General features: G+C 41.6%; 2 protein-coding genes across 3 annotated transcripts; one reads left to right on the top strand and one right to left on the bottom strand.

Annotated features, from left to right (window-relative positions):
* Positions 1-32419: 32419 nt before the first annotated feature.
* On the bottom strand, positions 32420-47843 carry clcf1 (cardiotrophin-like cytokine factor 1). Its single transcript, XM_049586796.1, has 3 exons — positions 47602-47843; positions 36606-36760; positions 32420-35225 (listed from the first exon to the last, which is right to left on the bottom strand). Exons 1-3 carry the CDS (start codon positions 47618-47620, stop codon positions 33909-33911), a joined length of 1491 nt encoding a protein of 496 aa, XP_049442753.1. The 5' UTR covers positions 47621-47843; the 3' UTR covers positions 32420-33908.
* Positions 47844-49768: 1925 nt separating this feature from the next.
* ssrp1a (structure specific recognition protein 1a) lies at positions 49769-69052 on the top strand. 2 transcript variants are annotated; one of them, XM_049586004.1, is made up of 18 exons: positions 49769-49903; positions 50697-50776; positions 53006-53191; positions 56467-56572; positions 57312-57505; positions 57942-58042; positions 58297-58426; positions 58529-58632; positions 58928-59056; positions 59140-59361; positions 60506-60578; positions 63492-63624; positions 63710-63755; positions 63882-64014; positions 64149-64316; positions 65993-66090; positions 66191-66356; positions 68531-69052. In XM_049586004.1, exons 2-18 carry the CDS (start codon positions 50723-50725, stop codon positions 68594-68596), a joined length of 2109 nt encoding a protein of 702 aa, XP_049441961.1. In that variant the 5' UTR covers positions 49769-49903; positions 50697-50722; the 3' UTR covers positions 68597-69052. The 2 variants fall into 2 exon arrangements, with proteins under 2 accessions (XP_049441961.1, XP_049441962.1); XM_049586005.1 differs by lacking the exon at positions 49769-49903 and adding an exon at positions 50260-50318.
* Positions 69053-69857: the final 805 nt, after the last annotated feature.

Here is a 69857-nt window from a genome sequence, read left to right as displayed (position 1 = left end):
GGAAACTCAACAGCAATGTTTCTTTTCAGAAAACATGCCCTGGTTACTCAAGATAATCCACAGACCTTGTTGTGAGCAGTTTCATGTAGGAACTATTTTCCTTCTACTAAAGTATGCCCACCAATCCTATCACCACAAAGGAGGAAGTGTGCATCTACTGCTAGCTCACCTAGCACCACTGAACTAGCTAACGTTACAGCTCAGTTGTGGAGGACGCCATAAAGGGCCTTGACACACACAAGCCCAGGGATTGGCAGCATGTCGAATTGGCATTGCAGGTGCTGGAGCTTGATGAATGAAGTCACTCTGACTGGCAGTTCAGTTCAGTGGACACGAAGAAAAACCAAAGTGAGAAAAGCAAACAAACGACTGAAGTAAAAGCGCATGAGATCTAAACAAACTTATCTTTGGTAAGATAATGATTTTCATCATTGAGCTGTTGAGCAGAAATGGTTCGAAATTGTCTGTGTTATTATACACATGGTGAATATCCTTTGTTCTGTCAATATTGGGTTGTATTGTTCATGTGCTAACTGGCTAGCTAGCATCTTGCATCTGTCTGTCAGCCTCTCACATGGCTGGATTACTGAGCGAGCCTACCAGGCACAGGCCAAGTGGCCCAAAGTGTCAGAGGCCCTTTGGCTGTCACTTGCAAAATGTCACTCAAATTACTGTAACATGTACCAACAAGGAAAAGACTGAAAATAACCACAAAGTGATGCAAAGCCACAAAAAGATGTATGATGACAAGAAAGACATGCAAAGCAAGAACAAAAACAGAGTTACAACCAAAGTCTGTGTGTTTTACTCCTATGAAGGAGTGGTGGTGCAGCCTTTTGAGTATCTGTGCCCCAGGGCCAGTGTCTCATAATCCGCCCATGGTCTTCCGGTTTCCCTGTTTGAATAATGAATACAAACTACCAGGCACAAAACACATGTGCTAGTTGGCCATTGGCTGTAGTCTTTGCGATGTGTTCAAGTGCAACTTTTTGGCCAAGACACAAGCGACACAAGACAACACAACAGTCCGCCTTTGTTACTTAAAGTTATTCGATGTTGGTTTGAGGTGTCCAGAAAATACAATACAAGTCACAAGTCTCTCTAGGTGATCTAGACTAAAAAGTAACACTACAGGTATAAGGAAAATACGTAGTTTAGATTTTTTTGTCCCTTTAATGCTCTTTGTTGGCCCCAAAATATATCTTGCTCCATAGAGATCTATTCAACAAGTGCCTCCCTCCCCCAACGATATTGTCTCATAAGCATGTACTTCAAAAAGGTGAAGAAAGGAGCAGAGCACACTGATCAATTTACAGCCTTTAATAATGCAAACATCAAAGTCCTGTTTGGACTATTAAAGGCTGTTATTTCAGCAGTGTGTTGGATGTTGAGCGAGGAACCCTGTTTCAACTAACAAATACTTGATTTTAGATTTAATTCAATTTTTTTATTTGCACACACATACAATCACATAAAATGCAGATAATGAAAAATAAGAAATGTGTCAGGAGAGGTCAAGAAGTCACAGCCTTACACAGTGGATGTCCCTTCGACTTAAGGAAAAGAGTAAACACTATCAAAAGAGGAAATAAAGAAGAGAATAACAGAAGAGGAAGAAAAAAGCTAACATAATTTAGAAAAACACAACAAACAAATGACAACAGGAAGCACACAAAAATGAGCAGATAAACAAACCAGTCGCTACACAATAATCCAATGATAGCAAAGAAACACACGAAATACTTTTTTTCTGATGTGCATGTTTATGTTGGTTCAGATCTTACAGAGAAGCAGCCTGTGTGCCTAACTGACATGACCCACAATCCGACACTCTTTTTTTCTTCACACAGGATCCTCAGCTTTTACCCAAAGTTGGCGTGTCAGACTCCACTCACTACAAAGATGGCGAGAAACCCAAAATCAAAACATCACATCAGTCAATGTTTTTCTGCAGTGAGTAGTCAGAGAGACTGCTGTCATATTGTGGTGTCTTACGGTTCTAAGTGTCAAAACTTCTTCACACTGTCATTCCTTTGTTTATATACTGATATTTTTATATTTAAACATAGACACCTAAGTGTGAGTTTAACAGTGTATCAAAAACCACAGTTAAAATCCATTAATAAGAAGAGACCACTGTACAAACATACACTGTACTGAAGAGAAGAGCACAGTGTTTGTTTAGATAATGAAATGTTCATCATACTCAGAGAAGAAAACTTGACAAGGAGCCTTCATTTCTGGACTCCTGACAGAGGGCTCCACCTGCTGGACAAGCAGCAGTAGCGACAAGAGATTCAGACAACCACAGTGACGGATTGCAGCGATTAAATAAAAATCTCAATGTACAAAAAGCTGTGGCGTTTTTTTACACTGCTTTAGTAATAATTCTGATCACTGACGGAAGCTACTCGTGTAAATACAGCGACATTTTCGTGGTCATGTTTTGAATTCAAAGCAGCACTTCGAATGATGTGTGTAATAAATTAGTTAATAGGTGACACATTCAGAATAAACACAAGGAAATCAGTCAACTGCAAAATATAAAATAAAAATAACAACAAAAACAATACTGAGAAAGAATAATATTGTCACATTCTCATGTTTCTTGTCTTGTGTTTCCTGTTTTATTTTGAAACTCACGTCTTGTCTCGTTTCAGGTCTCTTCACTTCCTGCCCCCGTGTTTCCCGCCTGTTTGATTACCTACACCTGTCCCAATGTGTCGCACCTGTGTCTCGTTGTCTCCCCTATTTAGTCTCTGTGTTTGCCTTTGTCTGTGCCAGTTCGTCTTGTACTCTGAGTCAGTGGTCCAGCCGGTTTTTTTGTTACTTTGTTTGCCTTGTGATATTGACCCACTTTTTGGATTTCTGGATTTTGTCTTTGCCCTGTTGTATTTGGATACCTTTGCTTGAGTGACTGACATCTGTGTACCGAACCTAGCCTGAAATTAAAGGACCTTGTTTTGAACTTTACTCCGTCCCTGAGTCTGCATTTAAGTCTCTTTTGGTTCAGTGTGATAAATAACACATTTTATTTGTATATTACTTATCAATGCCAGTGTTACAAAGTGCTTTACAACAAATACATAAAACACACAGTACAGCAATGTCTGAAAAACCAAGTAGCCACAAGGAAAAAAGAGGAATAAACTAAAAGACTACAAGAGAAAATGTAAAAACAAGGGATGAATTAAAAATAGAGCAGAGCAAGACTTAAGTGCAATAGCGTAAAGAGTAAAGTTCAGTGTTGCTCAATGGCTAAAGAATAAAAATAAATCTAGTTAAAGCTTTTCAAGAAAGGTAAGTCTTCATATCAAAATCAAAAAGAAGATATTGAGGGTGTAGGTTTTGTTTAAACACTGGGGACACACACGTGAAATCGGGCTTGGGGGTCCTCTGCCAGAAAATTCTTAGCATCAAACACACCAATTTGTGTCTTTTCTGCATCAATTTCAGGTGTAAATGTCTTTAGGGTTGTCCCTTGTCACCGATCCTGTTTGTGATTTTCATGGACAGGATCTCGAGGCATAGCCAGGGGGAGGAAGGGGTCCGGTTTGAGCACCTCTGCACCTTTTAGCATCTCTGCTTTTCACAGATGATGTGGTTCTGTTGGCTTCACTACACTGTGACCTCCAGCATGCACTGGGGCAGTTTGCAGCTGAGTGTGAAGCAGTAGGGATGAGAGGTAGCACTTCCAAGTCTGAGGTCATGGTTCTCTGCCAGAAATCAGTGGATTTCAAGGAGTATCTTGGGGTCTTGTTCATGAGTGAGGGTGAAATAGAGCATGAGATGGATCTGTGCGGCGTCTGCAGTGATGCGGGTGCTGTGCTGGGCCATTGTGGTGAAGAGAGAGCTGAGCCAGAAATTGAAGCTTTCGATTTACTGATCCATCTACGTCCCAACCCTCACCTCTGGTCATGAGCTCTGGGTAGTGACCGAAATAATGAGATTGTGGATACAAGTGGCCGAAATGAGCTTCCTCCATGGGGTGGCTGGGCTCAGCCTTAGAGATAGGGTAAGGAGCTTGGACATCTGGAGGGAGCTCGGAGTAGAGCTGCTGCTCCTTTGCATCGAAAGGGGTCAGTTGAGGTTGCTCAGGCATCTGATCAGGATGCCTTCTGGACGCCTCCTGTTAGACGCTTTTCAGGCATGTCCCATTGGTAGGAGGCTCCGGGGAAGACCCAGGACACACTGGGGGGACTACATATCTCATCTGGCCTGGGAACGCCTTGGGGTCCCCCAGGAGGAGCTGGAAAGTGTTGCTGGGGAGAGGGACGCCTGGGGTGCTTTTCTTGGCCTGCTGCCCCCGTGACTTGGCCCCAGGTAAGCAGATGAAAATGGATGGATGTCTTTAGTTTAGTCATAATAAGAGAGAGACAGATGTTCTAAATATTGAGGGGGATGTGTCTCCTGTGTCCTCCCTGATTAACACCTATGCAAGCTGGAGTTCCTCAGCAGGTTGTTTCATAGCTGAGGAGCCCTGACTGCAAACGCTTGGTACCATTTAGTCTTTAAGCGTGAGATGGGATCAGTCAGCAGGTTTCTGCCTGAGGATTAATGAATTTCAAGTCACGAGAAATGTTCATCTCAAAGAGTTTGGGTGATCAAATGCTACATAATGTGGCTGTCAATCACAAGCTGTCACATTCTTTCATACAAACAATGCACTCTTATAATAAAGAGGGGTATCACAGCCGCTGATTTACTGCTACAGACTGGTAGTCTGCATGCACAGACATGGAAACACTCTTTGATTCTTCTCCAAGGATGTCTCAGTACAAGAGATTGAATAAATTGTTTTATCACCATGAGCGACGGGCAAACTTTGGACAAACAGTGCAGAGTCTGATGAGTTCAATGAGGACATCTGACTTCCATGAATGACTCTGAATAGAATGAGATGGACTGCACAGAGGGCATGTTTTGACTGACTCGTGATGAATCTACACATTAGCATGACAGGATTTTTTCTGTTTCAGCTGTGAGTGTGAGACACTGGAATGGAAAATGTCACCTAAATTTGTCAATTTGAAGTGTCTAATAAGAGGATTTAGTTTCTCTCAGTTGAGTGGAGAAAGAAGTTCAGAGACTCCTCTGTGGAGAGCCCTGCAATGTATTTAAGTAACTGACATCAAGGTGGTCAAATATTGCAAGGGATTACTCAAATTAATCCATCTGAGAAAAGGAGCTGCTTTGAATTAGTACCTTTTACACTGCCTTACTCTAAAAATCATACTGTCAGAGTAAATAAATCAGCATGCATTTCCTTCAGTCTACAGCCTGTTACGTTCCTCTGCTGCACTGCAAAACGTCTTTTTCCTTTTTTGGTGTCAAATTTGTCTGACAGCTATAATAACCTACTTTGCAACGTCAAAACTCCTTAAACTCAAAAACTAGTGATCACACTTAGAAATATCCTCTGCAGCCAAACACATTCTCACATTTCTCTCACTCTTACAGTCAGAACGGATTCAACCCATGAGACGTTTTGTGGTTTAAGAGCAGAAGTGTTTCTTTCAGTTTCCAACATTTCAGTGCAGGGGCTTTGATTCCACTTTAGCATTGGGGTGGAGATATACGAAACTCGTACTTTTGTATGAGTAAAAGCCATGTCTGATATATCCAAGCTTTCAAAAAAAATCTGATGACTGAAAGTTAAGTTAAGGTAAAAACTCATAATTATGATTACTCCAATATGGTATGAAAGCAGCATTTTCCTACTATTGTGTGCCAAATGACCTCAGGAACTGTGGTTGTCTACTATAGCTAGTTAACTGATTGCAAATGCTTTTAGTTTTTTAACTGCCTGACTGAAAAACATAAATCCTGATGATAAGGAACAAAAATAACTGCGTTAATAGAGATCAATTCCAAAAGAATTGGCAGTGATATAGTCACTTGCAGACTTTCCAGTCAGCTTAATCAAAGCCTGATGACTCCAGATGCTTCAATAATGCAGCCAAGGGTGAAAGTTTTGTATCAACACTGGGGGACACACTTGAAATGGGAAGGTTGGGGATTCGCTGATATAGAATTTGGAGCATCAGACACTTAATTTCTTGCATTCTGGTGATTGTTTATGTACCAATTTGTCCCTTTTCAGGGTGTAACTATCTTTGATTTTGTCAAAATCTTCTTCTACTGTCAGATACATAATCTTTATATTGAGGGGGGGGTGTATCTCCCCACCTATGAACGATGGTCTTTGGATGATATGAGGCCTCTATATTTGTTTAGTTGTCTTGCCATTCTGTTTTGGTAAGCGCCAAGTTGGCACATGTACACCCATTTGACGTAATAAAAAAAAATCTTACTTTGAACAGACATTAAGTTTTAGTTGGAACAAAAATTGTTTGTATGGATGTTGATATGATAATGTTTTACAAACATTGGGTTTTGTTGTCAAGATGACACTGGACATGTTTGGAAGATGCTGGAATTGGCAGCGACATTGTTCTGATATTGTATTTTGATCATCCGACCTCACAACCTAAATTCAACCAAATATCAACAACCAGCGACATCGGTGGCCAGCTGGGTACAGAGCTTTCAGACAACAGCTTCCCATGTTGACGTGAACAAAGTCAGAAGCTTGAAACTATGATCACTACAATATGGCATGCAAAAATGTTCCTAGTAACACCTGTCAAAATGTCTGCTGTGAAAAAGGCCAATTACCTAACGAGCTTTGGTAGTTTTCTATTTTAGCTACATTACTGATTGCAAATACTTTTTGCTTTCCTCACTGCCTGAATGAAAAACATCAGTCTTAACAACAAGGGACAAAAATAACTGACTTAATAGAGATGCAATCCAAAACTTTTGGCCTCCTGATCAGCTTAATCAAAGCCTGATGAATCCAGATGCTCTGACAGTGCAGCAACCACAATGACGTTACTCAAACAATATTATGTTTGACTGTTTATTACAATATTGTTTTTCTGCCATAAACAAGAGGGATTTGTTATGAAGCCTACTGTATGTGTGTTTGCCAAAAAGTTTTCAGTCTTTAGGATCGCCGAGGTGCTTTTTTGGCAAACGTCAGACAAGTGTTCATTTTTCTTCCCAGTGAGCAGTGGTTTCTGTCTTGGTGCCCTGCCATGAATCTCATTCTCCTCCAGCTTCTTTTTGATGGTGGACTCATGAACGCTGACCAAAGCCAAGGACAAAAGGATCCTGCAGACCCCTGGATGTTGAAATGAGAGTTCTCTTTGACTTCCTGTATAATTTTTATACTTTTGCTCTTGGAGAGATTTTGGCAGGACGATCACTCCTTGGAAGATTCACTACTGTCCCACAGTTTCTCCTCTCGTACGGCATGTTGCTGGCTGGGATTCAGAGGAGTCCTGGAGCTTTTGGAATGACTTTGGAAAAATATCCAGACTGACAGGCGTCAACATCGTCCCTCTGGAGACGTTGAGGGATTGTGTTTGATTGTGACGTGGCATGATTCTCGAACCTGTGGGCTTTTCTCTCATGGTAAAGGCCAGCGTTTCTCATATGTGTCAGGTCTACTCACATCAGATAGGGTATATCTGCCACTTATGTGAGAGGGTTGAAGAGCAAGACTGTTTAATATTTTCCCAGACTCACACTGATCTAACCATCTCAATATGTGAAAAGGGGGTTAACATTTAAAGGAATAGTTAATTATAGTTTATGTTTTTTTTTGGCCATTTTGCCTTCATTGGACAGGACAGGTAAGCGTGAAGGGGGAGAGAGAGAGGGGGATGACATGCAGCAAAGGGCCACAGGCTGGATTCGAACCCAGGCCGCTGCGGCAATGGCCTTATACATGGGGCACCTGCTCTGCCACTAAGCCACAAGCGCCCCAATTATAGTTTATGTTTTTGGAAATACTCTTACTGGTATACCACTTATGCTGAGAGTTAGGCCTACAGAAAATCAATACATCTGTCTGTTAAATGTGAGACTATAGCAAGCAGACAAGTAGCTTAACTTAGCATTAAGGCTGCAAACGAAGGTTACAATATTTTATACCTTTTTCTGTTAGCACAAGCAGAGTCAACTGGACTCTATGGGTAATACTCTCCCCCAATCATGAGCATGCATTCACACTGAATTCTGCAGAGACATAGCCAGACAGTCAGGATATGCCTACCTGAATATATGCGGACCCCACAGCACATAAGACTGTACGCAAACCTGTCCACTATAAAAATAAGAATGGTATCAATCTTCACAACTCTTCCTTTAAATATGAGGACACAGACAGCAGCCAGTTAGCCTAGCTTAGCATAAAGACTGGAAAAAGGGAGAAACAGGTTAGCAAGCAATCTTCTTTTTTATATCTTTTTCATGTATGTATGATTGTTGTTATTCAGTAGGGAAGGTATCTTCATAAGCCATTTTTTAGCTTCTAACCTGTCCTGCACAATGCACAACTAAAGTAGCCGGAAAATCACAATATATAATATCCTTTTTGTCTTTGAAGACATACTATACAGGATGTGTAGACTAGACTAGAAAAGTAATCCTTCTCAATCATCACTTATGACCCACTAGAAGTGTGTGGTGGTATTCTTATGCAGAGACTGCTTGTACTACTTATTTTCTTTTTATTTTCTTTGCCCTGACATTTTTAGTGTAGCAACCACATGCCAGACCGCAAGCAGCGGGTATCCCAGAGACACAGCACCACAAAAATAATTTTACCTCTGCTTTCGCTGGCGAGCATGTTTACAAGCAGTAACCAACAATCCTGCATATTATGCCTTTAACCTGTACAAAAACATAAGTGTAGAAACAATAAGTTGTGGTGTCACAGGGAGTTATGTGTTGGACTATTTCTTGTGCAGGCACAGACTTCCTGGTAGGCGGATTTTGAGCAAAGCCATGCTAACTGTTCGTCTTCGTGCTCAGCTGAGCTTTATATTCACCATACAGACATGAGAGTTGTGTCAATCCTGACCTCTGACTTTTGACAATAAAGAAAATAAGCGCATTCTCTCGAAATGCAAAACTTCTGCTGTAAGTTTACATTTAGCGTGCATGAAATATGTTGCAGAATCCCCATGAGGCTATGTGTAAATCTAAAAACATTCTTACCATGAAGATAATAGCAGAGAAAGATATCATATGCCTCATATGACTTTTTGTGCCTCTGTGTGTATGTGTACGAGTGTGAGTGTGTGGTTCCAATTGACCTGAAGCCCCTTTAAAAGCAGCCCTGTGATGCGGCTGCTGTTTGACATAGTTAGGGAAATTCCATCTTATTAGACCTAATTATCATTCTTCAATCTGTTTCTACTTAAATAAGGTCCAGACAGCAATCAGTGAATGCACACACACACTCACAAACTCAAACTCAATGTGGTCTTAATTTTCATTAATGTGAGGACGGTTGGTGGGTTGGCAGGGGCGCGGGCGAGTCTCACGGTACCTGAAACATAAAACATATCTAATCCCGTGATTCCATTAGCAGAAGACCATAACACATCACTCTTCTCAGCTCGAAACTACACACAGGTGGTCAAACACACTCACGGCTCCTGAGGAGTCATGAACTTGTAATGGTAACGCTCACTGCTCGCCACAGGAGGGCAACAGAGGCCTATAAAAACAGCACGGTGCTACTTTTTACAAGAGGAGTCTATTTAACCTCTTTAACTACTGGCCAATCATTTAGGAAACTGTGCTGTGAGCTGAAACAAAACAGTGAGGCTATTTACCCTCTGGTGAGATTTGGAGCAGGAGCGTTCTTCTTAATGTGATCCAGTGCTCTCCTCAAACACAGTAAACAAAGCATGAATACATCTTTTTGACACATCACATTGGTTCCAGCCTCTTGTTCCCTCCAGTAACTTGGAAGCTTTTCTACTTCTTCTCAGTCCTTATCCAACTTGGAACGTTATCCCCATTACTCTTCATTGAGCTGATTCTGCCCAACATCTCACCAATTGCTTCACCGCAGAGCTTCATACATCTTCCTTAAGTAGGTGCGGCCCATCATTGTGTAAGATTAATGGATTTAGAAAAAACAACCCCAAAAGCATGTTTTGAACTTGCTAATGCACACCTGTTATTAATTTATTTAGACAAATAAATATTGGGCAAGGTAACAACAAAACTGCATGAGGAACAGATGACTTTAAATGTGTTTTGACATTGAACTGAAGTTTAAATTCACTTTAATTCGTTCTATTTTTATTAAGTCTGTCTCCTTCTCTGAAATTGGTCATCCTTGGGATTTGTTTTGACTTAAAATTCTGATGATCAAAAAGAAGAAATGTAAGTTTTAAACATTTATAAGTCTCTAAGGGAGGTGAATCTTTGGTGATTGACAATGCCAGTACTGATAATCTGAGTCTCTGGCACTGCAGAAAATGTCCTGTTTTTGGTTTGACGTGGAGGTTTGCATCACTCTGGCTCCCATGTCAAAAAGCCTATGGGATTTTTCCATTGGATTTTGGAATATTGTAGGAATTAAGCTCTGTGGCAAACAAACGTTTATGATTCTTTCATGTTTTGTTCAGCAAGAATTTCTCCACAAATGAACACCACTTTTATGATTTTTGAAGCTTAAATGCAATTGCCCAAAGTAAAAAGTTGACAGTGGGCTATAAACTAAATACACTGAGGTCAAATAACTCAACATTCCCACCACACCAAGGCTGCAAAGCCATGTGACACTCTGTAGCCTCACTTAGCCACTTGTTAGTAACCGCCTTTTTTAAGACACATATAAGCCTCAAAATTCACGAGTGAGGTACTTACTGACATATTTTATGTCGTAGAACAAAATGTGAAAGGCTTGTGTTAACCACAGACGTTATTTCAGGCATCTAACCAAAAACCCACTCAAAAGACCCTTTGATTTTGAGACGAGGGAACAGGGAGTGCTAAAATGCTAACTCATTTCTGGGTTTTAAGACTCATTCCTGCAACACCCTGTAGTTCAACATATCTCCTTGTCTGTAACAGCCTAGCAGGCAGTTAACCTGCTGACCTTGTTGACTTTGTTGCCACGTTCATGTCATGTAGTTCAGACCGTAATTAAGTGTGAATTTCTTAATCTCACGCTTGGTAAAAAAAAAATAATAATAATAACTTTCAACAGAAGTGTGAACAAACTCCTGGCAACTCTGCCTTGGCAGTTAAACCTAGAACAACATCAACCCAAAAAAATCAAATTGTAACACTAATACAATTCAGCTGATTTAAAAGCAGCTGTCTGCATCTGGTTTCACCTGCTAACGAAGCAAAGGCAACAAAAGTAGCTAGTTGAGGATATTTATTTGGTGTGACTTTGAGGCTGGCGGTGGGGGTAACCTCAGTGTTGTGGTTCTAATCACAGATTATGGAGTGCTGAGGTTACAGGGCAAGTGGTGTTTTAAGTTTTGCCATCACCACATGAAAGAGAGACAGCTGATCCTCTCCTCTGCATGATATGGAGCAAACAACACTTAGTGTGCAGGAGTCTTGAAAATGGCACAAATAACAAAATTAATGTGTACTGGGAATCAGGCTGACTAAGGAAACTATTCACAGGGGTTCCCACTGTCATGAAATTCCTGAAAAGTTGTGAAATCAAAAAACTGTTTTGAATATAAATGGTTTAAGCTATTGTTTAAAATATGTTAAAAAAACAACAACATCCCAACATTACATGAAATACATGTCCTGTTTTACGACTTTAAAATCATTGATATTGTCACTAATACCACAGCTTACACATTAACATATGCAGTGGGAATGTCTCATGGATGGGTGAAGTTAGCAACAGCTTGCAATTTGCATATCTACAAATGCCTGGAAAATGCGTGTTTAATAATATATGGCTTGCGAGCAACAAATATAATACATGGCTGAAGAGAGGCAGACTCTAGCTGTGCTGGATGTAGGTTCTGCAAAAAAGCATTCAACGCTGGTGACATGTGGGAAGCAGCTCTGGTCAGTCATGCTAAAGGGGAAAAGCATCAACTGATGGATCACAGGTCCATTCTGAATCGACTGTAAATGATTGGCAAACGTGTCAATAAAGACACTTTATTTTAAGTATAATTAATTTGTGACACAGAGCTTTTATTGTAAAAGTGCTGTTTCCTGCTGTAGAGTGAGTGACTAACGGACAGCTACGTGACAGAGACAGCAAACCAACTCGACGACACAGCCAAACACAAGTATGACACTGAATTACACTGTGTGGACCTTGAACTAATGACTGAGGGGGAAGTCTAGACTCTGTGGCTGGACCAGTTGGGAACCACTTCAGCCAGTTCTCAACCAATCCACTGCCACATCCAGTGATTGGCATAAATACTGTAAACTACTTATCCCATTCAGATCCCCCATCCATAGCTTTTGTAACCTGTCTAGATCTATGATTACTGTTATCTGACTCATTCCAAGTGCACATATTTATTTGATGGGATGTCTATAAGCCAATCACAGTGCTCCAAATCATCTTAAATTGACTGCAGTAGAGCCACGCCCCTTTTTTCAACAAGCGTGACGGACCATGAGGCAAGGAGGAAGGGCAAGGTAGGTTAAGTCTAATCATATTCTTAAAGTACATAATTTGTGTTTAAACAAAGAAAACATGAAATGTAACATTACCTAAACATGTCAAAAAATCATATAAAAGATTTATAGCTTTTACTCAGGATTTTTTTGAAAAATATCCATCCATTGGAATGGACAGGGGATCTGAATGTCAATGGCGAAATACTGTTCTGTATTGATTTACTAAAGAAACAGTCATCTTATAATAGATTTTATTGGTTATGTACACAGAATATTAATCTCGGGAGGTTTTTAACATACTGTTTTCTGGAAATATGTCAGAAATTAAGGACATTTTGTATCACAATGACAAATACAATGCAAAATATATATGCAATGTGTTTTAAAGCATCACTTTTTTCATTGATATAAGATAACTATTCATGAAAAATAAATAATCTCATCTCATCTTTTTTGTGGGAAAAAAAGGTCTATTAAGACCAGTTATTGTCATTTTTCTACTATCAGGTGATTTCTGCATTAAGAATCTTCGGTTTTTGGAATGGACGAAACAACCCCATATAGATATTTTTTTTTGTATTTGGGACATAATTGGGTTCTGAATGGGTTAAATAAAGTGATGTAAATGGGGTAAAATATCATGGAAAAGTTTTGAAAATGAATTGGTAAAAATGTGCAGGAAGCCTGTAGGTTGGTAGTAAGATACAAACTTGGTCCTCCCAAATGCTGAATTCTGTAGAAGCACAGAATCAATGCCATGTGGAAAAGGTGGGAAAAAATCTTGTATCAGTGTTCGCTGGCTATACAGGGCTATGACGTACTCCAGTCAGTAGTGCAAAACTGAAGCTGACAGCGCGTCTCAGCAATGTTGGCCATAAACTGTCAGTCAGCTGCTGCAGAGAGAAACCTCAGCTCAAAGCTCAGAAGCTGTTTCCACACATGTGTCCAAAAATGGGTTTTTCTCTTTTGAAAAAAAATGGAAAAATGTCCAAAATAGTTGCATAATAGATTATGTTTCCTACACAAAAAGTGAAGAAACTTTTTGCTTCAAATCTTTTCTCATTATCCATCATTACAGATCAAGCAGGCCCTGTGAGCTCTCGGGGTAGTTTTTTGGAGCGAGGAGCCAGTCATGCTGGCAACAAAGATGTACAAAGATTTATTATAAGCAAATAAGACTTTAGTCAGAATTGAAAGAAGATGTGAAAATGGAGTCCAGGTTGAACGTGGCCTGAGCTTTACTTTGGAGAGGCATTTGGACCTTCAGGGCAATGGGTGTAGGCTGTGATTACCCTCCCTGCTGTTTCTGTGCATGCTCCCGCTCTATAGCTCAATGGGCAGAGCATGGCACCAGCCGTGTTGTGGTTAGGGGTTAGACTCCCATTGTGGCTCCTCAAATTGAAACTGTATGTTTGCACAGTATACTGAAAGACCAATAATAAAATGTATCCTCCAAATTGCTTATGGTGCATTTGTACCCTGTGAGGCGCGTAGGTGCCTAAAAGTAATTAGCACATTCATTGTTTGTCTGAGAACGACAGCCTCCGGCGAGAGCGCTGGAAAATCAAAGGGTTCCCGCTGTGCTGTTGGGACTGTGGGCCAATCAAACGTCTCCCTCTGGCTTGAATTATGACATGAAGCCTTTTAAGCCAGGGGCATGGAGTCACAGGAACCCTGAGTGTGCATAAAACCAATACAGCACTGGTACAGGACAAGCATATTCGCATAAATATGAGATAATTACACGACAGCGTCACAACCGCCGGCGACAGCACATGATGGATGAGCCAGGGAAAGAAAACATGTAGAAGGCGAGCAGAGAAAGAGACAGGGCTACTGGTGTAACACAAACTGTGGACGGAGGGATGGGAGCGAAAGGCAAAACAATAGGTGGACTGAAGGAGGAGGAGAGAGTGGTGGAGGTCTTAGTGTCTCAGGCCTCAAGTATTACCCCTCTTCTATTTCTGCCTTTTAAGGAACTCCATAACTTCAAGTAGATAATGAGTGCCTTGAAGCAGGCTGAGTAAATCAGACAGAGAACAACGGAGGGAGAGAAAAGGTGTGTGAAGGGGGGTGAGGGTGGATTGAGTGAGGCAGTGGGAAACAGTGGAAGGAAGAGGAAGATTAGAAGTGATAACAAATGAAGCGAAAGAGGCAGAGAGAGGAGCTGAGCTGAGTGGAGATGCGTGATAAGATCTTGCATTAACTTAAAAGCATACTTTAATGAAACTCCACCGAAAGCTTTAGAGAGGGAGAAGCAAAGATGGGTCAGGTTAGGAAAATACATGTGCGTGGTGGATGTTTCTGGGTTCTTGATTTTGAGTTTAACCCCAAAGCCCCTTCTCACCATTCTTTACACTCATCATGTTTCTCTATTTACAGTCTGAGCAGCCGCAGTCGGATTCCCGTCTTTCTTCGCCGTTCTTTTTAAAATGTGTAGCAGAGGGAAAACATTAAAAAAAATCCCAAACTTTATTTTTTTTGTTGAAATGTTGTGACTTCGAAGGAGCCTTGAGAGGACACAGCAAAATTCAGGATTCAACAAGACTGTGACCTCATCACTGGGTTCAGATTAACAGTGATTGAGTCAACTTTGAACTTTGACCTCTATTGGAATCATATGTGTCTGAGTGAAGGTCTCAGTATGCTTCAAACAAAGGCTGTTTTTTCAGTCTTTATGCAACTTCTACCGCTCCCAGGTCAAGAAAAGCTGGTTTTATATACACAAAACATAAATCTACCCTAAAAAGCTTTGAATATGTACAGCACAGGACATCATGCCTTGATTTGGGTGCTGAAAAACTCCCCAAATCAAACCCTTTTAATGGGAAAAATGAAGAAACCTCAAGAAGAGCAACAGAGGTTGGATCCCTCTTCTAGTACAAATAAACATGCAGGCATGTTGTATGTGCTACTGCTACTTTCTGTGTGTACAACGAAGTACAACACAATGAATGCCTTTAAAAAGAGACAGTCCAAAACTGTGCGCTGTTATCCCCATTTGTATGATTCACCGTATCGAGACTATAGACAGACTCTTGGAGAGACATCAGGGAGGAAGTGTGATGCAGCCAGGCCATATGAAACAGGCCTCAACACTTTTGTCTTTAAAATTTTTGTCTGCAAGTTTTTCCTAAAAAGACCCATAGAAAGTGATGCCTCTTAATCATCTATTATAGCCACTTTCAAATATTTACTTTTTGACTCACCGGCCAAGGGGACCGGTAGATTAAAAAAATCCACTGGCACTAACATAGATTTTACTGCCCCAAATAATATATTGCCTTTTTGTGTCACGTATGTTCCATCTCACCATGTGCGTCACCAATTTCCCATCACCAAAATACTTGTAAGCGTGAGTCAAAGTTTCTCCCATCAAGTCTACTTTTATAGATCACACTTTTGCATGGGAAATAGCGTGTGCCACTTTCAGGCCTAGTTTTGTGCGTATGTATTGTTTATAAATGAGACCCCAGAGCTGAATTTGAAGCAAAATTATCTGAGTAAACTGAACAACTCACCATCACACTCACAGGACAGGGGCGCAAATATAGACAGTGCAAGCACGGTGGCTGATGTCCTGCACGGTTAACAGTGCTGCAAAAGTAGGATAGCTCATGATGGTGAGTTTCTCGGCACCGTAAAAACACATCTTTAGTGTGTATGTGTGTGAGAGTGTGTGTGTGTACATCAAACTCCAACATTAACAGGAGAGGAGAAGCAGCACGCCTGTTATACCCCTTTTCCACCAAAATTTGTGTGTGTTTGTTGGTTTTTTAAACATGGGATAACACGTTAAAAACATAGATGATAGACTCCTCTCCCACTGTCGATAGACTAGAGCTATGCATACATGGCTCTGCAGCCGACAACCATGCTTTTCTGTGTGTGTGTGTGTGTTTTTTTTTTTTTGGTGTTTCACATTCAACGTCACGGACAGGCCGGGGAACAGGTTAGTAAACAGTAGAAAGCAGCATGGAGGTTAAATAGGTTAGATATCTCTTACTTACTCAGTCTCTCTTTCAAACCCAGTGCAGACTAATTTGGATCGATGTTTGAGCACTGCTTGGGCAGAGGCTGACGGTATTTTGTGGTAGCGCGTCAGTGCATCTAGCTGGTTAAGGGGCTAAAATTAGCATGTTCACCCAGATGTTGTGTCACCATCAATGCTGATTGGAGCTGGAGCTGATAAATACCCTTGTCCACCAGTCTTTGACCCGGGTGTGAATGCCAATTAAAACCTTTCCCATCACATTTAAAAGCCAGATATAAGCTTGCGGGTGTTTTTTTGTGCGGTGGAAAAGGGGCTTAATTGACACTAAAACACAGTAGAGACTCTCAGCATAGTTTTTAATTACATAACTTTTTTAGGACAAACATTTCCCTACCAGATTTATTTGCCAAATGGAAAATCTATCCACATTTGGCGCTTAATGGGTGTTAATTTCGGACCCTGTTTCTGACTTATTTTATTCTTATTTTCTGGGTTTGGGACATTTCAGGGCACAGCACACAGGTGAGGCTGAGATTTTATAAAAAGATAGTGACCGGGTGCAAGACTGTAAGGTGCACACACCCAAGAGGAGGCTGTGAGAATTGCGGACACAGTGGTGAGAAAAAAAAAGACAACAAAAAACATATATAGCAAATCTAAGACTGACCTTCACTTCACGTTTGCTGGTGACACTGGTTACAGACATTTGCTGACACAGTCCAGCATCATACACCTTTAAAGCTCCTCAAATAAATATTTTATATTTCTATTGTATGAGGAACCCACAAACAATTATCATCCAGCTCTGCATTCCCCCAACTCTATGGAGCATTTTAGCATCTCTCATATTTGTCATTATTGTGGTTTTTGTGGCCTGGAACTTTGGTGTTTTGACTCTAACTGCACTCATAGTGTCATTTTCAGCCACAGCAGACATCTTTTTAGTGGAAAAAGCTACCTTCAAGCACCAAACAGCTGCCCCCAAGAGGCCAATAAATAAATAAATTCAAGTTTAAAGCTGCCTTGGAGTGCTCCACATAAGCTTCTACTTGTGGGATCTGAAACTGTTAACACTGTTACACATTGGTGTTAATCTAATGAGAAAATAGACACCGTAGTAAAATGCTTTTCTTGCCAGCTTGGCTAACTGCAGCTGCTGCAGACTCTAAAACAACTGTATCTGAGCATCTCTGTGGTATAGTTCAATTTCCTATTTTTCAGTCACCCTCCCTGTCAAAAATGACAACAGTCACTTTAATGGAAAACAAATAGCACCAGAGCTCCAAATAATAATCTCATGTGATGCCAAGGAAAAAAGAAGTCCCATTCTTTATCCTGCTTTCGAGCTCTGTCTCTGTTTTACTGTGTTTCTCTGTATTTTGCTTTCCCAATCGTTCGGTTCTCTGTCCCTAAACCACAACAGTTGTGGGAAATCAGTCCCAGCTGTCAGCACTTTGATTTGATTGTAGAATGTGTCAATCAAGCCGGGACACGTTGCGCAAAATCTAATTCTAGTCACTCGTTATTTCAGCTCCCACCGAGCTCTTTGCAGTGGGATTAACTTTGACTGTCACACAGAGCCGAGGAACCCAGGGCGAAACTGACCAGCGCATCTGATCTTTGTTCCATCTACCAAGCAAACCAAACATGAAAGCACAGACTTATTCAAAACAACTTGTTCTGGATCCCTTTGATTATTCTTGCTCCTAGCAGTAAATACTTGCATGGCAGGGTTGCATGGCAGCTGTGAGATTATTCTTTTTTTTTAATATTCAGAACTGTCTGCAGTCAAACTGCCAGAGACTCAGCACTGTGGGAATCTCTCCGCTGTATATCTGTAGTGGTGTGGTGGTTCTGCAGGTTTTAGAGTTCACATCTCTGTCAAACATCAAACTGGTGTCACAAATAGGATGTGAATCAAAAACCGCTCAGACTCATTTATCCGTCTGGTCAGAAAGAAAAAAGAAACGCTGAACCCAGACTCTCTTTCTCTAAACTTTTATGTCTTGCTCATCCTTGTCGTCCATCCTTTCTGGCAGACACAAGCATGCCTTGCTGGAGTTTGTTTTGGTCCGGTCTTGTCTTAATGTGCTGAAATGGTGAAAGACCAAAAAGGAATTAAAGAAAAGAAAACTCAGACAGCGTGACGGAATGAAGAAATAGCATCATATTACCGTGGGGTTCTTAAGAGGACCGTAAAAAGATATGCACTGTGTACTTTCCAGGCTTGGAATGAGAAAATATTTGGTTCTGCCTTTTCCTTTTGAAATGGTGCACTGTGGGAGAGGGAAAAAGAAATAGTCCAGTGTTTGTGAGAAATTTAGACAAGCAAAAGAGGGGGCCTGGAACGAGTGTGAGTGTGAGAAAATGTATGTTGCGTCTGTGCAGGTGTGTACAAGACACTGAAGGGGTGTGAAAATAAAGTGGTCTGCTCATGAATGTCTGTTTCTCTATGTGTTCTTTTATAACTCAAGCTGTGGGGACAAAATATTGTTTCATACAGTCACATTGTGGATTTGGGGAGTAATCAAAATAAACTATTGCTCTTTACAAGTTTCTTTTTTTTTCTTTTGGTCTACAAATACCATGACAAGACCACAAACCAACAATGAATTAATCAGTTTCTCAAAATGTTATGCCTTTCCTCGCATGATGCCAGTTCCTGAAGATGCAAAACAGGCCATAAGAATATAGTTTGAATCTTTAAAAACACATTTCATGCTCTTCATTGTTCTCTGCAAATCACAATAGGATGTACTTTCTTACAGAAAAGAACAGTCATCTCGCTCATCATTTATGAAACTCCACTGTTCGGAAGCTTCCTTCAAGCGTCCCTGTGGGGCCTTGATACTGTTGGTGGGTGTAGTTTGGAAGAAAGAAAATTTTCCCTACATGAAACTGCTCACAACAAGGTCTATCGATTATCTTGAGTAGCCGGGTCATGATTTCAGGAAAGAGACAGTGCTGTTGACTTTTTCAAATGTATTCTTTGGCGCTTTGAGCTCCACAAGCTGAGTGCCATCTAGCTCCATCATACAGTAGAGAAGGCAGACATCTCTATGGCCAATATCTCCAACACTCAACAACTCACACCAAAACAGTCTAGATTCGTAAATAGCACTAGAGGTAAGAGGTAAAATATGTAGTTTTGATTTTGAGGGGATCTGTCCCTTTTAAAGCTTTTCTTGTTTGTTTGTTTTTTTAATGATTTTTGCAACTCTTTTTTTCCAGGTGTAATACTGTGCGTAGAGTTGTTTCTGCTTTGCTGATTCCGTTCTTGTGAAAGTTTCTTGTTCTCAGATCTCTGTTGGAAAACACATCTTAATCTCAATGAGACAGCCTGATTAAATAAAGATTAAATTAAAAAAAAGGCTCAAATGATTCTTAAAAAGTGAGCATGTGTAGTTTTAGCCATTTTTACTCAAACAGGAGTTTAAGTATTAAAAGTAATAGTACATTTGCTGGAGACTATTTTCAGCCACGGACTAGCACACATTTGGTGCTCTAATGAATGCTCTGATGCAGGACAATGTTTGTGAGTTCACCTGAAAACAAACTGTGTGCAGATGTCCGCCAGGTGGCAGTAATCCGACTGCCATGCAATGCCCGAGCAGATCGCGCCCCCTCCAGAAAATTCTTGTCTAGCTAACATGTTGCAGCGTGTTCTGGAAGCATATCATAAAAATACATGCCTCATCTATTTTTCACGTCGCACAGAGCTGATCAAGTTTTCCTGCTAACAGGCACTGTATATAAAATATAGGTACAATATATTTATGAGGATGAATGTATTTATGATGACTAAAACACAACCACAAATCTTTGATCTATGTTGCTAACAACTGGACTTTTAACTGTATTAACTTTTTCTGTAGGCTATAGCACAACAAAGTATGAAATGGAAACCAATAAACACAAACAAAACAGACAAGAAAATCATTTAACTATGTCCTGTTTACTTACTTAGGGTGGAAGCGCGCATAGCCTATCAAGGAAAAATGAACAAAACAGCAAAATTTGAAAGTCTACAAAAAAGGTAGGCAAAAAGCTCTACATCTAAAATGGTCTTGGTCTGGTGTGACGCTGTGTGGAGGAGGGAACAAAACTGGGTTGCAGCAGGATTGCAGAGAGCTGTGGCCAGTGGAAGTGTCCTTCCTGGCTCTCTTATGGTCAAGATGGTGGCGAAGAAAAACAAAAATGTGGGTTCATTCATCTCATTTCGTGCCTAACCTCAGTGGATCATAACATATCTGATATAGAATCAACCTGCAGAGGCTCCGGTTAAAATTACACCAAATTTTTTCTATGGATGTTAGTTTTTGAACATGACGAAAGCCAAAATGTGGCCTTGGTAAAGCTTGTTTTTTTAGTAGAGACAGTTTCTGGTGGCCCCTAGCGGCCGGTTAAGAGGAGCGAGGAGTCAGCAGTCAATGACGGCATAAAACATTCAGTAAAAAAGATTTTTCAACAACTGCAAATCAGCGCAATCACAACAGATCCTTGAGCATACAGTCATAAATGTGCACATAAAATATGAGGCCAATTGGTTAAGTAGTTGCGAGACAAAGTGCAAACAGACAGGCACACACACACACACACACACACACACACACACACACACACACAACCAAATACATGATTCCCTCTAGGCAGAGGAGATAACTAGAGTGCCCATGTTCATCATAATGAAGGAACATGTCACCAAGTGCAAGAGGGTGGCTCATCGGTGTGTTTTAAAGATGACAATAGAGGTATATAAAACAAAGAAATAAGCTTTATCAGGATTTGGCTCCACAGAAAATGGTTATTAAAAGGTTGCGTTAATGATTGGTTTGGTTTTCATGAGATTTGTTGACAGTAAGAAAAATATAGGATATCACAAGACATATTTTATCAGGTTAAGGTGGGGCTGTGGCATGTAGCCTTAAGATTATAGGGTAGGTCTCCAGGGAATTAATGTAACGTGTCTTCCTAAGTGACAAAAACAAGTGTGCGACTGTGTGTGTGTGTGTGTGTGTGTGTGTGTGTGTGTAGGTGTGTGTGTGTAAGAGAGAGAGTCTGTAGTTCTTCCATAATCTCCTGTCTTTGTGCGTCCCGCAGACAGTTTAAAAGCTTTCTATTTACCTTTCGCACCATTCTCCCATTTTCAGGTCACAGAGTGGGATGGAGGTGTGTGTGTGTGTGTGTGTGTGTGTGTGTGTCTCTGTGAGAAAGAGTGAGACAGAGCACTGTAAGTCCTCCTAGTGTGGGTGGACAGCTGGTCCAAAACAGGCGTTTTAGTCTCTAACAAACCGTGACACGTCAAACATGTAATGTAGACCGCGACACAGCAACATGTAAAACGCCTCATTGACTCCCACCCAAGGCCTCGGGGAAAAGAAAAGAGAAAAAAAACTCTTTTTGCTCACACACAACTGCAGCCATTAATCATAAATGAAATTTTACGAGGGATGGGGAGGAATATGATTGTCATAAAATGAGCAAAACAAATGCGCAGAGGGAAGTTCCTGGCTATAACTGCTGGAATCACCTCAGGATAGCTTGGCTCAGGGAACAAAGGTGCTGAGATATACCCTGTGTTTGGTGGAGTGTGTTTACCTCGCTCTCCTTTGCTTCCCCCTCTGTTTTGAATTTGTGCGTCTGTGCGTTTGCCAGGATACATGTCAGTTATCAGACTTATTAGATGCCATCAAACGTCTGCTCTATCATCTGTCTGTCATCTGGCTCTGCACTCTCTCAGCTCTTCTCCTTCAAAGTAGCTCTTGCTTGTTTTCTCTTTTCATCACTTTCCCCGCAAGTACACACAAAAACATACGTTAAATGCAAATGTTGGCAAGACGAGCCGAAAGAAAGGTACAGAGAGAGAAAGAAAAGCAGAAGTGCAGCAAACACACAATCCTTCTCCTAAGCTAAAACACCTGATTCTCAAGATTACACGGAGTCTGAACTGTTCTACTAAGAACAACACGAAGAGTCGTCACAGTTTGTCTTGTAATATGTGGGGATTTGAGAGTTGAGCCCGCTGACCAAGCCTCAGAACAAACTGAGCCGCCACAATTTCATCAAATGTCGAGTTTTTATTGGACTTGAAGCGGGACAAATCTGAACATGATACTCAAGTTTGAGGTGATTAAAGATTGAAATCCGTGTAATTGTCCCTGACAGTAATCTGCACAATTGTCTTTTACAGCATCTCTCATCATCCATCAGGTGAACGAGCCAGAGGTATTTTTCTTAGGAACTCACAGAGCAAATCATTTTAACACTTACGTGGATATTGGGCAAAGTTTCAACAGGTGTCGGTGAGTTAGATAGCTCCAGTGGGATGTTGCTCTGAGTCTGCCAGGTGTGTAAGTCATGTTGGAAAATTGTTTGCTGTCACATTACCCATGAGAAGTTGATAAGCTGACATAGTAAATCAGGGCCTTAATTTATTATCTTTGAGGCCAAAATTTACCTCATGCACATGTGTGATGTCATGACTTTTCATGGTCAGGTGAGACTTCGGTAATGCCTCATTTCCACTGCACGGATCGACTCGACTCATTTTAGGTGCCAGGTGCGTTTCTCTATTTTATTTTCCACCCTGGATAATACCCCACAGTGCCGTCGTGTGAAAGTGCTGTAACATCATCTTCAACATTTGCTGAATGCTTTTATTGGCAACCAAACATCTGCACTCCGTTACGGGCTACCATTTTTTAAAATCTGGGGGAGTGAATAAAACAATTGCAGTACCTATGTCAGTGACTCTGCTGTTTAAAAATGGCAGGTTTGTGCAGGATGTGCGGTGACCAGCAAATGCCGATTCTAGTGACGTTTCTCTCTGACCAATCGGTGATCTGCTAGTGATGGAGAAGAATGAATGAACAAATCTTTTTTGAGAAACTCTTTTCAGTGTTCAGTATGTACCGGGTCAGCCTGTGGAACGTCCGAGTGCTTGTGATAACGATAACGTGTCATAACTTGAATGAATGAGAGAAGACCGATTAAATCAGACTCCAGACTCCTCTGCCAACCAAGACCATTAAATTCATCTGCTCCTCCCACTCGGTCGAAGCTTGGTCAGTGGCCCTAGTGTCATATACCACCATGTCAAGACACTCTATAGCTGTAGTATGAGACGTATTTTTTTGACACTCTGAACTACTGCTGTAGTATAATGAGCACAGGTGGGAGAGGTGGTGGATCGGTCAAACAAACTCTGGACTTTCACCCGGTAGACTGATATTCATATCTGGTGTGAAACCAAAAGTCCATCAAGTTATTTTAATACAACATAGTGTGCTGGTATGTGTAGCATACTATGCTAGTGACATATGTTACATGACGTTACATGATGTTTGTAGCAAAGTAGGCATTTTAAGTCAAACCATGAGTTTTTTTCTAAATCCAATCATGTGCTGTTGATGCCTAAACCTAAGGAAATGTGCTTAAAACAGAGTACTTGTTTTTAATCTATGTTGTAAGTTCATTTTGAAAAGAGACTGTATGCATTTAACAAGCAGAAACTGTACTGTACTCTGAAAACAGTTTTATTTTGAAAAGTCAGAATGCATACAACATGTGTAAATAGACAAACTGTCAAACAGCATGGACGCTACAAAGACGATGTGTTGTATTTTGTTTCTCAGAGTGTTTTAAAGACATGTTGATAATGAAGATCAAGGAAAAGTGATCAGGTGAGCCATGAAATATGATCAGGAACTCCTTCTTCAGATTATTCCGACACCACATGAATGCAGCACAATGCTGTGGAGGTAACCGAGACCTCTGCTACTTGACCATCAATGAACAACAGATAGTTAGACACTGACATTTCTGTAACATTATATTGAGCTTACATAGCCTACCTATATACAAGTGGGATGCTGAATCAGTGCAATAAAATTAATATTTTATCTTTACTAATGTAAACGTAGACATGATGACTGGTGATGCACTGAGAGAAGTTTAGTGGGATGGGTAGTTCTAGCTTTTGGACATGCGCATAGCTTATTATGACGGAGTGTCAGAGGGGAAACCGCATATTTTGCAAGAAGTATCAAACCTAGACAGGTTCAAAAGGTTCGATACATTTATGTTTCAACTTCAAGGAACCAATACAATGAAAATAATTGGTACACCCCTCACTATGGTCTGTATTGTTTTGACTCACCTTTTACTACCGCCTCAGCGTCCTTGGAACCTTAATCGAGGTGGCACAAGTTACTATCCACAACTTTTGCTGATGAAAAAGCCAAACAGAGAAAGTGTAGTTGAGTAGAGTCGTGCTGTACCATGCTGTGATGTGGCATAAGACACCCACACAACCGTGCACGAACATCCACCCACACAAGCCATTCAATGATCAGATGAATGAACCGTCAGCCCCATTTTCTCCCTAATTGCTTTTGAAAACATGTCGGGGAGCTGCGCAACACAGGGAATGACAGCTCCCGGTGTTTTCCTAAGGGACTAAGTCAACATGCACAGACAGTGACATGAAAGAGCTCACACACCTCTGCGGTTTTGCTCACTCACACGGACGACCAATTGATTAACTCATAAATCAACCTCATCCCAGGCCCCAGGCCCTGGTGCACCCCTCCGCCTCCACCTCCACCCCCACCAACCCAAAAAAAAAACGGCGATGAGAAGCAGCAGCCCAACCCTGCACCCTCCAGCTAAGTAAGTGGAGGCGGGATGTTTCAGCTCATGGCAGAAACCCAGCAGGAGGGTGAGGCCAGGTGGGGCAGGTACAGTGGGTGCTATGGATTTTTAAAAAAAATTTAAGGTGGGGTCATGGAAACGACAGGTATAGGATTAGTGTGTGTTATTTTAAAGACAGGGAGGGATGGAGAAAGAAAACACAGAGGGGCTTAAAGAGGGATACAAATGTGTTAAAAAGACAAAGGGGAAGATCTGAATCAAAAACTGTGTAGTGCTGCCAAAGAGGAGAGAAACATGGGGAGACAGATATGGAGAGAAAGAGGGAAAGAAAGCATAGAGGAATGCAGTAAATCCCTAAGCGACTGAGCAAACCTCTGGAGAAAGAAAAGAGGAATTTTTATGTGCTGCAGGTGAGCAGAACAGAGAGGGAGGGAGAGGGAAGAGGAGACGAGGAGATAGACAGATGGAAAAAAGAGGGAGAGAACGCGGGGGTGGCCGAGGGAATTTGAGGAAAACGTCAAAGGGTTTGATTGTAGCCGAGAAAAAGGGGACACACGGGGTGAAAATGAAGCAAAAGTGACACAAAATGACACAAAATGGCCACTCATACAGTGAGAGCGGATGGCATACGGATGGATGAAGGAAGGCAGAGAGACATATGGAAAAAAGATTTGGAGACAGAGTGTGACCAAAAAAAAAAAAAAAGGATAAATAGGAGAGAGAGACAGACAGGGAGGAAGAGGAGGACGGCTCGACAAGAGCATCTGTGTATCTTAAAGGCACACACAGTTTTTTGGGAGATTGGTCAGCTTCAATGATGAGATTGCGCACACTAAAATCATCATGTGACATAAAAATCATGTAGAATATTATCTGAGTGGGAGTAAAATGACCATTTGTAAGGTATATTAACTGATGTATCATGATTTCAGCAGGTAATATATATATTTTAGGTGTTTTGGAGGACAGTGTGTACTCTAGTGCATTTTACTGCATTCAAACAAGACAACGCTCATTTCTAACCCTTGTGATATATTTCAATTTGTAACTTTCTATCTACAGACCATATGTTCTGAGCACTGAGCCACATCAACAAAGTGTTAACAGGTGCATCAGCACTCATATAACCAAAACAGTTAGAGAATGGCAACTTATTTTACATTTTCTGTTCATGATATCTTCAGTGTACCTCAACATAAAAACAAGCAAGTCTCCCGTATAGATAAATTCGAATAGGTTAACATTCTGGCCATCAGTCTTAATTAGACATAGCCTACTCAGGACTACAGACTACTACAGACATTTTATTTTTGAAAACACAAGTTCTGGGTCACTAAAACAGAAATTTTTGAAAATATCTTCTAAGGTGCAGATTTTTCAAAGCTCCTTTTGGCCTGGCGTGCACATGTAGTTGTTTTGGATTCTAGTGTGGACATACATATCTTGCAAAACAAATGTTATGCGGACAGTTTTTTTTTTTTTTAGACGTAGGGCAAATACATACATTTTCAGAAGAATCCATATGTGTAGAGAGGCCCTTAGATACCACTACGGAGAAAATGACATTCAGCTGCATGAATCAGAGCTGTAATGTAATTCAAATGTTCTGTTACAACTAAGGAAAAAACATGTTAAGGGCCCCCTCACTTGCACAATCAACATGCATCAACCAGGAGTAGACTCAAAGTGACCACAAAGAAACACTAAAGTACGTCAAATGCTGTGCTCACGCTACGAGCAACACAGCAACAGTGCAACCAGCTACATTATTGCTGATTTGAGGTTCAACGTTCTTGAACATAATTATTTCATCACCATTCTCGGAATCCATTGGCTGTATTCGGCGTCTGACTTCCGACAGATGGTGATACAGCCTCTAGGGGCAGACCCCCGATTTCTTGGCATTCTGGTTTGATTTGGGCAGAGGAGGCAAATTTCCGTTTCCGACTTCCATTTATATATAAGTAATTATGCTGAACCATTGGGATGGATTCAGAGTTTGCAGTGATGCCAATTATGTTCCGCCTCGTTAGTTCACCGCATGGACCGTTTAACCTGGCAACAACTGCAGCTGGCTCAAACGTGATTGGTCAATATCACGCGGACTACAAACAACCTACAACCGGAAACCAGGGCTCTTCCACTCTTCTTCTGGAGGCAAGATCTCCAGGGTTGGCCTACAGACTCTACATTCACTGAATGTAGAGTCTGTATATAGAGACTATTTCATCACAGGCTTGTGTGTGACTGTTTCTTGCCACAAAGGTCCTCAACTGAACGTCATCTAAAGTTTGTATTTGGTCATAAAAATACCTAGGCTTTTCATTGTCAGTGTCTGAGCCCCATTTTACTTCACATTTCACTGTCCCATCCCTGTGTGCACCGCAATGCACATAAAGCTAGCATAGCATCAGCTAACTCAGCTAAATAACACAGTACCACAGCTGGAAACAAAAACATATGATTAGTTGATGCTTCAGCGTGTCATTGGAGAGCTGAAAATATTGAGGCCAGCTCAACTTTTATTTGTTGTGTCACGCCCATTCGCAGTGACAAGTGTCGTGTGTCAGTTTATAGCTTCCTGTCACCTACTTCCTTTGAAAATGACCTGTAGCCTGTTGCTCTGTTGCCGTAGCTCATGGCATAAAGTAAAAAGAGACACACAACAACCACAAAAGGGGGGACTAAACAACATAGAGACACAAAACAAACATAAAAAGACACAAAATTACGAAGAGATGCAAAACAAGAAACAAACAAAATAGCGATAAAACCACCACAATGTCTCTGTGTCTCGCTCCTGTGTAGGATAGGTGGTGGGATCTTGTGCATGTCTGTGCTCAGAGGCCCAGGACTACAGAGTCTAGTAATGTTTTATAGCAGTTATAGTAGTTGCTCATCTTTTGACTATTCAAGCTTTGCAAGTGCTTCAACTTCCAGGAACAGTGTCTACGCAGTGAGTGATCCAGATTTTTATTGTTACTATACAACTTTTAGACAGAATAAATAGTCCTTAAGGTGTAACAATCTTACCCATTAAAGTCTGTTCACAGGTCTTGGGGAATGAAACTGTTTAGGTAAGAGCAGTTGTACAAAGCCATTTGTGGCCCCAGATGGAGCTGTGTGAGTCTCATAAACTGCCTCAAGTGAGTCTCCAACTGAACTGTTGAATGGGAAGGAATGGGTAGAATAAAAAGACGATATCTTTGATTGTCCTGCACTGATTTTGATTTATTTTTAAATGCCTATCATAAGTCAGACAATGTTTTAGGAGTGCAGTGCTGAATCAGTGGAGCACTCCAACAAGTTCAAATGTTTATTAAGTTTGAGGTGCTGCCAGTAGCCTACTATGATTCACTATATGTGATAATGACTTTCATGGGGGAACATGGAGGAATTTTGCCAAACATTTCGGTTTTTCTTTGTGTCTTCTAAAGGCCCTGACACACCAAGCCAACAGTCGGCTGTCTGTCAATGTTGGACTATCGATGAGCATCTGTCACCCTAGTTTTTGTGGTGTGTCCAGCACTGTTGGCGCGAGTCTGCTTTTTTAGGCCTGTTCAGCATGTTAAATTGGTGTCCATAACAGCAGAGCCTGTCGATGAGTGAAATCTCTCTGAACTGGTAGTTCAGCTCAGTGCACTAGAAGAGAAACGGCGGTGAGGAAAGCAAACAAATGACTCTAGCTAACTAGCATCTTGAGCCTGTCTTCTTAATCCTCCGGTTTCCCCTTTTGAATGACGAATACAGAGTACAGCCGCCTGCTGCTATGGAGGGTTATTTTCTCTCATGTAGGCACAGAACATAGGTGCTAGTTGACCATCGGCTGTTGTCTTTGCAATGTGTTCTGGTGCAACTTTTTTTGGTGGAAACACAGACAATGTGAGGTGATGCAACAGTCGGCCTTTGTCGCCGCTAGCTCTTTGATGTCGTTTTGGTGTGTCTGGGCCTTAGAAGGGGGCGAAGTGTGAAGTGTGAAGTGAAGGGGCCAGAAAATAGACCAGATGAGGTTCTCGCCAAGAGAAGATAAAAGTTCTTTAACAAGATGGCCCGCACATCGACTCCTCTGTAGGTCTTGAGTCTTTAATCACGGCCTGCCAGTCACACAGACACATAGGCCTCCTGTCTGCAGCTGCCTGATAGACCGAACAAGCCAATAATGTCGATGCCTTGTCACTCACAGTATCACTTATTATCGAAGGACCGAGCCAGCTGAGTCATACAAACAGGGCTCGGCAATCCTGTTACGTATTAGTTACAGCAATTTGTCTCTCCTCCACTGACAGAGAGAGACAGACGGAAAGAGAAGGGGAGAGACGACGCTGAGTGATGGCTGTTAGATAGCTATGCATGACAAGCCTCATTCCAACAAAGTTCTGACACACAGAGATAATGATTCACACACGTGCTGCGCTTGCAAGCCCACACTCGGGCAAACAATACACACACACAGATAAATGCACGAACACGTACACACACACACACACACTCAGACCAGACAAAGCGGCCTTTGTTGACTACTGGCGGCCCCTCACTCATTGCTTACTGAATATAAAAAACACACAGCGTCTTGTGTGCATGTGTGTGTGTGTGTGTGTGTGTGCCTGTGTGTATATATACATATGTGTCACGTCTCTGTCAGCGTTAACCCTTTCACCCACTTAGTAAGAGTGTGTGTGATGATGTGTCAGCGTTGACCTCCCAAATAAGTCACTTCCTGCTCAGCTAATGCTACTTTTAAAGGTTCATGTGTGCACTTGTTTGTCATCACATGGTCCACCTTTGTGTGTCAGGGTGGGCGTGTGCGGTTGCGCGCAGGTGTGTACCTCGAAGGTGATGGAAAGGAGATTCTCATTGATCCTTTAATATCTGGCCTGGGGCGAGGAGAGGGAGCCAGAGAGCTGCGGAGCACGTGGGAAAAAAGCGTAGTTGAGAGCAATAAAGCCAAACAGGAAAGAACGAGAAAAGATAACAGGTGAGGGGAGCGATAAAAGGGTGGGCGTGGAAAAGAAGGAGCAAAAACGATAAGAGACAGAGTCAGTGACAGAGACAGGGAGAGCGGCGGCATTGAAACACAGACACAACAAGAGAGCTGTGCGGATGGTGGGATTATGAGGGGGTGTGTTTGTACCTGTGCCTGTTTCATGTAAATCCCTCACTGTCACAGGTCAGAGGGATGTTTTTTGGGGGAAGAGGAGCTTCGTGAGATAGTGTGATGAGAAAGGAAAGCAAAGTGGGAGGAGGGATGATGCAGTGGGAGGTGGGAAGACAGAGATGAAAGGAAAAATGAGAGATCGTAAATTTTTACCAGGACAGACAAATAAAAACTCTCTCATACCCCGCCTCTCTCTCGCTCTAGTTTTTTGTCATGAATGTGAGCCGGCCTTTGTTTTCCAGAAAACGGCCCGACCCAAAGCTCCTCTCCCCTTGTGCCAATCACCCGAAACCATCCCTATAAAACTGAAACCATCGCAAACAAAAATCCCATAAGCATTTCTTTTTTTTTTTTTGTCTCCCCTCCCGATGGGCTCCCAAATGACCAATAACACCACGCTCTGTACAAAAGCTAGTGTTTATTCTCTCTTGAGTTACGATACAGTATATTCACACTGGAGAAAAATAAATAAACATCTTGTTCAATAAATATTATACAGATATGATCCATAACCTTTAGCCATGTCATCTAAGGCACATTGTAAAGACATAACATCAGATTTACTCTGGAAAAGAAATGAGGCCTTCTGTAAGTTGCCAAAGAAAAAGTATCTGATTTCATCTTTGAAAAGGCACAAAAAAATTCACATTAATGTATCTTACGTTTTGTGTTTAGGAGTGTGAAGTCACTTAAAGGAATAGTTTGGCATTTTTGCATTATTTCTGAGAGTTAGATGAGAAGATCCATCTGTTCAGTGTGACTGTTAAATATAATCCATATGCAAACAAAAATGAAGCTCATATCCATCTGTCCACTTGAAGTGTAAAATTTACACACATTAAAAGTTATATGGTTTTATGTGCCAGACTACTGCTGCCATCAAATGGGGCTGTATTGTTCACAAGAAGAGTCCATATGAACACCTCATCTTGCGGTATTCATGACCTTGGAATTGGAAATTTTCTGATAGCTCTAAGTTTATGAGTTGTGACGTGTTTGCTGGAGTTCTCAGAATTGGTGGAGGCCATGGACGTTCGTTTTTTGTTGGCTGATAAATTAATACATTGTAGTTTTAGTCATATAGAGTTGTTCTTAATGATTTTATAATATGTCTGAGGAAACTGTTGATATACCCACAGGCCTCATCTTTGTCCTCTGTCATTTTGCCTTTGCATTTCCTGCATTATGCGACCTGCTCCCTAGCTTGCTAAACTGTTAGCCTCAGTGGCTTTTAGATGCCGACTGTAGCCTATACATGTGTCCCTGTTTCCTAGCTCTCCTTGTCCTCTTACAACTTAACCTTGAACGCCAAGCACATGTACATGCATCCCATGTGGTAACCACGAGCTCACAAGTTCCATTTGAAGGTAGCATATTTTTTAGCTAAGGACAGTGAGTTCCTGGAGTCTCCCCTGGTTGCCTAGCAACCTCACTGTGACAACCATTTTCCACAATAGCAACTTGACATTTTTACACCTCGGTTTTTGTCTGGATTAAACAAACAAGATATTTCTTGGTTAATTAGTAAGTGCTGCTGTTTGGATTTTGTCGCCTTTGGACAGAGTCAGGCTGGTCCCCCTGTTTCCAGTCTTCACGGTAAGTTGAGCTAATGGTCTGCTGGCTCTGTCTTCATACAGGACATGATGACAGGACATGATGCGTCAAGTAAGGTGGGGTGGGGCACGGATTTTTACCTGCTACACAGACACTGGTATTTCTCAAAGTCAAGGATGCTTCCTTGGTAGGGTGGGTCCTTCCACATTGGGACCAACAGCGACTAGGAAAGACTCCCTCTTAGCATTCCGTGAACAGACGTTAGAACAGGCTAGCAAGTGCCCAGGTGTGCATCATTACAGAAGCCTCGCCTTCAATTCTGGCAAATCATGTATTATTACTATTATTATAGAATTATAAGTACATCATGCCCACTGAGGAAACACACATTCATCCTTGAAAATTCCCTAAAGGAAGGACTAAGTCCTTGATAGAATTTGAAGGATCCTTCGCCAGAGTTTGATGATGCAGCCTCCTTGAAATTCAGCGGTTTAAGGATCCTTCCTTGACTATGAGAAGCACCACTAGTCTCTGCAGCATGTGGTTGCTACCAGCTTCACTGTGTGTGTATTGGGTATTTAGAAGTGTGGACTATATTAACTGGTGCTGAATTATTTAAACGGATCATTTTAACTACAGGAGACATTTATTTTGATGTGAAATGTGGAAGCACATGCTTCACATTGCCTCTGGTAAAATGAGGTATTCATTTCAATAATTGACCAGCGTGGACAGATAGAGAAGAGACACGCAATGCCCACATGAGCAAGCGTAGCTTCCGTGGACAGTGGAGCAGCCTCAGTTGATTATAATGGACCCACTCTGCTGCGGGCATGCTGCGGCAGACATGTCACACCATGTCGGTGTCCCATGTATTGTGGCTGCAAGTGTGAGGGAGGTATTGGCGGTCCCATCTTACTCTCAGCAAGAAAGCAAATAAGTGTGTTTCACAAGATGTCAAACTATTTCTTTACACAAAGAAGACAAAACTGTTTCTTTAGGATAATTGATTCTATTCTAAAACATTTTAAAACTGTGTAAAATATTTGCTACGGAGTGAAGTCATTAAAAACATGGTATAAATGAGTGAGCACTGAATGAAAAGCAGCAAAGAAGTGAAAGATTTGTTAAGGCACTAAGGTGTGGGTGCGTGCGTGTGTGTGTGTGTGTGTGTGTGTGTGTGTGTGTATGACTTAAGTTACCCTCTGGGACTCAAGACCAGTTTATTGGGGACAGCTTGTCCAGTCGGGAATAAAAGCTGTGGCCCTAATTTTGGGTCACTGGTTTTGGTTAGGGTAAGTCTTCAGGAAATGAATGCAAGTCGATGTAATGTCTTCTGATTGATGGAAACACAACGGTGTGTGTGTATGTGTGTCTAGACAGTATGTGTAGCGCTGTTGTAGAATTACTGTAACTGACCAGTTGACTTCTGATTACTAAGCAGTACCCCTCTGCCCGTTATTTCCAACGCTCATCCCCTGACTCACCCCTCCTCCCGTCTTCCTTTCCCTTTCTTGCCTCTTCCTCTCCTCCTCTTCATCCCTCTGGCCATTTCCTCCTCTCCTTTTGTCTTTTGCCCATTCAGAAAATTTCTTCATTTAGAGAAAATGAATGTTTGCTGATTCACACATCTGGGGGTCACTGAATCAGTTTGCACTCAATGGCTGCACTGTTTGTCTCTCCGCCTGTCACTCGGTCTAACCCCGTGTGCGGTGTGTGTGTGTGTATGTGTGTCTAACCACCTACAGTGGTATTTCTGTTGATCTATGAGCCGTGAAGTCCGGTAACTCAGCCCAGTCTCAGTGTCTCGCTCAATGAGCTGCTATGTGCATCAGGCGGGTGACAGTGCTGGTAATGTGTTGGCTTTGTGTGTGTTATATTCCATTAGCGCTTCTGGTGACCTGCCAAATAGTGCTTCATTCACTTATTCCAGTACGGTATGAATGAATGTGTTAAGCATGAATGTGTTAATGTGCTTCTGTCTGTTTAAACCTCTCAGTTTGTTTCCACTCAGATTTTGTGCAAATAATAGATTTCCGATAAACTGCACTCGAGCGTCTCGACATCTCAGCCTCTGAGTCTCTTCTTGAGGCGGTTAAAGTCCTTCGCCGACCGCCACAGCCAACTCTGCAGCTCTCTCAATATCCAAAACCCCTCCACTTTCCTGGCAAAGTCGTTCATTGTCGGCCGCACCGACAACAGCGAAGAGGAGGTGGAGGAGGTGGAAGAAAGGAGCGGAGTCAGAGGAGGTGAAAGGAGGGAGGTGCCCCTTTGTAAAGACAGAGGGACGGGCTGGGAGAGGAGGGTGTGCTCCTCACCTGCTCCAAACTGGTAGAGCAGGGAGAGGGTGGACAGAGGAGGTTGGAGGGTGGGGGAGAGGAGGGAGCGAGGAGGCCGACGCTGATGATGGAAAGTGGAGGAAGAGGAGGAAGCTTCCATGTTTGTTTGCCTCTCCTCCGCCACTATTACCCCTCTTCTCTCTACAGTGAATCCATCTTCTTTTCTGAGTGTGTCGATGTGATGTGAGTTCAGGTTGTAGCTGTACTGATTGCCGATGGTTTGGATGGTCGGTTGTTGGAGGGAGCCGTCTGTGCCTGGGTACGACACTTCTACCCTGGGTTCAAACTGCCTCTCCTTCTCTTCATCCTCACTGATACTCAACAACCGTCTCCTCTCCCATCTCTCCTCCCCTCCCTGTTCCTCCTGTGCCTCTTCTTCCCATTCTCCTGCTCTCTCTTCTTCTCCAGCAGCCCACTTCCAGCTCTCTGGCTCTTCCCTCCTCCCTCTCCTCCCTCTTTCTCCTCTTCCCTTCTCCCTAGATCTCCCACTCCTTCCTCCAGCTGCGGCCGCGTCCGCCCTCCTCCCCTCTTTCCCTCTCCGCCCTCCGACACTGTCCTCCCTCTCTCCTCTGACCACCCTTGTCCCACTTCTTCTTTGGTTGTTGCGCTGACCAGACTGTGTCCTCGTCCCAGCTCTGGACCTGTAAAGGCTCTGGCTCATGAGTGGAGCAGGCCGGTCACCCCCTGCCCCCCTCAGAGGGTACTGCAGCTCTCCGCCGTTACTTCCCATGTTTGCAGATGAAGGTGGAAGTGCGTAACCAAGGGTGGTCATCAGTGCCGATATGGAGCCCAGCAGGCCATCCAGGCCTGTGCAAAAGTGCAGTAGTGAGGTTTTGAGGGAGGGGCAGAGAGTGGAGCGGGCCAACTCCCTGACGGCTGCCAGCAGGACAGAGTAGGCCTTCTGGTTCTGGGCAAGCCGAGCTTGGTTTTCCAGGCCGTGCCACAGCTCCAGGCGGGTGGCAGCGCTGGGCAGGGACAGAGCAGTACTGTTGGGTCGAGGAGGGGAGAAGTCTTTCTCATTGAATGGGGGGCCAAGGTAGGTCAGCTGGAGGAGATATTCAAAAATCAGAAGGATGAGAAGGTTAATTGGATGATTCTGGTTTGTTACATATCATATTTCATAGTTTGGGCAATCATTCATCATAACACTTTTGGGCTCATACACATGACATGTCTTTTACCACCTGGAATACATGAGGTCAGGCATTGGGTGGCTACTCTTGTGCCAGCTTTTAAGGGTTGCAGGTTGCACCTGAAGCTCCTAAGCAACCACAACCTACTTAGCTCTACCAGAAATCCCGAGTTCAAAGCTGATCTTCCAGTTATTGTTAAGTGTGTATTAAAATATTGTCTGTAGGACAGATCGCAAAGCTCTAGGTGGCCCTGCACTGAAGCAATCAACCTCTGCTCCATATTTACCATAGACTGATATTTACGAAGACAGGGAAGATATCTGCAGACTGAGATTGGTAGTTCTTGGTCACATGGCAGTGAGCATTGCTGCCTTCCAAAAGTTGAACCGTCATGCCCTGAAAAAAGGGCAGAGCTCACCTAGTAGGCTAAACTCTGATGGATGTTAAGGACAATTAATTTGCAATTTGGCTATGTTTTCTCCTCAGAATTAGTTTGGCAATATTAACTCTCTTTTAGCTCTGTTTTTGGTCTAAATCTTCAAAAACTTAATATCAAAAACGTAATATCTGGAAATATCTGGATCTTCAGCTGCTAAATGTTCCACTGTGTTCATCAGCTAGTTGCTAACTGTGTCTGTTGCCTATTTGGTGCGGAGCAGGTCGTGTACAGTGGATACTTTTTAGAGATTTCTTTTGCGAGTGCTTGTCATTCAACCATCATTAGTGGCAGAAATCAAGCTTAGTTACTTGCAGTCAGTTAGCCACACATTACCCTGTGACCCACACAGGTGTATTGAACAAACGTTAATGTCTTTATAATTTTGTATTTGTCAGATAGCATCAATGATTTATGTTGCGCTTTACGTGTAATTAATGTGGACTGAACAAGCTTTCATATATTGCATTTATCGAATCCCCAGACCCCCCAGCAGATTGGGTCCCTGCTTAATGTTGACTCCATTACTACAACCATGTGGCTAATTCTGAGAAGCAAGTGGGAATGATATGGAGAATTAGTGCTACCCGCTCCAACTCCAATTCCCAAAATTCACATTACAGAAGTGGATGGAAAAGTGCATAAATTCACATTTTGTTTTGCAGGTTTTCTGAAAATTCTTCATTCTTCATTGCATTTGGATGAAAATCTGGCTATTGTTTTCACACTGCCATTGATACACTGTTATACAAATACTGATTTTAACAGCGTTAATGTGAACCTTTGTGGCAGTGGTTCTAATTGTGATTAAATCAAAAAGACATACTGAAATAGAATATCACCAAAACTGACTCACATATATGACTTTGATTTCCTTGAGCTGATACTCCAGGTATTTGGTCAGCTCATACGTGCTTTCTATTGAACTCCTCTCACTGGCCAGGTTGTGTGAAGAATCAAGGGCTGTCGCCATGGCAGCAGCCAATAGCAGGAGGAGCTGGTGTTGAAGTGCTGCGGAGAAATAGAAAAATAATTAAAACTTAAACAGACAGTGTGAAATGTTTCTTCAAGGACACTCACCTCATGAGTGTCCAAGTGATAATTAAAACACAGCGCAGAGGTATTTGTAGTCATAACACTGAGGTGAAATTTATCTCAGGCGGTATTTTCTCAGACATTTCTTGATTATTTAACTTGGTTTTTAATGAATTTGATGATTTGAGAGCTCAACAGGCAAAAATCACCTCCAGCTACAGTTTCCAGACGTTGTTGCACCATCAGACTGTTTATAGGATTTTTTTTTTTCTTTTACAATATTCTGGTTTATTTCTTTGTCTCTATGGCGATGGCCTCGTGTGTTTACATATTGCCAGGTCAAAGTCATATGACACTGCCAATAAAGCTTTTTCCGTTTCCCATCTAATTTTAGAGGTTTCTGGCTGTCGGAGGTTTACTCTGGCTTCAAATAAAACCTCGCTTAATAGCTTCAGACAGTCAGACAAATGGCTCCTATGTTCAATGCACCAGCCTGTCAAGCAAACAGCCGCTTCAACATACACACACACACACGCCATACGCACACATCAGCTCATTCCTGACCGATATCCCAAAAACAAAGACATGTGGCTTTCTTTACAATCACAAACATTAATGTGTTTGTATCAGTTTTATGTTTGCTGTGGACTTCTTGTTTAGGTTTCAGAGTGTTTGTGTAGGTGTTTTATGTTACTGTGTGAGTGTTTGTGAGAATGTTTGTAGCCGTAATTTAATATGTGGATGAAATGCACATAGCTGTGAGTGTATACAATGATTTTGTGTGTGTGTGTGTGTGTGTGTGTGTGTGTGAGAGGGGGGGGGGGTGTAACACTGGAAACCTTTTAGTGCCCCTGTCTCTGGTTTCAAACAGAGAAAATTGGAGCTGAAAGGTGGTTTTCAACATTTAGGAACTTCATGTACATCCACTTCTCTTGCTGTCTCTTCCACTTTCACACTCTCCCCTTTTTCTCTCTAACTCTCTCTCTCTCTCTGGACGCGTCTTCGGCCCTTCGCTCGAGCGCGACACATTTTTCTTTTGTCGTCTCTGCTCTCCGACATCCTTTTCTATCCTCTCTGCACTCTCTTTCATCCTCCTGACACCCAGACGGTAGGCAGTGATTCATGCTTGTAATTATGGGCAAAACATGCTGCTTTTTAACAGGTGTGAAATATGTATTGCACAATGTCTGTCAGCGTACTCGCTGTCTTTCTCTGACTCACCTTGGGCCTCCCGTTGCTTCACCAATCCCTTTCTCCTCTCAAACTTGTCATGCCTCACTCAAACTTTCCTTTCTTTGCCATCATACCTTTCCCCTCCCCACTTTGCCTCCGCCCTCTTATCTCTTTTCTGCCTCGGGTCAAAATAACAGCTACCAATTAACCCCGATTAGCTCTCCTACTCTCCCTCTAATGCCTCCTTTTTCTTTCATCTATCCATCACGACAGGCCCCACAGGATGAAGAAGTGAATGGCTCCAATGCTTAAGACGCGTTTTCGGTGGTTCTAAGAAAACAAGTTCTGACCGAAAACAGTCAACACTTTTTCCATCTGACTCAACCGCTTACATGTGATGTGTCGGTATGCACCCCCTAACAAGGGCTGGGTAGAAACTTTATGGTGTTAAAAACTCCATACAAGTCATTACACAAAAATGTGTCATATGCTGTGCTATTCAAAATGAGAATGTGTTGTAAGTGCGGTGAGCGTTATAAAATGTGTCACAAAAGGAAATATGCAGTTGGGAAATTTGTTGTATTGTTTAGTGTTTTTGTCTTCTGTGCCTTTACGCAAACATGTGGAGTAACTGAAGGACACCAAATCATCAGAGTACACTGAGGAAAACTTCACCCACCAAAGAGTCCTTTGTATATCAATTACTCACCCTATGTTACGTCAAATTTGTGAAGAAAACTTTGTTTTTCTCGCATGCAGTCGCGCAAGACAGAGCATTCTTGAATTTCAGTAAACTTGTTTTGTATTAACCCAAGTCTCATTTATCCAGTCCTTTGCTCAGTATTTCCTAAACACATGCATTTTAACTAAACCTTACTACTTAAAACACCTCTGCATGAACAGTCACACACTGATGATAGTGCACCTGGGCAACTCAGTGGAATGCATGAGCAGAGTTTAAATTCACGCGCTGCCCAGGCACATTCAGGGCTGGCTCTGCATCTAATGATTATTTTCATTAAAAATTCATCTACTAATTATTTTCATGATTCATGGATTCATGATTTATAAATTGTCAAAAAATTGTGAAAACACTCTTCATTTACTCTCATATATGCAAAAGAAAAGCAGCCAGTTTAAGAAACTAGAAACTAAACTTACATTTAGAAAGCTAGAACCAGCAAATATTTGACACTTGCTTGAAAAATGTCAATTAACAAATCAACTAAGTGTTGCAGCTCTACTCACGGTGCTACTTGCATGCCAAAGTAATTTGAATAGTAAGGTTTTAGTAGAAAATGCATGTGTTTGGGAAGTACTGAGCACACGACTGGATAAATACAACTTGGATAATGCTGCACAAGTTGTGTGGGAATTTGATGTACTTTGTTGTTGTTAAATTCGGCCGTCGTTTGCTTCAGTTCATCAAGAATTTTCTCAGTTTTTGGATTTGTCTTTCAACGTGGAGGCTTGCCAGAAAAACAAAGTTTTCATCATGAATTTCACACACCACTGGTGAGTAATTGATAACAAATGATCATTTTGTGGGTGAAGCATTCCTTTAATCCCTTTTATTATGTAACAAACTGCAATGATGACAACGAGTAACTGTAATGACATAATGTTTTTAAACTAGCCTAACAAGCTCGAGCTCGCTGTAAAAACGTTGCACTCGTCGAATGATGAGTTTTATTGACAGATTGAATGACAGACTGGGAAACTGGCAGTTTGAAATTAAAACAGGGTTAGAAATGCTTGTTAAACAAACAGCTTCCTTCACGGCTGGTAACTCTTCCACTACCTGTTGACCCTGAGTTGTCGGCTACATCAAAGCCACCTCCCAGACTATTTTCTTAAACACTGTGGTTGGGCCCGGGCAACTCCCACATGCTCCCACACACACCTTGAAATCAGTCAACTAGGACAACCCCCAGTCAGCCAAACCTCCTCCGATCTCCTCAACCGCAAAAGCCTCATCACCTGTCAAAAGCAATAAGCATCTTTCAGCAACGCCTGAACATTTGGAGCTCATCAAGCCGCGGGCTCCTCCCTCCGTACATCCACCATTAGCATCAAAACACCCCGAAATCAACACGACATCGCTGAGTAAACAGCCCTGGAGGAAGAGGACACACAGCGTGCAAAAAGGGTCCCATTCAAAAGGAATAAACAGGTACTAAACGAAAAAAGCCTGGGACGCAGAAAGAAAATTTTCCCTGGCAAAAATCAACCCAAACTGTTCCAAACCGTTTCCTTTTGTCTGCAGCCACATGCTCGGAGATGATTGCCAGACGTGAAAGCCTCTTGTTGTTTTGATTGAGCGCTGACATGTCTAAAAGCATCCTCCGCTGTGGATTAAAACAACCGCTCTTTTGTATGAGTAAACTGAGATAACTCAAACCCAGAGCCCTGTTGTTGTTATATAATATTACATTGAGCAACTACACTATAGTCGGCATATAGCCCGACATCAAGGGGAGCCCTGCAGGCTTGGGGCTGTGTACCTGGCAGTAGAAGCACACTCCGCAGGGCAGGGTTGAAACCAGAACATTCTCCGTGGGAGGATTGCATTACAGCAACACAGGGGTTCCCTACAACGGCCGACCATGACCTGCCTCTGTGCACTTATGTGTGTGTATCACCACATATTTTGGCACACACACCTATTAGGGTTACATACATGCACACACAGGGGAGCTCCATTACTCACAACAGATCTTTTTTTTTTTTTTTTTTATCTACGGTTTGTTCACCGATGTAAAGTCAAATCTGGCACTGCGGAGTCTGGCTGCCATCTGCAATACAGAGCTGAACATGAGGTTCGGGCGCCAGAGCTTCAGAGCTCCTAATAGGTCGAAAATAAACATCGGAACAGGTTAAGAGTTCAGAGTTGAATTTTGGGGCGCAAGGGTGTGTTCAGGGGCAAAAAGAGGCTTGTAGCACACTTGACATTTACACTCCAGACTGTGTTTTGGTAAACCAGTGACCCTGTGGGTGCTGTACCGCTTCCATCCAAGAGGACTAGTATTTCATTTTTCCCAACATGCACCACCACTTGAGGTTTTAAACAAGCACTTGAACAGAATTTGGTATTGTGGGAAAACCATGTGCGAGTTAATCTCTCCAGTCTGGTCCAGGAAAAACTAGCTCCGGTGCCAAAAGAGGTTGCCCTTCATTGATCTAACCACTTGAAAGAGGTCTTAAACAGAAAGGAAACAGTAACAGTATGTAGACGATGTTAGAATTCGGTCCAAATTAGATGTTTATTTACTATGTTTATTCCACAGCAACATCGATTAGGATGACAGCAGCGTATTGTCATGCCATAGTTTTCGTGAGCATACATTGTAAAACTGACAAGATTTAACATTAATCAAACCACACAGGCTGATTTTGGAACAAAAATGCTGAAACATCATCCATGGTGTGTTTTCCAGAACCAGACAACATGCCGCAGGCGACATCTCCCACTCCTCACACTCCAGTGTTTTCTGCTACATCAGAGGACGATACCAGACAGCATGAGGCACAGATGTGACTGATGTATCCAGCCATGTTTCATGCTATATGCACATTATGTCATGTTGTGAGTTACTTTAAAGACAGATTTAAATTCAATCTGAAAGTCTGGAGACACATCTCTAGAAGATTGACTTGAACTGGATCCAACACGCTCATAACTCTGATTTAATCTGACTCAAGTGTATTGTTTCTAATGTGTGTGTGTTTTTTTAATCCAGACTTGATGAAAGAAATCTGGTTACAATCTGATGATTTGATTCGGGCTGCAGTTTATTTCCAAACTACTACATATACACTGTAGAAAGAAGTTACTAAAATCAAATGACACACACACACGTTAGCTCATTTAGGCCCAATAAATGATAGGGGTGTTAACACTTAAAAGCCAGAGTACTGGGGAGTTTTACTGTCCTTCCTATTCCGCCGACACTGCGGTGTGAATGCATCATAAACTCAGGGTTTGTGTACTGGCTTTTTCCCCAACGGTCCTCTTCAGTGACTGATCCTGTTCAGGTGCCATCACCCATCGAAGATCTGCACTGACATGTGATGACACCTAAAAAATGTCCATTTGATGAAGAAGATCGTTTGATATGCAAGGGCGTAGGTTTTGTTTGTGTGAAACAGAGGGTCCTCCAAAAGAAAATACCGACCATCAAACACTTAATTTCCTGCATCCTGGTACATTTTTATGCACAGATTTGTGCCATTTCAGCATCCATTGTTGGCAAAATTTAAAGTCCTCTGCTACTTCATGTTTTTACTGGGGTGACAAATGGGCATGTTGTAAATATTGAAGGAGACGTGTCCCCTGTCCTGCCTGAAATTTACACCGATATGCTTGAAAGCTGCAGAAAAAGCAAGCAAGTGAACTTTGAATTTAGAATATTTTATGACAGATATGTGTTCCCAAGATCAAGAATGTTTCTCCACACACACCAGATAACTTCATTATTCAATATCACTAAAATCCACACGCTATAACTTTGATCAGTTGTTACGTAAAGTTGCTTTTTGTTATCTGTAACCACTTTTTTACTCTCACACAAGGGTCACATTTCTTTCTCAGAACGCACAGCCGTCCTCTGACTCGCCTTGCATATTTGTTGTCATGTAGCTAACGTGTCAGAGATGGAGCTGGAGGCTCATTGTGGCTTTGTTGACAGAAAAGACCCATCTGAGCCAAACTCGGAGGAGCTGTTTGTCTCTTGCATAGTTTTTTAATTATCCTGCAGCACTGTACCTGGTGGCAATCCTGCCTTCTGTCATAACACTTAACCCTGAACATAAACACACCTGCGCAGGATGCCAGGGGGCAAAAATCATGCACACATGAACAGGCTGATGTGAGGGGTACACAGACAGTGGAAGTGGACAGAGACACGCGTTGGGTGCGGGGGGGGTGGGGGGGGTGGGGGGGGGTGACAGTCTGGGGTCAGGGTCGGTGTTGTGTGTCTGTGTACAGTTAAAGGCCAGATTTATGTGCAGTCTGTACTCAATCAAATGTGCATTCCTTTACTAACTCAACACACACTAATGTGCACACACACACGTGCACACACAAGCATCCAGATTGTGCACTGGAGATTCATGTGCGCACAAACGTTATCCTGAACAAATACGTATAAACAAACACACACAGACATGCACAAACACACACACACTTTTCCCATCTCTTGTCCTGTGAGATTCCTTCTTCTGGAGTTTGTTCATACTGAATTTCAAATTGATCCTCTTGGCATCGGACAGGCACTTGGGTTGCCAAACAACATCAATGACCCAAAAACAAAGGCGAGAAAAAAAAAAAACACTTAAAAAAGAAAATCCAATAAAATTTTTGTTTATGCTCAGAAACTCTGTGAAACTATTTCTCACAAGTCGTAAACTCAGCGTCCTGTTTAGATCCCCTTCTTACCCCGATGTCTGTCTCCCTCTTCACCTTATAAGCCAATCCATCCATGCCTTTCTTTCTTTTTTTTTTTAATCTGTGGATTCCACTCGCTCCAAGCTTTATCGCCATGTTTGGTTTCAATTTCGCTGTCGCTTCATCTGTCCCCCTCTCTCCTTAAATCTTCCTGAAACATCAAACCTCCATTTTAAAGTCTCCTTCCTTTCTCTCCCTAATTACCGTTCCCCTCTCTTCCTTTCACTAATTGGCTCCACTCGCTTCCTCCATCGACATCTTTCACTGCCTCCTTCCCCTTTTTCAGACCTTCGGTTTTTAATTTACCTCTTAAACCCCCCTCACCCCCTCACCCCGGCTGCTCCCCATCTCTACCTCATGGTTTTCTCTTAAATAATACCCCAAAAGAGAATCAGACAAGAGCACGCTGCTGGATTTTCAAGTCTCTGTTGTGTCACTGCTTTAAGAGAAAGTAGCAGCAGTGGGAAAGTAGCAGAGCTCTGACAGTTGTGCGGTCGTACTGAGTACACAGCTGAAACAAATAGTCAGTCGACAGAAAACAAATCAATACCTTTTCTGATAATAGATTCATCATGTAGGACATTTTCAAGCAAAAATTGAAAATATTCTCTGGCTCCAGCTTCTCACATGTGACGATGTGTTGCTGCTTCTTTGTCTGATTTCATAGTAAACAGAATATATTTGAGTTTTGGAATTCTGGTTGTGCTTTGAGCAAAGTAGTAAGGGTAATCTGCAGAGTAGTCCCTAATAAAAATATTTGTACGTTGCAACCATATCGTGACGCCTTGTTTTTATGTCTCGTAGTTGTCCTTGTTAATCATTAAAGGTTTTATTTTAACATTTATTTCCTGTTTCAGTGGTCTTTTTTTAGGAGCATCACTGATAGTCTTTCTTTTAATTAATTATTTGCTTGTATCAATATATTGTCTTTAATTCAGTGGCTTGCCAGGCTCCTGAGCTACACCGATGTCTTCTTCGAATCTGTGTTTGCTGTTTGACTTGTGCATCTTTTGTTGTTTGTTACTGTGAATTAATCAAGTTATCAATCTATCTGAGTATTGCATGCAACTTTGTACTTCAGCATCATTTCAGATTTCAGAGGAAACTATTTCACTTTTTACTCCCGCTGATACAAGTTGGTGTGTTAGACTGCCTATATGCTTAGATAAATTTATAGGCTAATAATGTTTCGCCTGAAGACCTTTTTACCATGGTTTTCTGCATCACCTAATATCAGGCAAGATTTCCTTTTTTGTGCCTTTACGTGACAATTAGTTATTTTGCAGTTTAAAATTTTAAAAATGAGAATTCAAATATTTAATGCATTGTTATACGGCCATGCAGTGGCATGAGGAAGTTATGATGGGCCCTAGTGCACACTGTTGTGCATGTACTGTCTTGACACATTCTACACTGTGGTTGTATGACTTCAACATTGCCACCATACAGTAACATGGCTGTAGAGCAGTGGGTCAAGGAAGTTATGACGGGCCCTTGTGCATGCTATCGTGCATGTATGGTCTTGACACAAATACAGACTTGACATTTGACAACATCAGCATACATATTACCCAGCAATCATCACTGCATACCTGACAAAAATACCAAAGAAAGTGAGAAATGAATCGTTCGACTGAATAGTTTTACAGTATATTATATATACTATATACTATATATATACTATATAGAAAAATCATTAAAAAAAATGTAACTAGCCACGGACTATTTAAAAAAACAGAAAAAGAAAAAAGAAAACCATGTCACAGATGGGTTTGTCTTTTTGAGTACTGACATATATATATTTCCAAGGTGGCAGTCTGAATCACTTGCAAGGGCCCGCTCTCTCTACGGGCCCCCCACCCGAGGGGCCCCAGTGCAATCGCACTACCTGCACTGCCTATATTTCTGCCCCTGCGGCCATGTAAAAACTTAACATTAGCTCCACTCTGACCTGCAACATCATGAAGGTGCTGATAACATATTAATCCATCAGTGATACTGATCCAATAATATAATTCTTCATTCTTCCTGCATGATGTTTACTGCTCATCTTGCAGGTGATACGAAATCATTTTTTGTCTGTACAGTTTAAAATGAGGGGCTTTTACCGTCAGAGAATTTTCACATTGTGGTATTCAGTGTCTGAATCTGGAGGGTGAGGAAAGATATTTCAGGGTCTTGAAGGATCGGGACAGAGGGGAGCAGGAGGAGGAAGAGAGGATTTGAAAGGAAGGAGGGAGAGGAAAAGGAGTTGGTGGAGGGGGGAGAGAGAGAGGGAGAGTTTTCTGAAGCGAGGGGCCATGTTAATTTGGGAAAAATGTAAACAGCATGTGTAACTGTTCAAAGCGTGACCGACTCATTTTATATCATTCCCCTCTACTCTCTCCTCTCTCTTTCCCTCTGGGTGCTGCTAACTTCTGTCAATCGGGAATCTGCACTGCATTAACCCCTCTACCGCCAGTTCCTCTCTCCTTCTCCCTCCCTCCCTCCTTCCCTCTCTATTTACTTTTATCTGTCTCTACCTCTCTTTACTCCCTCTCACCCCCAACACACACACAACCTCCCCCCACCTCCACAAATCCTCCTGACATCCATATATATATACCGTGAAGAATTGAGGATGGCGCTGAGCGAATCAAAAGATGTGAAAGGTTCACTTTTTCCTCTCTTTCCCCTGCTCTCTCTCTCTCTCTCTCTCTCTCTCTCTGTCTTTGTTTCCTCCTATCGGCGGGTGTGTTTAAGCTCACTGGTCCAACACACACTAACGCCTTTATCTGAAACACACCGACACTAATTCAACTCTCCCAGCAATAACAGGCCTTGTCTCTCTCTCCTTCTCTGTGTGTGTATGTGTGTGTGTGTGTTAGAGAGAGGGATTGAGAGGTATGTGTATTAAATGGGAGAAAAAACATGAACATGTGTATCTATGGGTGAGAACATGTGTTGCGTGTGTGTCTACCTGGGGAGGTAAGAGTATTGTGTATGTCTTTGTGTGTGTGTGTGTGTGTGTGTGTGTGTGTGTGTATTCCCGACCAGCTGAGCTCTCTGTGTATTTATTTACTCTGAGTATCAGAGGGAGCAGCAGTTTGTTCTGCGCTCCACTCTCCTCATCTAGGTGGTCACATCATGTGAACCCAGCCGGCCGGCCATCAGCAAATTTGGCCTCACGGTGTGACCACCTATGGGATGAAGAAGAGGAGGGAGGGAGGGAGGATATGGCAGGAGGAGTGGAGGTAAGAAGAGAGAAAGGAACTTGGTGATCTTTTGCTCAGCACATCATTTCATCATCCCTCTCTACTGTCTTTCTTTCACCTCCTTTTCCTTCCTTTCATAGACACGGAGCAGCAGCCGCACCAGTCATCCCAGGGGGATGTGTGTGTGTGTATGTGTGTGTATGTCCTTTCACACCCTGACTAACGTGAATCATGTACTTTCTCATATCGGTGACAGCTAACTAGACAGGGGCTTTAGCTGCCTCTGACCCCATCAACCCCTGTCATTTTTCACTGTGAATAAGAGCCACCCCCCTCCCTCTCGCTTTTTATACACACACACACTTTCTCTCAGTGTTTTTACTCTCTCTTTGTGGTCTGTGTATCTCACATTCTTCTCACACAGCCTTCACATGTCTTGGAGAACTTGTAGAAAATCCCCAAATGAATCCTGAACGGGTCCATTCAATGTGTAATTTTTTCCCCTGTTATTATTTCTTTGAGGTTTGCTGATGAGCCATAAATCATACATCTTCTCTTATCAAGAAATCATCTACAACCACATTTCAACTAATTTAGGATGTATGAAAAGCATTAATGCACAAAAACACTTTTTGCATTTCCTTCCAGGGTGACAAAGACAATTTAAATGGAATATAAGAGCATGTTTGTAATTTGAATTTTTAGGGTTTAGCTGCAAAATGTATGTGCAATTAAACCATAAGATATGATAATATATAGAAAGTGTAAAAAACACGACTTAATATTTTACACACAACATTTTTTCCACAATTTGGGATATTAACTGGATTTGGAGGAAAATAAATCTCAATATCAGCGACAGGAATATTGCGCTTAAATAATAGGTAATAATCCTAAATATAGGGCAGATGATGAAAATTAAAAAGTAGGACCCCATACGTGTTCTTCTGTTTGCTGTTTTTATTTAACTTTCATAAAAAAAAATATTAAATTGATGTACTTACCTCCGCAAAACCTCCTCATTTTCTCCAATGTTTTATTCCGTTCAGTTCACAAGTTCATCCACCGGTGAATTTAGGAGCTTAAATACACCGATAATGATGTCTTCTCTCCTCTTGTAGATGAGTTCGCTCCCTAAAAACTTTCTATCAGTTATATCTGCCCTCCTGCCTCAGAGAACTCAGGAGAAGATGAAGGAAAAAATGCGCGTGGTGTCGATTTAATCCAATAAGTGGATGTATTGATTACAGGAAAGGATGGAGTTTGAATATTGACGCTGCGCTGACTTGGTGTGTGTGGTCTGTGTGACGGACGGAATGACTGCGGAGCCTTTTTGTAGCCTACCTCCTCCTCCTCTTTTTTTTTTTTTTACCCCTTTCTCCTTTTCCTCCCCTCCTTCCCATCCCCTGTCTCTCCTTCTTTCGTTATCCTCCTCCTCGGTGCTGGTGATTCACCGGGGTTGACGCATCGCAGCTCAACTTGACAGAGCCGCTGAACCACGGGACTTGTCACAACTCATTTCTGTCTCTCTCGGCTCGTCATCCTCCTGAACGCGATCTGACTGCAGCCGTTTGATCTTTAATCTGCTTCGCTTTAATAAGGTGCGAGTCCGGCTGGATCAGATCTGTGCGGGCTCACAGGACCCGGCAACCCTGTGACCCTCAAATGATCCAGGACGCAGGGAATTACGTGTCCTCTCTTTACTTCATGTAGCCTATCTGGTGTTTGCCTTCCTCTCTTTTTATATTAATCATTTTAAATCTCCGTTAATATTTTATAATTCATGGTCCTTTCCCTAGATTAAAAAATATTTAAAAATTAAGCGCACTTTTTCTCGCCTTGACGCACAATAAGGCCCAATTTAATCTCAAAATAATTTACAGACACGCGAATTAAAACTTCAAATAATAAACTATATACAACAAAAACTCCTTAAAAATACTACAGTTCAAAAAATGATTGCATTGAGCAGCCTGTGATGTGAATAGCTGTCGACATGAATATTAAAAGAACACCAGGGCCTATAAATTTAGAGGCCTCCCACAAACTGCGATACAGTTGCGCCACACGTTACATCATTGGATCATACACATATATAGGCCTGCACTGAGTCCCTATTAGGAAATATTCCGTCTGTTTTTGTGTCTGTTTCTAAGAAAGGCAGAGGATGAAGACAAGTGATTACCTGCTCCACTGCGTCTCTTTCTTCTCCCTTCATTCCTCGGGTTTTACTTTTTTATTGACGCTTGGATTACGGTGATCTTCTTCTCTCACCTCCAGCTGTCACTCAGCATACCAACAACAGCCCACGCCGTGGCGCGCGCATGTTTGTGCCTGTGCACGTGGGGAGAGATTCATATGAAGAGGTATTACCACTGATTGTCAGATTGTCCTGGATCCATCTTAAAATTAATTTCTTTAAATCATGTCAACTGCTTTTGTTTTATTTAATTGTTTGAGAGTATGTACAATTTCATTTGACATGATAAGTGCCTTAAAATGCATCCCAATTTAATATACTGAGGGTCCATTTGTTTATTTCAATTTTCTGCCTTTATTGTACGTCACATTTTACATTTTTTAAATCAAATTACCATCAAGCATATTTAAGGCATAGTAGAAAAACTACATGCTGCACAGAGTGGGAGAAACAGGGGAGTTTACACAGGCTAAACTGTTCATTTGTGCCCAAAGGCCCTGAGCAGCTTATGCAGCCATGAGTTTTATTTGATCCAAGGCCTTCCCACAAGCACATGAAATCTGCTGTGTATCATGGAGTTTCAAAATCTAAATAACTTTTTAGACTGATAGTTAGGAGGCTAAATGATGTAATATCAACCACTCAATGTTATTACTAAAGTCTTTGAGTTGGCTACCCTTGTATTGTTTTAGGCCACTCTGTGTCCAGTACTTTTTTTTTTTATTTTATTTTAACTTTTCTGACATTAGAATAGAACAGAATAGAAATATACTTGGCCCTTTTTCATTAGATGAGTAGTGTGCCACCCAGCGGTGATGAGTGCTCACTGCAGTCTGCTCTGCCCCGCGCGGACTCTGTCACAACTCTCTGTTTTCAAACAGAACTTAAAATTTGTAGCTCGATAGTTAAACTACTGCACAAACGGCTGCATTTAAACAGAGCAGAGTGCGTATACTTTCGGTTTTAAGCTTATTTTAATGGTAAAAAGAAAAACTCTTCGCCAAACCGGAAGTAAATACAAACACCCGCTGATTCTTTCCTGTGACGTAGCGTTAGCTTCCGATGCTACACGCGGGAAACAGGCGAAGCGGCTCATCACATTGACAGTAAGACATGAAGTTTTCAAATTGTGTTTTATGGCGTGTTTAGAAGCCAATTTTGAGATATTATTGAGTTACATACGAGTATAAATCACCTACGTGCTTTATTTGGAGCTATTTCCGGTGTAAAAAGTAATACTGAGTATCACTAGATTTCATTACACCGGCCTAGCTCTGCTGATGCGCTCGATTTAATGTATGGTGTGTCTTAACTGGGGCGGTGCCGTAGCGCGTGTCGTCTGTTAAAGTGAGGGCTATTCGAACGCAGTGCAACGACGGTTTATAAAAGAAGCCCACCCTAAGCAGTTTAAGTTAGCATAGCTATTGTCAGTGGCGCAGCACGGATATTATTTATCGTTTTTATCAAAAAACAGTTCGACCAAATAGTTGAACTGTTACCGACCGCAACTAACCGATTTATGTAAGATGTAAATAGTTATTTAAATGTTCGTAAAACTCTATCCAACTGCTAGCTAACAGCCAACTGTTAGCTGTGCTGTTGTAAACTGCTAACGCTAGCTAACAACTCTAATGTGACTCGGTGATTTAAACAGAGAGCACAGTAACGCTAGCTAGCATCAGTCTGAGATAAGAATATCATAAAGTAAACTTGCGTGTAACTGGGTTGTAGTAATATTTTAGTATTTATACCATTACAGGACGGCAGGGTTTTCCTCTCTCTTTTCAGTGTTTTCATCCACATCTAGGAGAATAGGGACTTTATGCCTTCATCTGAAAATACATTGTACCAGCCCTGTGGATGTTTGGTACTATTTTATGCATTTTCTTGTGTCTGCAGAGCATCAGTCGTCGCCTGTAGCTGAGATGGGAGACACACTGGAGTTCAACGAGATTTACCAGGAGGTGAAAGGCTCCTGGGTCAGTATCCTCATCAACCACCCCTGCTCTATAAACTGATGTGTAGAGAGGAAGCATGCTGAAAGGCAGCCCAGAATACAGTCAATACACAGGCTGATGTATGTACTTGATAAAGTTAAGATACAGGCCCTGCAGTATTTTGTATATAGGGTTGCAGCGATAGGCTGGTTTCAGTATATACCGTGACGTAAATGTTGGTGGTTATTACACCATGTTCATTTGCTTATCTACGATAGTGGGGAAGAAAAGGCATCTGAATGGAGAGTGTCCCCTTTATTGTAGATATTTTTAAGGGGGAGACTTGACACATACTTCTATTAACAAAATGGTTTCGGGTTTCCATTATGGCAAAAAACATCTGATCAACCAAAAAATAATCCATCCATTTCATTCCATTAGGGTCATTCTGACCTTTTTATTAAATAAAATCTATAATACTGTGTCATTGAGACGGTAATTGTACCCTGAAAATCTCCTACCTGCAACCCTAGTATATATATAATAATATATATAATATATATATTTTATAATGTTTGTTCATTTGTAATGCTAAAGTGTGTGTCCTGAAAGAGCTGTGAAATTGGTAACTTTAATTAAAGTAACTTTTTGTCATTTGCTGAAATGTAACCATATCAGTACAGTATTACACGAGACACATGATCTATAAGAAAACGTCCTGTTTCTCTGCCTCTTCATCGTGCTTTTAATGGTATTTGCAAGAATCCACAGCACACGGACGAAATCAGCCGTTCAAAGCCGAGGAGTCTGTTACACAGCTGCCAGTCATGTCAATCACGCTGTAAACTGTGATCAAACTGTCAAACTAAGCAGCCCTGATCAAATACGAGTCAAGATTCTGTTACTGCATTGCCTGTTTCTCACCGAAAATGTTTTCAGAAACATAGTTTAGTGTACTGTTTAGCTGTAACAAAACACAGCGTACTGGCCAGAGCAAACTTTCTAATTTTACAGCTAAACAGCACATTAAAACATGTTTCTGAAAACATTCGAGGTCAGGAAAGGCAAACGGTAAGAGAATGTTGATTCATATTTGATCAGTGGTGCCTTTGAGGGTTAAACCGCAGTTCACAAGCAGTGGCTGATATGATCGACAGCTGTGTTTAAGACTCCTTGGCTTTCCTTAAGCAGCGGTAGATTCTTGCAAATACCTTTAGAAGTCCTACAGTGAGGCAGAGGAGCACAATTTTCACACATTATCTATCTCATGTATTACTGTAAGGATAAAGTGACAGTTTCAATAAATATGTAAAATAATATATATATATATATTTTATTATTTTTTTTTTTTTATAAAAGTTACCGACTACAACTTGAAAGACAGTCTGCCAACTGTATAAAGGGCATGGGTCTGAAAAAGTAATCTGCTTTGTATTTACTGACACTTGTACAAAATAATTAATACAGACTCAGTTATAAATATATCAGTGCATCTCAGTTTTAAAATTGAGCAATAAGGCACAAGAGGCTGTGGTTTACAGTGATTTCAAACGGCTACAGGACGTTGTAAGGTATGATGCACTGTAAACTCAAGTGGCTTATTGCTTTTATGAAAGGGTTACTACATAAACCTGGCAATGATCCATAAAACGAACACACAGCAAGAAAAAAAAATGCAATTTGTTGCTAACAAATCACTCCTGTGCTGAGCAACTGAGCTATACTGTCACAAAAATGATACTGCTCGCAATTGACAACATATCTAGAAAGAAGTGAGCATAACAGGCCACAAATAAAAACATGCAAGCTAGTTAAAGTTACACTACAGCTTTAGATGGAGATATAAAGCTGGTGGATTGGGTGGCAGCAATGACAGGTATTTCTCCAACGAAGTGCAACAGGGCACAGTCGGTTCCCTAGCTGCTCAAACATAAATCCTTCTAGGCTTTGGGCTTCAGTTGGTGGTTGCCCTCTTCACCTCTGTGTCCCATATGACAATATGTGACTAATTGGCACAGTAATACTAAAATTTTAATGTGGCCACAGCTGTGTTTTTATAGAGTATTTTACAATGGCTTCAAATGCAACTCGTCCAATCATAATTAAAGACTGGAACCAAGCGTTCTATAATTGATTTGATCATTTTTGTCAATTGACTAATCAAAGTCTTTTCAGCTCATAAACAAACTTTCTGCGGGACTTTAAATCCCAGCATTTTAACACAAGTCCTGTTTCTGTTTGTGTCTCTGTCTCTTGCCTTTGTTGCTGCAGAACGACGGGCGGCTACGTTTCAGCAAGCAAAATGTGGTTTACAAGAGCAGCAAGACGGGGAAGGTGGACAGCATCCCGGCTGGTGAGCTCAACCTGGCCCAGTGGAGACGAGTGTGTTTAGGTCACGGCATCAAGCTGGGCACCAGCACAGGACACGTCTACAAATATGACGGCTTCAGGGACACGGTGAGTGTGTGTTTATAAAGCAATGCTTTTACAGTTAGGTAAGTTTAGAAGGCAGATCAGGCTCTCATGCTTCTGCATGATGCGGTCATTATTTTTGCTTTTGGGATACCTAAACAGACTCTAAATCCTTCTCCCTGGTTGGATTTTTCTGTTTCTGGGAAATATTTGTTACTCTACTCAGAAGAGAACAAGGCAACAGTGGAATATTACAGTCTGTTTTTTTCAACTCTGTGTTTATAACAAGAGGGTAACACAAGCAAGGGGACCGCCGATAAACAACTTCCATCCCGTGTCTGACATTTCCATGGAAAAACGCTACCATCTTGCGAAAAGGCCACCACTAGAGTGTGTGTGCGCGCGCGCGTGTGTGTGTTGCTATCAAAAGTATGTGAATGATTCGTCTCCTTTCTCCAAAGCTCCTAATGGGATTAATGAGGGAAACCAACGCTAGCATGTGTGTTCCATAAACAGTGTAATCATCGGCTCATGTGAGTCAGTGTTTATATCAATCCACTGAAACAATTTGGCTCAGAAGACTGACATGAAAAAAAAATTGTGGTCGTGTTTGTTTTTTATCACCCAATTTTTTTCATTCCCCCGCTGCTCCGAGTGCATGGGGAATGTCAGCACTCAAGTGAAAAACTGGAACAGAGAAGCGGGTATAACCTGGAGTCTGTGGCTGCGAGCGGTGGCGTCTCCTGGGGTTAATCAGCGTACTTTTTTGGAGATGGATCCTCTCGTCCCCGGAGCGCAGGGTGTGATGTCATTGTTTATTATCCCACAGCCAGTGTCAGTAATCGGGAGTTGGCTGGAGGTTTAGCCGCTGGCGAGCTGTACAGGAGCTGCGATGCATCTGTCCTTGTGAAGTGTCCTTGAGCAACGACTCTCTGCCAAAGAGGCTGTTATGTAGCTGACCTGTAATTGTCTACTTGAGGATCAGGGAATGTAGAGGAATGTCCATCTCTTGTTTGTGTCGCTTATACGTGTAGATTGTTACTGGCCCAAGATAGCATCCTTAACATCAAGAGTGTGGCACTGAATGTACGCAACTGATATTGGATATAGAGCAGAAACAGACGATTACTTGAGTATTCAATTCTCTGAAAATAATCAACATCCATTTTACATAATAAATTATCTATTCACGTCACTTACCATGGAAAAAAATGCTCAATAATGTCTATTTTGGCCTCTCAAACATGAGTATCTGCTGTTGACAAATCAAGACATCACCTTGAGCTTTTGAAAACAACAAATTAAAAGTTTTTGTGCAGGGCTGGGAATCAAACTGCAATATTTTTGGGTTACAGGACAAATTGTGTCAACTACCAAAAATTAGATTAAAATGTCTGGTCAGATTCATAGTCTGTATGTTATTTAGGCAAAGCTCTTAAACAGCTGCTTGTCTGTACACAGCATTTAACATTTTAGGTGTCTCACTCATTTTGTTAAGTGAATAAAAGAGTTTTGTAGTAAAGCTTTTTTAATATTCCTCACAGTAAGGTATACAAGGTCCCCACAGTCATGGGAAACGGGGAAAAGTCAGTGACTTTCTCAGTCTCTTTTTCCAGGCCTGGGAAAGTCACGTAATTAGTAAAATCCTTAAAGGCTTTGGAGAAGTCATGTAATTTGAGTGTAGTGTAGTTTATCTGCAGATACATGTATAGAAAGTACAGGAAAAAATAAATTAAAATTCAAAACATTGTGCAGGAGATGCTAGAAACTAAAAATGGGTTATGAAGATATCTATCCTATTAAATAACAACAGTCATACAAAAGAAGAAAAAGATAGACGGACACAAAAGATGCAAAAGATTTGTTGTGACCGATAAAATTAAGTAATTACAGCAAGCTAGAATTATGTCTGAATTTGAGTTTGAATCGGATATGTTCGACAAACAGAAAAATAAAGTTGTGACAGTGTGATTTAACATGTAGGGTCATGAATCCCAAAGTTTGCCAACCTATGCCATGCCCCAGTACTTAAATTGTCCTGCAGTTTTGAAATATCTGCAGTAGTTCAGATAGTTCACATCTTTATTTGGTTAGTGAGTTTTGGTCATGATTCTCAGATTTTGATCCATTAGATCCAATAAAAAAAGTCTTGAAGAGCCTGATCATGAAATTATTTTATGCCGTCCATGTGTGCAAGGAGGCAAGAAGAAGCTGACTGGTTCAGTGGGCCTTAAAAGGCGGGAGCAGGAACGTTTTATCAAGTTTTTGTGATGCATCTGTAGTGTTTCAACAAACGAAATGTTGAAGGTTGTAAAGAGACCGTGGTTGAAAAATGTTGTAATAAAAGACAGACGGTTATGTTGGGTAAGACTGTGTGCATTTGGGTCTGTGGTGGGTAGTGGGGGGTCTGTGTTTATTATGATTAAATGAGCTGAGCAACAACAAATCTGCCAAAACTGTAATGAGGAGTAGAGAAACACTCAACAGCAGGCCTGATGAGGACACTGGGAATGAACACACACACACACACACACACACACGTATATATACACACACACACATTCACACGTGGACACAAACAGGCCACCTCTGCACAAACTCTTGATTTTTTTTTTTTTATTATTATGCATTTACACATCTGCTCACACATGCTCTCCTATCTAAACAATGCCTTAATCCAGGCTAACAAATGCGCTGATGAACACACACACACACACACACACACACACACACACACACACACACACACACACACAGGCTCTCTGGGCTCTAATTGGCTGTAATAACCTTATGGACAGGCAGATATCCAGGTGCGTAAACTCTGTTTCCCACAGTCTCTACCCTGCACACACTCGCACACCACAATCACTTCCACATGTGTGTGTACTACGAGGACAGCGTGTGTGATTGAGCATGTGTTTGTCGCTGTGTGTGACTGTGTGTGTGTCCTTTCCAGTTGTAAGCGGGCCTGCAGGATAAATAAACAGGCTGATTGTCAGCGGTGGTGTGGAGGGGAGGAAGACAGAGAGGGCAGATGGATTACATTCACCTCCAGTGTTCCCAAGAGGCCTCAGCGGCGGGCGCGGTTATAATTGCGTCGTGATTAATTAGCCCTCTGTCCCCTCAGCCTTTTTAGAGGGTGTTTTTCTAAGCTTTGACCCATGCGATGCCAGTGTGTTAGTGCCTCACTTACATGAAGCCGCTTTCTTCTTCATTTATTTGCTCTGATTTTCATCACTTCCTCTCCTGTCAACTTGGTTTTATGCTTTACCCTTTGTCTCCTCACCTCTCTGATCCCCTTCTCATCCTTTGAACATCAGGACTTGGAGAAGATCTCAGAGTTTTTCAAGGCAAACTACAAGGTGGAGCTCGAGGAGAAGGACATGTGTGTGAAGGGGTGGAACTGGGGAACAGCCAAATTCTCAGGTACAAATACACACAACCAGAATGTCCTCACCAGCAGGCTACTGCAGATTAGTTCAGGCTAGTCCCGCAACTAATAATTTTTTTCATTGACGATTAATCTGGCATTAATTTTCTCAATTAATCAATTGCTGTTTGGTCTATAAAATGTTGATCAGTGTTTCCCAAAGCCAGAAGATGACGTCCACAAATGTACACAAGCCAAGGACATTTAGTGTACAGCCATAGAGGAGTAAAGAAACCAAAAAATATTCACATTTAAGAGGCTGGAAACTGAATTCTCAAACCAATTAATTGATTACAAAATTAGTTGATGATGAATTTCATAGTTGACAAATAATCAGTGAATCACTACAGCTCTAGTTTTGGCACAGGGATTCTGTATTCATGTGTAGTCAATCACTTTCGTTATCAATTATTCTGCAGATTTCTCAATTAATGTTGTTTATTTAATGTAATTAAAAACCACAAAAATGCAACCAGCAGTTCAACTCTGTGTCTAAAAATAAACAATTATAATTAACAGGAATGGTGTAAAGATGAGTTTATTCTTTTGACATGTATTTGTAATAATCCAAATTATCTGTAAAGAACATACCAAACCTGAAAATATAGAGAACTTTTAAAATCTTTACACTGTGCTGACCTGGTGCTTATTTCACCCTTATCAACTGAAATGTTCTGCAATAATAACACCTAATGAAACAGATTTAAGAAATTAGCTGTTTTCCTTCCACTGCAGGGCCGCTGTTATCATTTGATGTAAATGACAGTACAGCGTTCGAGATCCCACTGTCCAACGTGTCCCAGTGCGCCACGGGGAAGAACGAAGTCACTCTGGAGTTTCACCAGAATGATGACACTGAAGTCTCCCTCATGGAGGTCCGATTCTACGTTCCGCCCAGCCAGTCTGATGAACGACAAGACCCTGTAGAGGTGAGGATTTTAGTACATTTTAATCACAGCACAGCACACACCCACACGGACCAAACAGTGATGATTATGTCAACGAAGGTAACTGCACAGAGATGCAGTTTGTAAAGTGGAAAATTCTGCTACAACGTCCTTCATATTTCTTGTGTATAAAACCATTCTGACACCCAAAAAAATGCTTCTGCTCCCCTCATTTTATTTATAACATAGTAATTAATATGTGTATTCATACAAAACTGAAAATCAAAAAGTAGATAGTCTCTCTGTTAGTAACGGCAAATTAAGACACACACAAACAGGTAAGCACCAGCCACTGTGGTTTGCCATGGCAGAGATATGCACACTAAACTGTAGCTTAACTAAGGCATATAGCCTTTTGAGGCTTTTTTTTTAAATATGTGTTGATAATAATGTTAATACTCTGTGTTTTTTTTTACAGGCTTTTGCCCAGAATGTGTTGTCTAAGGCTGATGTGATCCAGGCCACAGGAGACGCTGTGTGTATCTTCAAAGAGCTGCAGTGTCTTACACCCAGAGGAAGGTAGAAAATCAAAACAGTCACTCTCAGATTCCCTCATTTATGTTATTTTACCAGTTGTAAACAGTGGCTGATTACTCAGAGCACTATGCAGTTTTATTCATTAATGCAGTGTTGGCATGAGAAGCCACACTGGTATTTAGATGTCCAAACATGACTGGATTAGTCCTCAACTCTGTCACCTGCAGTACCTTGGTTACACCATAGTTAAGACTTTAGTTCAACTGCTCTCTTATTCCTCTTTTTTCCTCACTCAGATACGACATCCGTATCTACCCGACTTTCCTTCACCTTCACGGTAAGACCTTTGATTACAAGATCCCCTACACGACTGTCCTGCGTCTGTTCCTGCTGCCTCACAAGGATCAGAGGCAGATGTTCTTTGTGGTGAGTGGACTTCTGTACCTTTTAGTGTAAGCATTTTTTCCTCTTACTGTTTCTCTTGGTCCTTCTCACACTTGTTCTCCCTGTTTAATGTTGTCATCATAGATCAGCCTGGATCCTCCCATCAAGCAGGGTCAGACGCGTTATCACTTTCTCATCCTGCTGTTTTCCAAGGAGGAGGACATCAACCTCACCCTAAACATGAACGAGTGAGTGTGTGACAGTGGAGGACACCATGAATTTATGGGCAGCATGTGTGTTAGGGAGTTTGTGTAAAAGACCTGTTAATTGATAATGCAAGACCCCTCTTCCCTAATAATGCAAGCTCACTTTTTGATGTTGTAAAACAAGTGTCCACTAGAGGGAATTAAAGGACTGGAGGAGTCACCTTCATATGTTTACAGTAGCACCAGCTGTTCTTTGCATTGTTCTTATAAATTCAGAAAGCTGTCTCATCTGTTTAATTTCATCATAAGAGACCTGTCTTTCCGCTATGTCTAACAGGGAGGACGTTGAGCGCCGTTTTGAGGGCAAACTCAGTAAAAACATGTCAGGGTCTCTGTACGAGATGGTCAGCAGGGTGATGAAGGCCCTGGTCAACCGCAAGATCACCGTGCCTGGAAACTTCCAGGGGTAAGCACCTTATAGACCCTTTCAGAACACATTTTCTAACATACTTGAGAAGATCCTGTTAAACGTGCCTCGTTCTTCTGCAGTCATTCTGGAGCTCAGTGCATCACCTGCTCCTACAAAGCGTCCTCAGGCCTCCTCTATCCCCTGGAGAGGGGCTTCATCTATGTCCACAAACCCCCCGTGCACCTGCGCTTTGAGGAGATCTCTTGCGTCAACTTCGCCAGAGGTACCACCACAACTCGATCCTTTGACTTTGAGATTGAGACCAAGCAGGGAAATCAGTACACCTTCAGCAGCATCGAGAGGTGAGGACACTACACACAGAAACATATAACCGCCTGTTGGGAGTTTTTCTGGTCATGAATCTGTAATAAACATTGTGTTTGGTTAACACCTATTCACACTTTTAAAGTTTAGAGTGTGTAGGGGCTTAGAACATTACACATGTTGTTGCAGCAATTTTTTTGATACCATTTGTTACACGGTTTTAGTGCTAATTTAAAGCACTTTAAACCACTTGAGAATAGATAAAAAATTGTGTTAATATCCCTCCAAAAAACCACATTAAACTCCAAAAACTCAGGGAACATCATAGAAAAATCCATGCTGAGATTTTGAAGATTGTGATTTGGAGATTTGTGTAAGAATTGCAATTTTCTGTGATTGGATGGTGAGCACTTATGTTGTGGAAACTGCTCAGAAACCCCCTTATTGTTACGAGACCTATAAAAGCCTTACATCCTCTGAGTGCTCCAGGTCTTTAGTTTGTGGTTGTTATGGGGGAAAACATCATCACACATGAATACAGTTGGGCTCATTGAATCCACAAGAGTCTCAGCTTTCCAGTCATACTCAATTTGTGCAATTCCAAGACTGTTTAGAAACCCCTCTATGCAAAAATGATAAAATACAGTAGGTGAAAGTAACACGTTAGTACTGCATGAGAATAATGTCATGCTTTAAAGTGGGCATGTCTGTAAAGGGGACACTTGTGGGTACCCATAGAAGCGAGTTTCATTCGGATGTCTTGAAGTGAGAGATCAGGGGACCCCTGTGAAAGTAGCCATGACAGTTTTCCCTCGCTAGAATTTAGCCTATGCCTTGAGCGTTATTTAACCCTCTTCCTGACAAGCTAGCATGACAAAGTTGTTACCATTGGATCTTATAGTTTCATAAGATGCCAGAATCGTCAGCTCGCTACAGCCTCTGAGAGACAATAATGTCGGCAGAGGATTCCAGCCCTTGCACAAACGTTTAAAAAGAAAGTAAACATTAGAACGGAAATTTAGTGTATTGATATATTTGAAAAATACTTAAAGTTGCATCCATTGTTACTGAGATAAATGTGGCAACTCATCATGATGTAAATGTCAGATCATATCATCCAGCCCTGAACCTATCGACTGAATTTCATCCAAAATAACCCCAGTCTTTCTCTTTACCTTTCAGAGAAGAGTACGGAAAACTGTTCGACTTCGTTAATGCCAAGAAACTCAACATCAAGAATAGAGGATTCAAAGAGGTAACTCATTTGTTATTGTAAGCAAATTATGTATACAAGTTTTGTCAGACTTCCATCTCAGATATTGATGCTTGTTGCCCTTCTCCTGTGTGTCTGTCCTTGTACCCCTGTAGAAGAAGGTGGGTATGGTCACGGGCGTCACGTGTGAACTATGCACTTGATTTTTATCGGTGTGGAGTGATTTCTGCTTGCATGGCGTGCTGCTGCGTGTGTGTGTGTGTTACTGAGGATTGTTTCCTATAATCTTGATTTTGGCGAGATGTTACCAATACAATTGCTGTTGGACCTGATGAATCCTGAGTGATTTACGACTAATCATGGGACATGGGGGTGAAGGAGTGTGTGACTCTGATAACTAAGTGAGTGTGTGTGTGTGCGTTTGCATCGTGCTGACTAATGTGTGGCCCGGGGGCTTTTGGTGTGCTTTAACACTCGACACGGCTGTCGGCATGACCGCTGCCTGACATCGGCAGTGCTGATTGGATTAATGCCGTCACAAACAAGTTCCCGGTCTGTCTGACAACACAGTCGAACGTGGTTCCTCTGGTAACGAGGCCATCTGTTGCCATGGTGACAGGGTCAGCCGAGTAGGTCAATAAAAATGAATGGGCCTGCTCTCCATTTCCTGCTGGTGTTTTAATATGAGCCTCCTGGCTTGTCGTCAGTCTGTTCTCTGGCAGACACAGATATTGATGCATGGAGATGGGAAGGATTGTGTGGGAGGAGAAGGAAACTGTTTGGTTTTGGTCTAAGATAACATTACAATACAGTGGCACTATGCTTTTCCATCTGCTAACAGACAAGGCTGTGGTGTAAAATCCTTCCTTTCATTTTTGAGTGACATCTTTTGTGAAAGAAACTTGGCTCAAATAAAAAGGAACAAGTAGCCTTGTGAAGAAATTTAGAGGCTACAATATTCTGACAGCCAAATCTGATAATCGTACACCTACTCATGAACATCAGATGTCATTCATAAGGTAGCTATTTGTAATTTACTAGAAGGTAAAGCAGTTGAGAGAGTTTGCTGAGTCGGACTTGGGACACTCCAACAAGCGAGCATCACGACAAACAGTAAGAGAGATGTAGGTTAAGAATTTGAAAATGGCTTAAACATGAGGCCCAATGTTTGTAAAGCTTTAAATCCATGAAATCCAACCCAGCATGGTGTGTTATTTTATTTTATTTTAATAATTGGTAAATCATTTAGTCAGTCAAAGGAAGTAGGTTACAGCATTGCAGAATGCCCCCTGAAAGTCTGCGATTCAAATCATCAGTCGGAAACTCCTCAGTGGGGAATCTACGTCCACTGGCCATTTTCAGTGGAGATTATTCAAGTCAAGCAGTCATTTTTTTTCCAGTGTGCCTCTGGAGATTTTTTAGTCCCCAGATCTAGCTACAGAGTGAGCGCTCCTTACTTTCATGCTGCTCTCTGGGTCAACAGCTGCAGACGTAGACCCAGAGTGTGTCTTAGTAGGACGGAGGCAGCTGCCCAGGGGGAAGAGAGGCTTTACCTGGTCACATTCAAAATAATGTTATCTTCTGCCTTCTGCTTATTCATTCATTTTCCGTCACAGTTAATCCTGGTACAGTGTTGCAGGGGGCTGGAGCCTATCCCAGCTGACATTGGGTTAGAGGCGGGATAAACCCAGGACAGGCCGCCAGACTATTACAGGCCTGACATCTAGAGACAGACAACCATTCACACTCAGGTTCACACCTACCAACGTAAATTGAGGTCTTTGGACTGTGGGAGGAAGCTAGAGAATCAATTGAAATCTGGAGAAAACCCATGCTGACACAGGGAGAACATGAAAACTACACACAGACGGGCTCCAGCGGGATGACTGGTTCAACACAGAACCATCTTGCTATGAAACGACAGTGCTTAGTACCTTTTGCCTTTTGCTTAGAGGTGGTGAATTTACAGCTCACAGCAACTTGATGTGCCACAGTCTAGTATCGTTAGCATAGATAGCACTAGGGCTGCCACGATTAGTCGACTAATCAATGACTAATCGATTATTAAAATAATCAGTGACTATTTTAGTAGTCGACTAATCGGTTTGAGTCATTTTTCATAGAAAAGCACTATAAAAGTTCCCCAAAATACTCTTACTGCGGCTTCTTACGTTCAGATATTGGCATCTTTACACACTCTCCCGTGACAGTGAACTAGCACCCTTTGGCGTGAGTATGAAACAAGACATTAGATGACATAATTTTGGGGTTTGGGAGAGACAGACCGACATTTTTCAACATTTTAACACATTTTTTGATGAAATGATTAGTCGACTAATCGAAGAAATAATCGACAGATTAGTCAACAATGAAAATCGTTAGTGGCAGCCCTAGTTAGCCCGCATGAATTCGTAGGGCAAACTTGGCTTATTTACTATAGCTTGTCACCCTGAACGTCCTGCTGAACCCTGTTCAAACTCTGAAACTATAAATGGAAAAAACGGAATCAATAGTTGAATATTCATTATGAAAAGACAAATCAGATTTGACTGACATCATTTGGAGTCAGGTGCAGCCCCACAGTATCAATAACTGATTAATCGTTCAAGTCCTATGTTAAGTAAAAACCTCAGATCTCTTCTCAAGTTAGCGTTTGCTTATTTCTGTGACTATAAATTCAATTTTTATGGTTTTGGGCTGGTGGTTGGACAAAACAAGCAATTTGAAAATGTACCTTGGCCTCTGTGATATTGTGATCAGCATATTTCAGTATCTTCTTACATTTTATAGACAAAATGATTGATGATCGATTGTTAAAGTAATGGCTTACTGCCCTGAAATTATTTAACTTTTTAAGATGAGCTTTGTCTGACTGCTGCTAAGTCATGAAAGACTCTCCTCTGGCTGTGCTGTATTCTGTGTGTAGTTTCTGACTGTGACCGTGTTTACTTTCAGGGCATGAAGGGTAATATCGATGAGTACAGCGACTCAGACGATGACCAGCACGATGCCTACCTGGAGAGGATGAAGGCCGAGGGCAAGATCAGAGAGGAGGGCAACGACAGTGACGAATCAGATGCAGAAAGCGGTGAGTAAAAATCTCCCTTTGACAAGAGTAAGCAATGCATGTTGAGTTCAGGAGGTTTGATTTTCTGTCTTGTTTCACTCTTTAGATGAGTCGTTTAACCCTGGAGAAGAGGATGATGACATTGCAGAAGAGTAAGTGACTTTATTTTTTTTTAATGAGCATTTGCTTTTAGCCTGTTTACCCTTTGTTTCCATATCAACCTGGCTTCCTTTTCCGAGCTGACCTTCCTGTTCTGTTTCTCCACCTCTGACAATCAGGTACGACAGCAACGCCTCAGCAAGCGACAGCAGCGAAGATGGTGGCGATAGTGAGGAGGAGAGCTCTAAGAAGAAGAAGGTCAAGAAAGCCAAAGTGGTGAAAGAGAAAAAAGAAAGAAAACCACGTAAAGAGGTGAGAGAGCCGTCGGGACGGGGAGGAAACATGACAGAAATACTAGGTCATAAGGGCTAAAAAAAAAAAAAAAAAATCCACAAGATTCAAGCAACTTAACTTACCTTTCAATTTACTCCCTTTACCCTGAACAGAAGAAGCAGAAAGATACCGGCGGCCCCAAGAGGCCGATGAGTGCCTACATGCTGTGGCTCAACTCCAGCCGTGAGCGCATCAAGTCGGAGAACCCAGGCATCTCCATCACAGAGATTTCAAAGAAGGCCGGAGAGATGTGGAGACAACTGGGCAAAGACGAGAAGGAGGTGAGGCAGGAGGAGGAGGAGGATTTACTTTAGCTTTACTCGTCTGCTCTCACAATACTAGATGTGTAATGGTAGGAGTATTAGTTTGCATGAGTGAATGACCAGTGTGTTACAGAGTATGACTGTTAACATAGAATGACAGAAAAGCAAAGATTGATTTTGGTCTACTTGGATTTTGTAATTTTTTTTTTTTTCTCAGTTTTTACAACTTTTTCCTCTGCCTTCCCTGTGACTCACTGTGTCATCAAGATCGTGTCTAACTAAGCCTTTTAAATGGTTTCTTAATGTAATTTAAAAAGGAAAAAGAACCCAATTTCTTTTATTTTTATTTTTATTTATTTATTTTTTTTTCATATTTGTCAGAAGGGAGCTTACGCATATCTCAGGTCAAGTGGAACATGCAGTATGTTTTGGGTTACAAATGTATTCCTGTGCTAATCGATCCCAATATATTTAGTTTTTTAAAGCAATGAAAGAATGATGAAATCAGACTGTTCTAAAGTACAGTATCTCAAAGAGCTACAGCCAGAGACCGTGTGTTGTTTTTCCCTGGGTTGGTTCCCTGTTATTTCCTTCCTCTGAAATAATGGTGAAGAACACCGGGTCCAAATGCCAGGACTTGAGTTTTTATTAAAGCCCAGTTCAGACCAAAGAGTAGTGACAAGAAGAAACCATCCTAGAACATTGCAGAGAAAGTTGCAGCAGTGTGAACTGGCCTGTCGCAGCTTGACTAAGGCCAGCTGATGATGTCACCTGCAGCTCAACTGGTCAAATCGCTGGCTTCACCTGTTTCTACAGCCAGTCAGCTTGTAGTGAAGTCCGCTGGTGAACTCAGAATGACATCACCATTTCATCACTACTACAAATACAACTGTAGCCAGTATGTCACTATCACTATCTTCATTAATAATTCCTTCCATCCTTAATTAATAAGAAGCTACAAATTATATTCAGCCACAAAATAAGCCTGAAAAGCTGGAAGTCAGAGAGGAAGTACAGAGAGTTGTTGCATAGAGATGATACACCGTCGTATCTAGTTGCATTGGTGTGAACTGGCAGGTTGCAGAACATTGCTGAACAGCACATTGCAAGTAGTTGCCTGTTTGAACTCGTTGCACTGTGAATCGTTGGCCTGAACTGGGCTTTACACATCTTAGGTCTAGCTCGGCTAAAAACTCAGAAACATCCAATCAATCATTACCTTTTCGTGTTGTTCACTACAGAGCCTGTGTGTAACTGCTACTGACTGATAACGTTATCTTCACATCATCTGTTCAATCGACTTTACCAGTTTAGATAACAGACACTCATCTGTCCTGCTGTTACTACATAAATGTGAACCAACCACAGACACTGGCCTCGTTGAAGGACTCATGCTTTGCACCTGCTGCAGAATAAATACATGTGGGAAATACTGTAATGGTTACTTGGTGTTACTGTTAGCATTAAAAAAGCATTATTTTGACCTGGCTGGGGTTTGTGTTGGCCTGCAACCCACCAGGCCTCTACATTTCATGAGGAGACACTTAGATTCGATAGTTTCATCACATCAGTGCCACACTGAACTTGTGCTAAGCAGAGCAAGGTTTCAATAAATCCAGTTTTTTATTCATTCAACCAATTATGTTTTATTTATTGCTCTCGTTTACATTTATCTGGTTCTCTGTTTCCTGCAGGAGTGGGAAACAAAGGCAGGAGAGGCAAAGAGGCAGTACGACAAAGCAAAGAAAGAGTACAAAGAGAGCGGTGGAGGAGCAACTTCCACTTCGAAGAAGTAAGGCTTGTTACACACAAACTCACACTTGTTCGTTCTTTCTTTGATACAGTAAGTTTTAAATATATTTAATTTTTTCTCCCCATCATCCACCCCTAAGGGAGAGTAAAAAAGGAGGTAAGAAGGAGGACAAGAAGAGGAAGTCTGCCGGGGGAGACAAGGACAAGGAGCGGGGAGGCAATGACAGCTTTAAGAGTCGAGAGTTCATCGAGACCAGCGAGAGTTCATCAGACTCTGACCACAAGAGCAAGTCCAAGAGGAAGAAGGTAAAGCCAGAGATGATAAACATTATTACAGCAGCATCCTGTATCTGAATCATCCTCTGAATGTGTCTCTGTAATCACCACAACACTCAGACATCACTCGCTGTAGACAGCCAGTCTCCACATATGTGATACACAATTTTGTGTATTTAAAAAACATAGATCAATAGCTGTGAGAATTGGGCAGTTTTATTTTGAATCATGTTTGATGTTGGAGTGAATCTGAACGTCCAAATCAACTAATGTTAGGAGGAGAGAGGATTTTTGTGATTGCGAAGAACAGCTGCAGAAGAGAGGGAAAGGACCAGAGAGGACTTGTGACCAAATTTCACAGAAAATAAAGAGATGCAGGGAAGTTGCAGGTAAGAACTAGAGAGGGAAAGAGTGACAGGGAGCTAAGCATCTCTGCTATTATGTGCCAAATAATTCCCTGTTGTTGTTAGTTGAGCACCCTGTAAAATACATCTCTTATGTGTAATGCAGCTTTCTTTAGGCTGATACTGATATTGCTATTTGGGAGCTGAAGAACTACAATATATATGCAATTCAATGATGTATCAGAGAATAGACATTTTTAATATTGCATTAAGAGAACAGCATCTTTACAGGGATTCATTAAGTTTGATGGGAAATTCTGTTGATATATTAATAACTTCTCAGTGCTCTCTGTTGGGAAAACAGTGTAAAGGAGAGTTTCTAATTTGTCTCAAACATATGTTTTTGCATTTTCCGTTACTTGCCGGCTGAGATATACACAGATACCAGTATATCTTTGACAAACTGATACCTTCATTTTAGCCAAGGAAAATGTCAAAGAAGGAATGGTCATGACGTTAGTGACAGTGTTCGAGAAGACAGATTCTGGTGTTAGTTGTATGAGTGTCAACAGGGTGGGCACCTGCAAATCACGCTATGACCTTATCTTAAAAATCCTTCCACCAGATTACAGACCACACATTACATGATGCTTACTGACAATTTTTATCAAAATATGCACAGTCGGGGCGTCGGTAGTGTAGTGGATAGTGCCGGCGCCCCATGTACAATGGCGATGCCTCGCGGCAGCGGTCGCAGGTTCGACTCCAGCTTGCAACCATTTGCTGCATGTCACCCCCCGCTCTCTCTCTCTCTCCCCCATTTCACTCTATCCTGAACATGAAAGGCAAAAAGCCCAAAAAAATAATCTTAAATATGCATTTTGTAATATAATATAAATATATCATTTCCCCTGGTATTGGTCTCCAAACAGATCATCAGGCTGAGATGCAGCTGCTGGACAGAGACATGATCTGTTTGGAGACCAGTTAAAAGATTAAAGATTAAAAATGTCCATAATCATCACACAATGTGTCTTTTAATCTGGTTGAAGAATTTTTCAGTCAAAGTTAAAACAACAAGTGGGGCGTTGGTGGCTTAGTGGTAGAGCAGGCGCCCCATGTACAAGGCTGTTGCCGCAGCGGCCCGGGTTCAACTCCAGCCTGTGGCCCTTTGCTGCATGTCACTCCCTCTCTCTCTCTCTCCCCCCTTCACGCTTCTCTGTCCTGTCCATTAAAATATCTAAAAAAAAAGTTAAAACAACAAGTGACACCCTGTGGCTTAGTTGGTAGAGCAGGTGTCCCATATACAAAGGCAATGTCCTTGCCGCAGCGGCTGCAGGCTCAATTCCAGCCTGCGACCGCCTACTACGTGCTATCCCCTCTTTCCCCCCTTCATGCTTAGACTGTGCTATCTAATAAAGGAAAAAAGACAGAAAAAAATTAAAACAACAAAAATATGAGTGTAGTGTGATTTGTCGTGCCCGCTCCATTGACTAATAGAAGTGACAACAAACTGTGGCTCCTTGAACGCTGTCACTGACGTCATGACCGTTCTTTCTTTTACATTGTCTTTGCCTCTAGCCTGATCTCAAACTGTCAAATTTTTTCAACTCCTGGCTCAGCCTTGTGAAATGTACTTCTTCCTGTTCAGCTAGATGTTTTCTAACAATACAAGCAGGAGGAATCCTCAAGTAAAAGTTAGTTATACAAGTAAATGAACTGGTAGTTTAAATTTTATGATATTAAAACCTTCGGAGTTGTAGGTCACAGAAATGTGATGGTTATCATGTAGCAGAGGAAACAAAAACCATCTCGTCTTTATTACACATCTCACATGTACTTTTTTAAAATTTTAACCAGGAATCAGAGGAGGAGGAGGAAGAGGCCGTGTCCACACCTGCCAGCTCAGAGGAAGATTCAGACTAAACACACACTGTTTTACCCATCTGACACACACATCAAGGACCAAGCATTTATACTCTCCATGTTGATCTCATATGAACGGACTGACAGACAAATCAACAGATATGAGTTGCATTTGCTTTTCCTGCTACATGTTTTGCTTGAAGAGTACACACTGATGTTGTTGAGATTTGATCAGGTTTTCCCGCCGACAGACAAGTGAAACAGTGACATGGTGTATCACTTTTCCCAGAATTCCTGAAGGGTTTTTTTCATCATCTCACCCACAGGGATGGTTGTAGTTTTATAGCACTGAGGAATTATTAGTTGATTTGATGTGGATGTGACAGAGAGGAGCAGATGCAGAATTGTTTTGTTCTTCTTGTGTAGAGCATTTAACAACATCAGTTAAGTGTTTTTTTTTTTGTGTTTTACCATGTCTTGTTTTCAGGTTTGAATAAATAAATGAACCATTTTTAATAAATCTGCATATTGCTGTTTTTTTTTTTTAACACACAACTTTTGTATCATGGTGCTGGGTGACAGAGACCAGCAGCTTAAATTTACATTGTATTTTCTTATTTTAGTAGGAGATTAACTGCGGCCTGCTTGGAAAAAAAATATTACAAAATGATCTTTTAAAAAAAATCTGAAGTTGTCAGATATGACGGCTGATAACAAAACAGGTAATCCAAGTAATCTGTGAGGTTTTTGGGTGAAACTGACAGCAACTGTGGGCTTACAACAGCCTCATCAAAACTAATAAATAAAACCGGTGAAATCGATTAACTAAAACAAAGAAGATAAACTTAAAGTAACTTTAACTCAGGGTTTACTCAAGTCACATCGCTTCCATCACTCTCCGACTTCATAGGGGTCAAGAGTCAACTCCTGGAATATCAAATCCATCATAACCAATAAAAAATACGCACCTATTCAAGCTATTTACACTAAAATACAGTTTGAAATGTAATCCTGTTAGTTCCATCATTTGTGCATTACAGAGGACTGTAGTAATGACTGTAAGACAATAGGACTGGGCAGTTTCAGGTGGTGTCTTCATCCAGGATCCTTGTGGCCTGAGGGTAGAAGCTCTTCCCAAGCCTCTGAGCGCTGGCCTGGTGCGACTGGTACCTTCTTTCTGACCTCAACAGAGAGAAAAGGCCGTTATCTGGTGGTAATAGTCTTTAATGATTCTCCTGGCCTTACTCTTGCAGGGTCCGGTATAAACATCTTTTGGGCAGGGTAGAGCAGCGTTTACTGTATGTATAACCAAACAAACCAC

The sequence above is a fragment of the Epinephelus fuscoguttatus genome, linkage group LG9 (genome assembly GCF_011397635.1).
Source record: "Epinephelus fuscoguttatus linkage group LG9, E.fuscoguttatus.final_Chr_v1".
Taxonomy (NCBI): Eukaryota; Metazoa; Chordata; class Actinopteri; order Perciformes; family Serranidae; genus Epinephelus; species Epinephelus fuscoguttatus.
The sequence above is the reverse complement of the archived record's forward strand: the minus strand, read 5'-3'. Positions and strand labels throughout refer to the sequence as shown.

Coding starts and splice junctions, on each gene's coding strand:
- clcf1 (XM_049586796.1), bottom strand. Junction 35,226..36,605: donor AGGAAATCAAAGTCATATAT/GTGAGTCAGTTT, acceptor TATCTCCTCCAG/CTGACCTACCTTGGCCCCCC.
- ssrp1a (XM_049586004.1), top strand. CDS start 50,723: ATGGGAGACACACTGGAGTTCAACGAGATTTACCAGGAGGTGAAAGGC. Junction 58,633..58,927: donor CTCACCCTAAACATGAACGA/GTGAGTGTGTGA, acceptor TATGTCTAACAG/GGAGGACGTTGAGCGCCGTT. Junction 66,357..68,530: donor GCAAGTCCAAGAGGAAGAAG/GTAAAGCCAGAG, acceptor AATTTTAACCAG/GAATCAGAGGAGGAGGAGGA.